General features: G+C 40.8%; 2 protein-coding genes across 4 annotated transcripts; one reads left to right on the top strand and one right to left on the bottom strand.

Moving 5' to 3' along the window:
* The first annotated feature begins 4,678 nt into the window (after positions 1 to 4,678).
* On the top strand, positions 4,679 to 13,776 carry LOC124116859 (out at first protein-like). Its single transcript, XM_048398129.1, has 4 exons — positions 4,679 to 4,956; positions 9,371 to 9,505; positions 9,869 to 10,046; positions 12,393 to 13,776. The coding sequence occupies exons 1-4, from the start codon at positions 4,753 to 4,755 to the stop codon at positions 12,668 to 12,670; spliced, it is 795 nt and encodes a 264-aa protein (XP_048254086.1). The 5' UTR covers positions 4,679 to 4,752; the 3' UTR covers positions 12,671 to 13,776.
* A 7,504-nt stretch (positions 13,777 to 21,280) lies between these two features.
* On the bottom strand, positions 21,281 to 54,872 carry LOC124116873. Of its 3 annotated transcripts, none has more exons than XM_048398127.1 (6): positions 54,778 to 54,872; positions 28,799 to 31,968; positions 28,256 to 28,408; positions 26,920 to 27,099; positions 25,459 to 25,593; positions 21,281 to 23,691 (listed from the first exon to the last, which is right to left on the bottom strand). In XM_048398127.1, the coding sequence occupies exons 2-6, from the start codon at positions 31,892 to 31,894 to the stop codon at positions 23,437 to 23,439; spliced, it is 3,819 nt and encodes a 1,272-aa protein (XP_048254084.1). In that variant the 5' UTR covers positions 31,895 to 31,968; positions 54,778 to 54,872; the 3' UTR covers positions 21,281 to 23,436. The 3 variants fall into 3 exon arrangements, with proteins under 3 accessions (XP_048254084.1, XP_048254083.1, XP_048254085.1); XM_048398126.1 differs by lacking the exon at positions 54,778 to 54,872 and adding an exon at positions 44,663 to 44,835; XM_048398128.1 differs by lacking the exon at positions 54,778 to 54,872 and adding an exon at positions 44,663 to 44,835 and having other exon boundaries at positions 26,920 to 27,096.
* Positions 54,873 to 64,787: the final 9,915 nt, after the last annotated feature.

Raw genomic sequence — 64,787 nt, 5'->3', positions numbered from 1 at the left:
AAGAGCACTTTTGAGGCCAAAAGGGAGGCGACTCCATCCAGAAACACCATCGGGTGTAATTGAGGCCGACTTGTGTTTTGCATCTGGATGGAGTGGTATTTGCCGAAAGCCACTAACACAATCAAGCACACTAAAAATATTGGCAGAGGTGGTAGAGTGAAAAATATAGGTTTGATAACTGCATTTAGGCGTCTATAATCTACGGCACAGCATAAGAGCTATCACGTTTAACCATGACAGTGGGAGAGTGCTATTCAGAAGAACTGGACTGAATGATATTGGCTTCAAACATTTCATGCACCTATCTGGAACCTTCTGTCCTAATGGGTGCGTTTTGCCTATAAAAAAGGGAGTCTAATGGGTCAGATGTCACCTGTTTCTATTTTGTGATGATGTAAGTGAGTGTGTCCTAATTCTGACCAATCTGAGGCAAAAACTGATCTTCGTGATTGGAGAAATGCATTTAACTGTGTATTTGGACTTTCAATATTTTAAAAATGCTTTTGGAGACAAAAGCTCCACGACGTTCAGGGGTGTTGTTATGATGCATGGCCAGTTGTGGCGTCGGCCAAGGTCGTCGCCACACCAAAGATGTCGACAATGAAGTATAGCCTGTCTCCCGTCCAACCAGTGATCCTATTACGGACCATCAGCCTGGTGACTGTCATTCGGCTACAGCCAAAGCTCCTTGCGCTGCTTCTTGATGTATCATACCAGTGCCTTGTTCTTTCAGTACCGTTAATCTCAGCATGTTATTTGTCACTGTCCAATGGTTTGGGTGTGAATGAACAATACATCGTTCCTTTTATATCCATATCTTTGTAGGCTGGCATGCTGTAAGTGCAGCAAAAGTTTTTAAATCAAACTCAAGTTCAACTGATCTGGTTAATGTAGCACGTGCATTACTCAACAAACTGTTGTGGTTGTGTTTGGGCGATTGATTCTCAATCATTTTTTAACACTATTCGGGGCGTGAACACAACCTGTCCCACTTTTAGTTTGGTAACGTTTCTTTTTTTGGTCAGTTGACTTCGAAAGTTATGCTAGTTATGTCAATCATCCACATCATCTTAGTAATTGAAAAGTACATTCCTCCAGCAGATGTGAGTACAGTAAACTACGTTTATAACGAACACGCTTATAACGAACTGACCGATATAAGGAACTTATATTTTAGTCCCGGTCATTTGTTGTATATATGCTGTACATATGCTGATAACGAACTACGGTTATTACGAACTAAAAGTAGTGGTCCCTTTGAGTTCGTTATAACCGTAGTTTACTGTACAAACATGTCAAGATGACTGGGTTTTGCTACACGTGGTGTTGTACAAAATGGTCTTTTATTCATTATTTTATAAAATGCTTTATTGTACTGCTGTTTTCATTGTTCTGTTTCAAAATCGCCTACATCTGTACAGTTATAATGTTAAAATGAACAGTAAAATGAGAAAAAAACAACATTCTTTCCATAGGTTGAATTTGAAATGTGACGTAAACAAAATCTCAGCTCTCTTTTCAGAAGACAAAAATAATCTCAGCCCCTACAAATGAAGACACAAACAACATGACACTACCTAAACACCCGCTATTACAGTATAATAAAGAAGTGGTTATCCATAAACTTTTGTCTACCTTATCACCCGTCAACTTCAAATAAATATAGCGATAAAACCCTTTCCATATCCAATAGAAATCTCTGCTTATTGCAGTGTCTATTACCTCTGCATAAAGAGTCTATTGTACGATTTCCACTACATCACGAGCATGTGTTTATGAATCACTATCAAATAGTGATGATACCAGATGTTCACGAAAAGGTGAGTGTATCCTGCACCACCCGTCACAAACACATGCAAAGGCAAGTCAAGTTTTCACCTAAAATAACACGAGAACATATGGTACAAGTCTCATTAGGGAATTGCATCCGACATGATTTTTGTCACCGATGCGTCAGATTTGGAAATGTCCTCCACCATAAAACTTTTTGAAAGCTTTATAAAACAATTTCTCCCAGCTTCTATGGTGAGGTGAGGTGAAATTGGGTTTAACGTCGCGTCCAAGATTATTGCACTTATATAGCGACGTGCATGCACGTGTATGTGTGTGTGTGGCTGCTTGTACTAGTCCGGACTGATGCCGATTTATAGTGCTAGCTCACTGAGATACCATGCCGCAGTTTAACATGAATACCCCACTCAGACACAGTATACTGACTCCGAGCCGACCAGTCCTTGTTTTAGCCCCTTAATGGCGAGCGCCAGACAGGGTAACAACAAGTACCATCTTTTAACGTCTTTTTGTATGACGCGGCCCGGGATCGAACCCTGGACCTTCCGCTCTCCGGGCGGACGCTCTACCACAAGACCACGGAGGCGGTCTCCAGCTTCTATGGTATACCTCCCTACACGACGTCATTCACTCACTCACCCATGCATCCTCATCGCACGCGTAACAGACACGACGTCTATGCTGAGAATGCGGATGCACGTTGAATTTGTTTCGAGGAGAACGCGTGCGTAAATGAATGAAAGTCTGAATATTCAAATAATTAGACACGCATGTTATCCTTATATTATTAAGTTCTCAATCAGATTTTTTATTGAATATTCGTTGACTGAAAAACAGAAAATGTGGTCAGGGAGTATGGCCAGTGGCGTGGTCAGTAAAGTAGCTACTACGAGCACAAAAAGCAAGACTTCGTGCTTACACTTTAAAATCGTTACAAATATAAAACAAAATAAATAATTTGAAAGAAGTACTTTAGTGTGTTCTTATTTCAGGCTGTTTGTTATAGTTACATGATCTTTTGTTAATTTACAGGCTGACCCGCCTACCAGTGTCGAAATTATCTGGACCGCCTCCGTGGTCTAATGGTAGAGCGTCCGCCCGAAAAGCGGAAGGTCCGGGGTTCGATCCTCGGCCGCGTCTACCAAAAGACGTTAAAAGATGGTACTTGTTGTTACCATGTCTAGCGCTCGGCATTAAGGGGCTAAAACAAGGACTGGTCGGCTCGGAGTCAGTATACTGTATCTGAGTGGGGTATCCATGTTAAACTGCGACATGGTATCTCAGTGAGCTCGCTCTATAAATCGGCATCAGTCCGGACTAGTACAGGCAGCCAAACAAACATACGCGTACATGCACGTCGCTATATAAGTGCAATCATCTTGGACGCGACGTTAAACCCCATTTCACCTCACCTCACCTCAAAATTATCTTTGACTGGTTGGTTTGATGTTGTTTGCGTGTTATATTGCCTTTATACACCTGGTGTCATCACTGAGTTTCAGTGGTCAATTCGTTTAATTTTCACAGCTACTTTACCCTTTACGCCAAATGGAATCTGTTTCAGTGGTTATTCTCTTGCATTGACAATTGATATGTCTGGAGGATATTTGGGTTTCATCACAATAATCAAACTGTTTTATACTTAAAATGTGGTATGTGAGTGAGTTAAAATTTAACGTCGCATTGGCATTATTCCAGCCATGTACAGCACGTGGCAAGGATATTTCGTGATATCTCTGTGTTAGATATGTTGAAAAAATGAGTAATGCAATATGATTGCTTACATTTTATTTTCCACTAGCTAAGCCCCTGGCGTCGCCAAGCAACAACCCCCACGTATGAGCTGTGCAACCACGAGGTTGTTAAATTGAGTTGTTGAACAGTTATGAAATATAATAAATAGAAGCCCAGAGTCTTTCTTCGTTTTAAGAATACTGCGGTATTCAAGACTTGCTAAATATTATAGACTTACAAGGGCTGTTTCAGGGTCTGCATGCCAAACTAATGCAGGACGTGTAGGTCACATTTCTTTTGTTAACTCTTCTCTCTTTGGACATCACCAGTCTTTTCATTTTGCCACAAAATTGTTTATGAAAATAGTATGTCATAGCAATGATGTAATTTGGATTTGTCTTAACTTCTGTTTACTCTACATAACCTAACGGATGGGTTCAGTCAAGCAAATGCCGTTTTCCATATATCTTGAAACACGTGCGATTGCTGGACAAATTACTGGTAAAAATCTTCAAGTTTAATGCTTGCATTTCAAGAAAAAGTGTGCCTATCCTATACTACACATCCACAAAACTGTGTATTCGTCAAAGTTGGATAACTTCATAAATTTAAAAACGCGCCATATAAATGTATATTCCTCCGTAAAATGTCTGATATATATCATTGAGTATTGAGGTAGTGAGGAAATTGCTGGACAAATTACTGGTAAAAATCTTCAAATTCTTAGCCAATACGTCCAAGTGTGTAAGTGTGTTAAAATTTAGTATCGCAACGGCAATATTTCAGCCATATAGCAAATTATGAAACTGTTCAAAGCATATATAAATTTAAAAGGTTCCATGTATACTCGGTCCAATCCCAAAAGGGGGCGTTGAAATCAGTTTTGGCCGTTGTCGTCAAAAGTGACTCAAAAAGTGAAATAAATGGTCTCGCGCTCGCTTTTCGTTTCCGTAATTCCCACTTTTTACAATGTAGATATAGTCTCTGGTACAAAGGGGAATTCTATCTTCTTTGGTTTAGATACAATATATTGGTAATATCGTATATACTTTGAAACATAAAATTATTTATCTCACGAAAACTTTTATTAATATTCGTTGGATCACCATAAATCAAACGATATAGCATAACACTTCTTTCTTTTGATGAGGTTATCAAAAATGGTTGCCATATGAAGGGAACGGAATGAATTAAAGTTTGACATTTCACAAGTTTTGTTTTCGAAGGATGGATAAGTTTCTAGTATTTTCGTCGTCTGTGTTGTTGTTGTGCGCGAGCCTAGTCAGTTGTCAGCTTGTTGTGAACGTCAAGAACAAAGGTGGCGACGTGCTGGTCGAGTCTATACAGGCCAACACGACGGAAGACACAGTGACCCTCGAGTATCAGAATACTGACGGGACCTTGATCACCCAGTTTATCGACTTTAAATCGGTAAATAAGTTTTATTGTCGCTACACATACACTGACTGTCCATTGTAATTAGTGACCCGCATGGGCCAACCCGTTATTCTCTAAACAATAAAAAATGCGGTAACAGTTTGGTTGAAGAGGTCGTTGTCAGCACCGGTTCTACAGAAATGTACCCCAGCCAAAATCAGAACACAGAAACATACCCAGTACCCTAGGGTGCAGGCTTAAACGGCACCTCAGCAAAACGTCACCGATTTCTCGGGCGAAAACGGCACCTCATTTGGCGAAAACAGCTACTAATTGTCTGGGGAAAAATGGCACCTGTATTAACTGCCGGCTGAAAGGAGAGATATATATGAAATATTTATAAAATTACTATTTACTTCCTACTAACTAAAATAAATATTAAATATATAGTATACCTGTAGTCCAGTTTCTTGACATTTCCGCCAGACTCAGTTTCAGCTTGACATTGAGTTAATTTGAGTAAAGGTAATCAAAGCATGTGATGTTTTCACAATAAGTTTAGTTGCGCCCTCCAATAAATTGGAGTAGAGGCTAATTTCGGAGCACCTTTATAATACAGTACCACAACTTCTTGTGAGGACGGTCTCTGCCTCAGGTCACATGTCTCAAAGACAAGCAACCAGTTTTTGTGAGAATCCGTCGGACGCGAACTCGTGACCTTCGGATTGTTAGCCCGACAGCTAACCGAGTGAGCTACGTCAACACTGTGAAACAAAGTGCAAATTTACCCTGTCATGCCTACGACGTAACGGAACTGAACGAAAAGGGTCGAATAGGTGAAGGACCCTTACGAAGGGTTACGGGTAGGCATGTTGTTTCGTGACTTTAGTCTATCGACACTTATGAATGATCCCGATGCCATTTGGCACACTCGTCCCATTCCGTAATCTACCCGATATCGAGTTGCGAGGAATGATCCGATATGGCGCGAACTGAAAACGTGTCCAGGCGTCAGACATCGAACTCGCGAGAACGCATGAATGACATGTTATTTAATAATTCGTCGGGTGGATTTTGTGTCAGAAAAGTGTGGTAGGGAACACTGTAAGGATGATGTGGATAATAGTAAGGAACAAGGAAGGGCATGTGCATGGCTAGTGACGACACAACGGTGAGTTCGCTTTTGAATCAGTTCTGAAAAAATGTAGCCGGTGAAAGTGTCTTTTGTGAATGTTCCAGGACAGTTTCCAGTAGCCAAGGTATTCGACACAAAACCATTTAATTCTTTTTACTCGATGTTTTTGTGTGAAGAGCCGCTATAGAATTTATAATAGAAACTAAATGGGTAGATTTACCGAACCCTAATGATCGTGAAGGGATGATTGATCGTACAGGGGATCCAAGGGCTAAGGATAGAGTTCGGGGTAACCTACCTTAACACTAGCGATATTTGGATGTGTTCAGCGCCAATATATTATACCTAATAAACTACATTCTTGTGCACAATAATGAAAATTAATGTACCGAAAAAATAATATATGTATATAAGTTCCCATTTATAACCCTTTTAACCTGAATTACGAGAAAAACGAAATAAAAAATATATAAAAAATAAAAGTGCTTTCGTAAACTAGCGCTTGCAAAATGCACCGCCGCAGGCTATATTCAGTAAACAAATATTCAAAACCCTCCACAGCACTTGGCGTATTCAATGACATTTCGTGTAGAGATGATAGAACACTGGGAGGAGCTCATGCACACTCGATGACCCCTGACATCACAGGGCATTGTTTCGCCCGTGTGACTGGCAACAAAATACTACAAATTACGTCATAGGGTATTGTCACGTGTTTGAAAAGGTTGTGGTACTGTATTCTTAAGGTAGGCCCTAATTTCTAATGTAAACTTGTTTTAAGGGGATTAACATTTCACAATTATTTGTGTTCGCAGGTGACCATGTGATTTTTTATTTCATTTATTTTACTTCAAAGCATGTAATGTTTTTACAATAAGTTCAGTTGTGCCTCCCAATCAGAGTCGGTGAGTAAATTTGAGTAGAGGCTCGTTTCTAATGTAAACTTGTTTTAACATTTCACAGTTATTTGTGTTTGCAATTGACCATGTTACTTTTATTTTATGTATTTCAGTACCAAGGTACCAAAAAACAAATAAGGTGCCGTTATCGCCAGACAATAGTATCCGTTTTGGCGGGGTGACGTTTTCGCCAGTCGGTGCCATTTCACTCGGGTGACGTTTTGCTGAGGTGCTTTTTTAGCTATAACCTGTACCCTAAACGGCTGACGAGTCCATATTCCTCAACCCGAAAACTGAAACCGGTTATGTTGTAGTTCTGTTTTGCCTGATGACGAATGCATGCTGGATAATCGAGTGCACCATAGAATATTAAGAGTAATGTATGTATGTCACTGTGTCTGTTCATTTTTTTTAAAGCACACTGGAATGCATCTCATACAACAGTTCTGATCCATTTATGGAAAGGAAATACTGAGAGAACCATATTTAATGCGTACTGCCATGTTAAATTTACCACAACCAAGATGTGTCGTATATGTAAGCAAGCAAGGAACCGGTTAAGTGCATTGAGCAGTGCAGTCTGTGGCAGAATTGACTCGTTCTAGGGGGGCTTTCTGTATTCTGATTTTGGCTAAGGTACATTTGTGTATACAGAAACGTACCTCGGGTACAAATCTGTAGTACAAGGTAGTACCCTTGCTGATAACGACCCCTTCAGCTACAGTGAGCAGCTTATTTGGCATGAATGCAGTATTCCAGATGCTTTCCTCCATTTTGGTAAGGGATGTGCACAAGCTCATTCCTTGTAACGGTTTCTTAGTTTTTCAGATGCCATTTTTGTTGCCTCGCTAAAACAACAGGGTTTTTTGGGGTCTTACCCTCCACTGACACTTGATTTAATGCTTTCATAAGTAAATGAAATGTTTTATTACCAAAGTAGATAAAAACAAATCCACGTGTTCGCTAAAATGTGGCTCTGACGGATGTAACTGATGAAGTTGTCGCATGCCATATTGAAACTTCTATTTTCAAGTACTTTTTCGATGTTTATGCATTGCTTTGATATTCAATATCAAGGTTTATCATATGAAACCATACAAATTTTAAGCGGGGTCATTCTGCATATTTTGAGCTTTATCGCCCTATTTTTCAAATCGTAATGCTGTCGCATGCAGCTATATTTGTAGCATCAGACAAACATGGCAGATAGGTGTCCGGTATAATATTGGTTCAACTGTAGCTCTCACATGTCGCTTTGATCCTTGGTTGTGTTACAGTTAGGGCAGGTTACCCTTAGAAATAAGGTTAGAAATAAACTCAAAAGCTTTACCTGTTGGCGATAAAATACCTTTGTCTTGTTAAAACAATGGGGAAGTTGGGAAATTTGTACTAGCCTGCAGGAATTTCTCCTAGCCACAGGCTAGTGGGCTAGTGTTAAGTTTTAACCCTGTTAGGTACCCCTTTCTGATCGAACACCCCTTCACGATCCTTAGGGTTAGGTGCTCCTTTATGATCCTAAGGGTCAGCTATCTCTTTTAACAAATTAATCCAATGTAATTTGAGGAAACTCCTATTTATCAGTTTTCGAGTTTCCCGGAGGACATGGCTACTGCGTATATAGCTAGCCAATCGAGTGCTGATGACTTGGTATAGGAGCATTAATTATTTGTGATAGCACCTGTGGTCCTGTGATAGGCTGTTGCCTAATTAGATTAACTCATTAGCCCTGCTTAGCTTCAAGCTGGCAGCGCAAGTTTGATCATCCATGCAGCGTTAATTGAAATCCGAAAAACTGTGTGCGGACTACAACATTAACATGGAATTTTTCACTCAATTATTTTGTTGTATCCTTCCATGGCAGACTTTAATCATGTCTTCATCATGTTCATCATTTGGTCTTCGTAGCTGTAGCATAATCCATACAGTATTCAACATAATAGCTGTGAGGGAATGACCAGAGTTTCTGAATTGAGGTGGTAAAGAAATCGAGCTGATTTATTTTAGAAAGCTGATATCTGATTGCCTGAAGAACCCACCCATCCTTCATTTTGATTCATACAATGATTACAGCATAATGCATACTGTATTCAACGTAATAAACGCCCAGGGCGCTCTCAAAATTAGAAATAGGGGGCTTTTATTAGAATATTATATTGGTGAAAAAAAAAGAGTTGAAAGATCGTAAGTTTCGTTGTTTATGCTGACAGCCTGAAATGTATATATACGACAGATATATTTTTCCAGAATTTAATTGCCCATTATTAAGGGTGCATATAACACACGAGTTCGTATTTTACACGAATATATAAGTCTTGTGTACATTGATCAATCGGATTGTTCACTAGCCAATATATTAGCAAATATCGCCATGGGAGCTTATTAGAGCGGGGCCCTTGTTACGTCCAATACAGTATGTTATTTCTTATGTTTTCAGGAAGTTCAAATCTTCCGGGCGTATGTTGCTGGAGAAGAAGAACGAGGTCAGAATCAGCTTCAAGTCTTGTGTTTCATCAGCAGGTTCAGCAAGAATGACTTCATCTCATCCGATGCCATGTCAAAACTCAGACAGGTAGTGAAGTCAGATACTCTACTTGGGCTGTGGGGGCAGTAGGGTATTGGGTGGCCTTCACTTGTTACACACAAGACACAGATTCCATACAATACAATAAGTCTGCAACCAATGTCCTTTAAAATTTCCAAATTGGAAATGAAATTTTCTCAATTCATTTTAATATCGTCAAGATATAGGAGGAGGCATTTTGTATTGAATGCAATATTAAAATACCACTGTTTGGAAAATAACATTGCACAAAATAATCATTCTTTCCCAGTTTGCCTGCGAAGGGAACTTAGTGTGGCTTTAGTCCCATGTTGAAATCCTTTATTGCTTAACAGATGCTAAAAAGCGACATCAATGGTCACTCATTTTCAGAAAAATCCAACTGCTATCCGGAGCCCAGAGGAGGAAAAGGGCCCTGACCTAATGGTGTATGACCTGCAGGTCGACCTGAGCAAAAGTCACATGATCAGTCAGCATGTGTTCAACATGTGCCAGGAGGCGAAAGAAACAACATTCTTCAAGGAGGGAGATCTCACCACCATATCTAGATGTAGGTATATGTTCTGCTGGGTTTTGTCTCACCTCACCACAAAGATACTTTTGTTATCTCCTCATGGTAATTCCGGGTTAGAATTGGTCCCTTCAACCCCTGTTGTCTCCCCATGGTGATTCTGGGTATCAGTTGGTCCCTTCAACCCCTGTTGTCTCCCCATGGTAATTCTGGGTATCAGTTGGTCCCTTCAACCCCTTGTCTCCCCATGGTAATTCTGGGTTAGAATTGGTCCCTTCAACCTCTGTTGTCTCCCCATGGTGATTCTGGGTATCAGTTGGTCCCTTCAACCCCTGTTGTCTCCCCATGGTGATTCTGGGTATCAGTTGGTCCCTTCAACCCCTGTTGTCTCCCCATGGTGATTCTGGGTATCAGTTGGTCCCTTCAACCCCTGTTGTCTCCCCATGGTAATTCTGGGTATCAGTTGGTCCCTTCAACCCCTGTTGTCTCCCCATGGTGATTCTGGGTATCAGTTGGTCCCTTCAACCTCTGTTGTCTCCCCATGGTGATTCTGGGTATCAGTTGGTCCCTTCAACCCCTTTTGTCTCCCCATGGTGATTCTGGGTTAGAATTGGTCCCTTCAACCCATTTTGTCTCCCCATGGTAATTCAGAGTATCAGTTGGTCCCTTCAACCCCTGTTGTCTCCCCATGGTAATTCTGAGTATCAATTGGTCCCTTCAACCCCTGTTGTCTCCCCATGGTGATTCTGGGTTAGAATTGGTCCCTTCAACCTCTGTTGTCTCCCCATGGTGATGCTGGGTTAGAATTGGTCCCGTCAACCCCTGTTGTCTCCCCATGGTGATTCTGGGTATCAGTTGGTCCCTTCAACCTCTGTTGTCTCCCCATGGTAATTCTGAGTATCAGTTGGTCCCTTCAACCCCTGTTGTCTCCCCATGGTGATTCTGAGTATCAGTTGGTCCCTTCAACCCCTGTTGTCTCCCCATGGTGATTCTGGGTATCAATTGGTCCCTTGAACCCCTGTGGTCTCCCCATGGTGATTCTGGGTATCAGTTGGTCCCTTCAACCCCTGTTGTCTCCCCATGGTGATTCTGGGTATCAGTTGGTCCCTTCAACCCCTGTTGTCTCCCCATGGTGATTCTGGGTATCAGTTGGTCCCTTCAACCCCTGTTGTCTCCCCATGGTAATTCTGGGTATCAATTGGTCCCTTTCAACCCCTGTTGTCTCCCCATGGTAATTCTGAGTATCAATTGGTCCCTTCAACCTCTGTTATCTCCCAATGGTAATTCTGGGTATCAGTTGTTCCCTTCAACCCCTGTTGTCTCCCCATGGTGATTCTGAGTATCAGATGGTCCCTCTAACCCCTGTTGTCTCCCCATGGTAATTCTGAGTATCAATTGGTCCCTTCAACCTCTGTTGTCTCCCTATGGTAATTCAGAGTATCAATTGGTCCCTTCAACCTCTGTTGTCTTCCTATGGTAATTCAGAGTATCAATTGGTCCCTTCAACCCCTGTTGTCTCCCCATGGTAATTCTGAGTATCACTTGGTCCCTTCAACCTCTGTTGTCTCCCCATGGTAATTCTGGGTATCACTTGGTGCCTTCAACCCCTGTTGTCTCCCCATGGTAATTCTTAGTATCACTTGGTCCCTTCAACCCCTGTTGTCTCCCCATGGTAATTCTGAGTATCAATTGGTCCCTTCAACCCCTGTTGTCTCCCCATGGTGATTCAGAGTATCAGTTGGTCCCTTCAACCCCTGTTGTCTCCCTATGGTAATTCAGAGTATCAATTGGTCCCTTCAACCTCTGTTGTCTCCCTATGGTAATTCAGAGTATCACTTGGTCCCTTCAACCTCTGTTGTCTCCCTATGGTAATTCAGAGTATCAATTGGTGCCTTCAACCCCTGTTGTCTCCCCATGGTAATTCTGAGTATCACTTGGTGCCTTCAACCCCTGTTGTCTCCCCATGGTGATTCCGGTTAAGAATTGGTCACAAGATACTGCTACTTGTTGCATAAGGCGGCCAAATGAATCGGGTGGGCAGGCTCAGTGACTTGCTTGTTGTCCTTCCCTGACTGCATGGGATGTTGTTTATGACTCTGATCACTGTTTTGTCTTGTCTTTGGTTATTTACCAGCCGCAGTCGTATAGTTATAATATTGCTGAGTGCGGTGTAAAACAACAAACAAACAAAATCAAATGGATTTTTGATGTTTCAGCAGGGGCAGGTAACTCTAAACAAACTTTTGTGGTATGGAAACACCTGTTTTTGTTATAAGTCTATTGACCCGTAATATTCATGCTGTGTACAAAAAGGGAGCAAGATGTCAAGTTTGCTGACAGATCTGTTTAACCAAATAACTAATTGTGATTATTACATTTTTTCAGCTTTGAGTAAAGACTATAATACACTAATGTCGGGTATGAAGAAGACATACCCCTCCAAGTACGCCCGATGTCACGACACCAACGACCTGAGCAAGCCGTGTCTGTGTCACTACCAGATGTGTGTGGGGTGGTACCCCTGTGGACTGAAGTACTGTCGGGGCAAGGACTCCGCCGGCAAGGTGGTCAGCTACCGCTGTGGCATCAAGACGTGTCGGAGGTGTCTTGTCTTCGAACATGTTGCCAGGCAACGCCTGTGGTGCCTGTGGGATGACTCGTGAACTTAAATCCTGACTAGCGACATTTCTAAGGATCTTGATCAACAATGTTCAATACAGCTGAGATGTGAAAGGATGTGCTATTATTTGACAATAGGGAAATATTAGGCAGTGAAACTGAAAGTGGCCAATGCTGGCTAAAAACAGGGGTGGCTAATTGTGTAGATGGAAATTAATCTTCAAATGCAGGAATTTCATATATGTTTATTTTAAACTTTTTAAGTTTAATGCTGTAACGGATGTCATGTTGTTGACTTTATGTGCTTGTGAAGGCATGCACTGTATCAAACTTTAATATCAAAATGTTAATATGTAGAAAACAGCCAGAACTGTTGAAAAGTCACAAGTCTGAGATAGGCTTTTTATGTAACACTACCAACAGAACAGACTGACAAGTCCAGAAACAATGGATCTGCTGAGAAGAGGAGCATGTTTATGAAATATGTATTTTTAAACTTATCCTGTATCACAATATGCATCTTTCATTGCATAATGTAGGATAGGATAAGTATTATAAATATACAATTTATTGTAAAATTTGATATTTAAAAAAATAAAATATCCTACCTTACACTATGCAACGAGAGATCATAGTGTGAGATAGGATAAGTATTTTAATATGCAATTTGTAGTAAAATTTACAAATTTACTCTTTAAGAAATCCTGAGATTGGTCAGCAGAGTAGTGCACATGTACCGGATACACACCTGTATCTCAGTGACCAAGCTTTACTACAGCCGTAAACAGTAATCCATGTTCCATGTTCATACTCTAGTTCTACTGACCCCATAAAAAAACAGTCACCCATGACCCCATTTTTTGTGATTAATATGGGTCCCCAGGTCCAATGTCTGAAAGCGGCATGTCAAAATAATAATGGATATCAATCTGAAGCTGTGGATGTTATTCTTGCAACACCATGCTACTACTGGTACAACTACTACTATATAACCAGGATTGTTCTGGTTGAACTCTGAAGTCAAAGGGGGCATGGGTGGCCCAGTCGTCTAAGGCGTCACGACTCGCTGTGCAGAGTTGCATCCCTTGGGCACGCCAGAAACCTATGATTGTGGGTTCGAATCCCGGTTCTCCCCGATTATGTTTCTAGGTTTGTCAGCACCATACCTGTGCTCGTGGATTTCACCGAAGTGGTAAACGTCGTAGACCTGCATCACTTCGGGCTTTCCTCCCACATTAAGCTGACACGCCGTGATATAACTGGAATAATGTTAAAAGCGGCGTTAAACCCAACTCACTCACTCACACTCACTCTGAAGTCAAAATGCCAATCAAAAACTATTTATGGGACAATCAGAAAACTTCCATGTGGTATAGAAGTAATGTGTACCTACCCCACCTTGTGTATGTCCAGCAATGGCTACCGATACCACCGACATCCACCATGTGATACCTGTATTATCTCCTGGTGAGCCATAGTATTCTTGCAGTGTACAACTTGTACCTTGTTGTATTGGGAATACAAGATGTTTTGTATCCATGTCCATATGATGTGCCATCATGTGGATCCGAGATAGAATAGGTCTTCAGCAACCCATGCTTGCCTTAAAAGGTGACTATGCTTGTCGTAAAAGGCGACTAACGGGATCGGGTGGTCAGACTCGCTGACTTGGTTGATGCATGTCATCGATCCCAATTGTGTGGATCGATGTTCATGATGTAAATCACTGGATTGTCTGGTCTAGACTTGATTATTTACAGACCGCCGTCATATAGCTGGAATATTGTTGAGTGCGGCGTAAAACAACCAACCAAACCAAACCAAACCAAAGCCATCATGTGCGTTGTGTTGTTTGGTAGTCATGTTCTGGTGAGACTCGGGGGCATGTAACAGGAGTTACGCTTGGAGTGTTTATTGGATAATGGTCCTTATGTCAAGTTTAATAGTTTTGTTTTCTTGTCTGTGTGTGGTGTCCTCGCTTCAAATAGAATACTAAACAAATAAGAGAATTGGTTCTCAGGCAATGACTTTTGAAAATATAGGGCGGGTGGTGTTTTTTTGTTTGTTTGTTCAAACTGGTACATAACCAAGTAAACAGTTGTGTACCATCAACCTCGGAAAGGGCCTCCCTAGATAAACAAGCATACAAACTCCTATTGCCGCCATGACCACCATGACCACAACACAAGATGCGCAGTAAAGCAATGCGCATGTAACTAAATTAGGATTTTTAATTTTGTTTAAAAATGGAATTAAAAACGAAACATGTGGTAAAAGCATTCACTCGTCACGCAATTCAATTCCCCACATGGGTACTGTGTGTGAAGCCCATTTCTTGTGTCCTCCCCACCGTCATATTGCTGTCAAAGGGGGCACGGGTGGCCAAGTCGTCTCAGGTGCCACGATTCGCTGTGCAGAGTTGCGTCCCTTGGGTACGCCAGAAACCTATGATTGTGCGTTTGAATCCCGGTTTGCCCCGATTATGTTTCTAGGTTTGTCAGCACCATACCCGCATCACTTCAGGCTTTCCTCCCACATTAACCGTGATATAACTGGAATAATGTTAAAAGCGTCGTTAAACCCAACTCACTCACTCACTCACTATTGCTGGAATATTGCCAAAAGGGGCGTAAAACCCAACTCACTACCAGTCCTCATTTATCATCTCGTTGAAGTAGCCCTGATTTTCCTTCAAATCAAAATTTGTTTAATGCATTTTGAATGTTTATGTACTGTGTATTATACTGTATGCATGTTACTATGGTAACAGTATTGTTTATCCACCGAATGAACTTTTGCATGCATGTTGTCATGGTAACAGTGTGATATCCACCAGATGTATGATTTATTCAATGTATTCTATAAGCATGTGTTAAGTGCTTGTCATGCTTTGATATCAAGTGTTTCATATTTATATATGCTATCTTATATGTAAATAAAAGACTTTATTATCAATTGTTGGAGTTACTTGAAACATGTTCACCATCTTGTTACCAATACAAGTACTAGGCACTTATCTGGTTGAAAAGAAAATAGGTACAAACATTTGAAAAACTAAATGATCCTATCCTGATATAGTTAATAATGCCGAGGAAAAAGAAACAAAAGAGTAAGTCTTTAGGGTTCAACGATGCCAAGTACTCTTATATTTCAATTATATCATCAGGTTGGGTCTGATGGGGGGCGGTTGGTAGCCTAGTGGTTAAAGTGTTTGCTCGTCACTCCGAAGAGTCGGGTTCGATTCCCGACATGGGTACAATGTGTGAAGCCAATTTCTGGTGTCCCCGCCGTGATATTGTTGGAATATTGCTAAAAGCGGCGTAAAACCATACTCACTCTCACTGGGTCTGAGGGTGACAAATATAAAATCATGATCGGTTTGACTCTGTGGTCTGGTGGTAGAACATGCCCCTGGAGAGCGGAAGGTCCGGGGTTTGATCCCGGCCACATCATACCAAAAGACTTTAAAAGATGGTACTTGTTGTTACCCTGTCTGGCACTCGGCACTAAGGGGCTAAAACAAGGACTGGTCAGCTTGGAGTCAGTATACTGTGTCTGAGTGGGGTATTCATGTTAGACTGCTGCATGGTATCTCAGTGAGCTAGCACTATAAATCGGCATCAGGACTGGTACAACCAGCCACACACCTGCACATCACTATATAAGTGCTATAATCTTTGACGTGACAGTAAACCCCATTTCACCTCACCTTGACTCTAGGAATGGAACCTATGGATTGAGGGACAGATCTCTGTACAAGGAACCTACTGGATATGTTTGGAAGACAAGTTAGTTACTTCCCTTAATCCTGAAATTAACGTGAGCGTGAATTAAATGCAAAAAAATGCAAGTGGTCTTTGCTCACATTTATATCAACAATAAGACATTTTGGTTAGCAGAAATACCAACTTAGACATTGGCTGATGTATTCCACACCACTGTTTATTGAGCAGCACTTGTATATAAAGTATATAAACAATGTCATTCAAACACTAATTACATCCTGTGAATTGTCACTGCTGGGGTCAAGACAAGAGTTCTACTCACTTATGTCATCACTGATCACACCTGCAAGTCCAGACAGACGCCACCCTTTGTTCTTTGCAACTGCGTCAAAGGCCGACACGAGCCAGCGCGCATGTTTTGTTTTTGTGGAAGTACTCTACTCGGCGCTAATAAGTCGTGCTATTTGGTGTGTGATTGGATTAATGTAAGGTTGGATTAAGGTGAGGATTCTAAACCTGACTGAGGACATCTTTAGATAGAAATCCACTGATGCTTGAGAGGAGGGGGGTGTCGCATTCGTATTGAGTCACATTTTTGGCTAGGGTCCAGTGGTCGCATTCTTTTGGAGACGCATTAATTTCACGATTTACAGTTTATCAAACCATATAAGGCTATTTCAGTTGGCAGTTAAAGCATGCTACGTGACCGTAATGCTCCATAAACACATAGTTTTATTTTCAAAATTATTAAGTTTGTCATAATTATTTAGATTCAACTCCTCTGATTCTTGATTACCCAGTGGACCATCAAGGATTGATATCCATGACCCACCAGGAGAAAAGGGACCTTGAGTACTTGGATACAATGTGTACTGTCCATCATAAAGAAAGACCTTTGACGTCAACTTACTCCTGTGAAACTCGCCATGTGTGCAGACTACAAAAATATCTTATTTTTCTTTAGTTTGTTCGTAATGTAATAAAACATTTCAGCATACATGTCAACTTTCAATTAATCAGACATTTATATGTAAACATTTCAATCATTACATGAACAGTCATTAATCTAGAGGGGCGGTCGGGTAGCCTAGTGGTTAAAGCATTCGCTCGTCATGCCGAAGACCCGGGTTCGATTCCTGACATGGGTACAATGTATGAAGCCCATTTCTGGTGTCCCCGCCATGATATTGCTGGAATATTGCTAAAAGCGGCGTAAAACCATATTCACTCACTCACTCATAAATCTAGAAATGGGACTTTGCAGAAAATGAATCCAATGTTTGATACCATGTATCTGTAATAGATATAAATTGTATTTTTGTAAAATAAGGTCCCTTATCTCATGGTTGGTCACATATATTCATAATATATCTTTTTATCTGTGGTTCGTGGGGGATGTGTATATTTGTAGATCAAGCCAAAACAATATTCCAGCTCTGCATCAAAAATCTCCTTTGAAATTTTTTATATATTTGTCAAAAATTCTCCTGTTTCATCCAGTGGTTTATTCTGCAGAGGTGAAGTAAATATCCTTCCACTGTGGTAGGGCAAGGTGCCTCCTCCATGAAACAGACACCAACACAGCTTATGAGTATGGTATGTTTTAATGCATATGAATCAATACATCTGAGCACATCTAGATAGCTATAATACACTTCCATTTACATCAGTTACAAGGTATATACATGACATTATAAGTTGGACATATTTCATCTGTTGGACTTTACAACCCCGGGGTGAAAGTCTTCCCAACTGTACTCCTCCAGGAATACCAGAGGTGAACCCTACACAACACATGGAGTACAGCAAGTCCTGACATCCCGGGGTGAAAGTCTTCCCAAGTGTCCTCCAGGAATACCGGAGGGGAACCCTACACAACACATGGAGTACAGAAAGTCCTTATACGCCGAGGTGAAAGTCTTCCCAACTGTACTCCAGGAATACCAGAGGGTAACACAACACATGGAGTACAGCAAGTCCTGATACCCCGGGGTGAAAGTCTTCCCAACTGTACTCCAGGAATACCAGAGGGTAACACAACACATGGAGTACAGCAAGTCCTGATACCCCGGGGTGAAAGTCTTCCCAACTGTACTCCAGGAATACCAGAGGGTAACACAACACATGGAGTACAGCAAGTCCTTATACCCCGGGGTGAAAGTCTTCCCAACTGTACTCCAGGAATACCAGAGGGTAACACAACACATGGAGTACAGCAAGTCCTGATACCCCGAGGTGAAAGTCTTCCCAACTGTCCTCCAGGAATACCGGAGGGGAACCCTACACCATACATGGTTTACAGCAAGTCCTGATACCCTGGAGTGAAAGTCTTCCTAACTGTCCTCCAGGAATACCGGCGGTGAACCCTACACAACACATGGAGTACAGCAAGTCCTGATACCCCGGGGTTAAAGTCTTCCCAACTGTACTCCTCCAGGAATACCGGAGGGGAACCCTACACAACACATGGAGTACAGCAAGTCCTGACATCCCGGGATGAAAGTCTTCCCAAGTGTCCTCCAGGAATACCGGAGGTGAACCCTACACAACACATGGAGTACAGCAAGTCCTGACATCCCGGGGTTAAAGTCTTCCCAACTGTCCTCCAGGAATACCGGAGGGGAACCCTACACAACACATGGAGTACAGCAAGTCCTGATACCCCGAGGTGATAGTCTTCCCAACTGTCCTCCAGGAATACCAGAGGGTAACACAACACATGGAGTACAGCAAGTCGTCAACCAATCACAATGTCAGTATGAGAAACAAACAAAGGCTATTACAACACAATGCTATCACTACCTGGTTAGGAAAACAGAATAATTAAATGATACCTAGGAAGTAATGTTTTGTTTCTGCTTCAAGACTAAATAAGAAAAAGAAAACTCCTAACACATAATATTGAATTAATGAGATTTCAATCAAACTCAAATAACATTGAAGTCACTGGTGATTTTAAATCATCAGCTTTCTGTAAGAATCTTACTAAAATATTTTGAATGTAAATTTACTGAATTTTTCCTATTTCCTCTAAGACTTTTCTTCTCTAATAATAAATATGAATGATTAATATTAAAACTGATATGGCACGAGTGATTGTCAGTTCATTTTGATTTTGTTTGACCTATATTAAACATAATATTGATGAGTGAGTTGCTTGGAACAGTATTCCAGTTATATCACGGCATGTCAGCTTCATGTTGGAGGAAAGTCTGAGGTGATGCAGGTCTCACTTTTTGACCACTTTGGTCAAACCCATATGCACGGTAACCGTGCTGACAAACCTACAACCATTGGGATGAACAGGGATTCGAACCAACGAGCATATGTTTCTGGCGTGCCCAAGGGACACAACTCTGCACAACAAATTGCAGCACCTTACAAAACTGGGCCAACCATGAATGAGTCCTAGGCTTCTATTTGTCCCTCATAATGGGGAACAAAGATATGATATGATATGCTCAGGAGGGAATCAAACTCAGTACAGGCGCCGAACAAACACACTAACCACTGAGCCTCTATCTGCTCGTAGTGTCAGGATTCAACTATCAATATATTACAATTATTGTCTGGCCCTGATGACAACACATCTGGGACAAAGCAGAAATCGCGAGCTGACACGGACACCAAGCTACGGTATCATAGTGTATATAAATAAGATTAAAATAAATACTGATAATCAACACCTTCAGCTATACAGAGAATGGACACTATCGATTGATTTTACCCAACTCCTATCAAAGTATACATGGCTGATAAGAGTGACCTCCCTTTACTCCCAGCAACACGCTCAGCAATCTACAGAAAGTAAATGTTACGTTTCAACATCGTGTTGTATAAGGCCATGACGATTCTGTGTGAAGGCAGAGTACTTGTACCAATGAAACTATTCCATCACTATTGCAGAAGTCAATATGCCCCCAATAGTTCCCCTAGCATGCTACAAAATAGAAGACACCCGATAAGCCCGACATGACAATAGGAATCCCATGGCCACACTAACATTTCCCTGTGTACCTGTATGTTGTGACAGGGTGATGGAGGCAACTGTACCAGGAACCAGGACGTTATAGCTGATCAGCAGGAATGTTCTACAAGTGTTTCACAACACAGGAGGCTAATACTACATCACCTGTATACACTGACAATATCGGCCTATAAAACAGGACATCACTATTTGAAACAATCCAAGGATAAATAGAGTAACATATCATGACTAACATTTTAAACCAACCTATGTTTTCAGAATGTAACCATGTGGATAATCTGCTCCAAATTGGCGTTGAGGTTGTTTTTTTCACACACACTCAAATACATGTCAATATATTTTTCATGAACAGAGGCTTCCCAATAACAAATTGCCAGTCCATAAATAAATAATGTTCAAGTTTATGAAATGTTTATTTGGAAAATTAGAACTGTGTCAATGTTTCATGCCACTCCACCTCTTTCGCCCTAATTTTTTCATGACACCCCACTTGATCTCAGCGTCTCCCCACTCCCATCTTCCCGAGGCAAGAGAGTTAACTGACTATAAAAGTCCAGTTTCCACCCTTGCCGAACTAGGCTGGTATTATGGAGTTACATTTTGTCTGGACTAACGAGTCTATGCATAGTCCAATCAAAATCGCGCACAGAAATCGAAATCCGGTTTGTAAACTGTCATGCAGATTTTGGTCGATTGCAGGACTTGCAAAGCATGTGCACCGCCAACTCGGTGTCAGAAAATATTTTATAAATCTTTTCATGTTTTTAATCAAGGTGTTCATGTGATTTGATGCATTTCGCGTTTTATCACAATATAGATCTTGATTATCGATCAGATCGTCCTGACTGGGCGCCGCCATTTTGTTTGAAGCAAATGCAATTGATACGAGAGGTGGAATCTGATTGGCCAATGGGAGAGGCTTAGAAGGGACATAACTGGCAATAGCCACTGGTGGCGCTACGATCGAGCCCAGTAATTCCAGCCTAGTTCGGCAAGGGTGGAAACTAGACTTTTAAAGTCAGCTAACTCTCTTGCCTCGGGAAGATGCCCCACTCCCCTAATAAAGATTTATCATATTGTTTTTAACTTTGAAACTACTCCTACAAAGTTGGGACCTTGGGGATTAATTTTTACAACGTGAATATTTCAATATGTACAGATTAGTTGAACTCCTTCTTCCATGAATGAACCACGTTACCTCTTTTCAACATAAATCTTCATTGTAAAAATATTTACATAAAATTGAAATAGTTCAGAATATATCAACAGTTGGACATTGTTCCACAAAGTATTCCTAGTTACGAACTCCCGGTGTCCGTTGAACCTAGCTATAAGATCACTACAGTAAATCATATGATAAAACCAAATTAACATATCACAAACACAACATGTTTGTACACACAAACAAACTGAAATAGCTTCTCCATACCATCTTTTTACAGTATAAAATAGTAGCACTTTAGAACAGTATGTACACCATCCTCAAAGACTATCTTCCCACGTTTCTAGAGCTACATTGATGGGATGAGTTGACATGGAGTACAAAACATAGAGATATAGATATATACATATCACAGAGGCTGGACGGAGTGTAGGAACATCCCACAACACATCCTCCCTAATCCAGGGTAGTATATCTCCAGTCTAGGATAATAAATAGAGATACTGGTTTTACAAAAATGAGTGTCAGTATTCTTGTATTTCTTGTTCGAGAGCAAGGACAAGACATGCATTCTTACACAAGTTTCGTAAAACCAATGTGACACACATGTGAGAGTAATAATTTCTTTATTACCCATTATTTCTTAATTCTTTTGAGCTTTCCTTAACAAAAAATGCACTGAACACCACTGTTGTCCCAGATCAATTTGTCAAATGACGTCAATAATCTTCAGCTATAATGTCGTTTCTAGTGTGACGTCATTCCGTCCTTAGGTCTGAGATTCTAATGACGTCGACAATGACGTCCGAATAACTGAAACAATTCACTTTGCACTAGTGCACATACGATTTTTATGAACTTGGTTATTTTTAACCCTGTTGGTAATAAATAAAATACAAAAACCACCCTGAACCAATCCGCTACCATAGCTTCGTTTTAAGCCTGATTCAAATGACATGACACTAAAAATAGCCATTCAATCGAATCAAACGGACGAGTGAGGGGGAAAGAGACGTCCGAATCGTGACGTCATCTCCCAAAGGTAGTGAGTGGTCCAGGGTATTTATAACAATGAATGGAGATCTAACACCCTTGATGTCTGGAACTAACGGAGTATGTTGATGGTACTGAGACTGAATTCAAGCATTGCAAAAATATATGCATGGTGTTTTTGATGTTTTGCTGGAAAACATATTGAGTCATGTCTGAGACACAGGAATGGCAGAAAGTCAGGATATCACTATATGATATCACAGCTATATATTTACAAAGTGATATCCAACAGCGCTGAGGTGTAGCTCAGTGAATCAGGACATGACACATGGTCATCAAAGTCGTTACATTTGTCTCAAAATGTGTTGTGTCATCATGTCATCGTAATCGTACATAGTACCATATTTTCTTGAGTACAGTGCGCACCCATGTATAATGCGCACCCCCTCTAGCGGATTCAGTATTTTGGAAAAAAATAAATTCGCTTATCAAGCGCAGAAAAAAATTACACCGTACCCCTTCAGCGAAGTCCGGTAAACGAACGGGTGATGAGAAAGAAAATATGGTATTTTGATCTCACACAAATTGAGAGACTTACAGGGTGGTCTCCATTTAATACTGTTTCATGAAAAATCAATAGTCTTTATTTCAATAGCACAGTTACCAGCAGTGTTAAAGAGGAATCATCACCTCAAATTCATTGTATCAGTTTGATTTTTTCAATCAAAAAATATTCATCTTCAAATCTATAAAACCTTTTTTCAAATGACACAAAAAACTTACAAAGTAGACACATGATATACTATACAAATCCATTCAACAGATAACTACACATAACATAACAGCCCTGACGGTGGATAACTATCAATCCAGAACTGAAAATGAACAACTTCCACAAAGTAAATGCACTGTTTCACTGTTGTGTGTGTGACTGCAAGCACTCTAGGCATTCTGGGCCACCACGCTGTCCATGTTCTGTCGAATCTTGGCCACATTCTGCTTATCCTGCTCATGTCGTTGTTGCAGTTTCTCCAGGTCTATGACATCCACAACAGGTTGTTGTTTATATTGTTGTCTGACCAGCGGTCCGGAGGCGGGGTTGGTGCTGACCATCTGCGATGCTACCTGGTAGGAGTTGTAGGGGTTGGGCTGCACCTTCACACTGGGCTTGGGGACGTTCTTGGCATACTCCAGAGCCTGGAGAGGAGAGAACACAAGTATATACTCCAGTGCAATTAACAGAAAATGTCCCTATCGAGACAAGAAAATGTCCCTGTCGAGAAACAAAGAATGTCCCTGTTGAGAAAACAAAGAATGTCCCTGTCGAGAAACAGAAAATGTCCCTGTCGAGAAACAGAAAATGTCCCTATTGAGATACAGAAAATGTCCTTATTGAGATACAGAAAATGTCCCTGTCGAGAAAACAAAAAATGTCCCTATTTAGAAACAGAAAATGTCCCTATTGAGAAACAGAAAATGTTCCTGTCGAGAAACAGAAAATGTCCCTATTGAGAGAGAAGACAAAAAAAGTTCCTGTCAAGAAACAGAAAATGTCCCTCTTGAGAGAGAAGACAAAAAATGTTCCTGTTGAGAAACAGAAAATGTCCCTATTGAGAAACAGAAAATGTCCTTATTGAGAAACAGAAAATGTCCCTATTGAGAAACAGAAAATGTCCTTATTGAGAAACAGAAAATGTCCCGATTGAGAAACAAAGAATGTCCCGATTGAGAAACAAAAAATGTCCCTATTGAGATACAGAAAATGTCCTTATTGAGAAACAGAAAATGTCCCTGTCGAGAAAACAAAAAATGTCCCTATTGAGAAACAGAAAATGTCCCTATTGAGAAACAGAAAATGTTCCTGTCGAGAAACAGAAAATGTCCCTATTGAGAGAGAAGACAAAAAAAGTTCCTGTCAAGAAACAGAAAATGTCCCTCTTGAGAGAGAAGACAAAAAATGTTCCTGTTGAGAAACAGAAAATGTCCTTATTGAGAAACAGAAAATGTCCCTGTCGAGAAAACAAAAAATGTCCCTATTGAGAAACAGAAAATGTCCCTATTGAGAAACAGAAAATGTTCCTGTCGAGAAACAGAAAATGTCCCTATTGAGAGAGAAGACAAAAAAAGTTCCTGTCAAGAAACAGAAAATGTCCCTCTTGAGAGAGAAGACAAAAAATGTTCCTGTTGAGAAACAGAAAATGTCCCTATTGAGAAACAGAAAATGTCCTTATTGAGAAACAGAAAATGTCCCTATTGAGAAACAGAAAATGTCCTTATTGAGAAACAGAAAATGTCCCGATTGAGAAACAAAGAATGTCCCGATTGAGAAACAAAATATGTCCCTATTGAGATACAGAAAATGTCCTTATTGAGAAACAGAAAATGTCCCTGTCGAGAAAACAAAAAATGTCCCTATTGACATTGACTATGTCCCTATAACAGAAAATGTCCCTTTTGGGAAACACAAAATGTCCCTATTGAGAAACAGAAATGTCCTTATCGAGAAACAGAAAATGTCCCTTTCGTAATATAGAAAATGTCCCTGTCGAGAAACAGAAAAAACAGAAATGTTCCTATCGAGACACAGAAATGTCCCTATCGAGAAAATAAATAAATGGGAGTTATGCAGTGGAAGAGCATGTTACTATATTATCACATACTTTCTGAGATTTTCATAGACTATATAGGACTTACATGTGTCACATGTGTGGATGAAAGATGGTGTAAATAACTAGGCTCTTGACAGCTCAGTCATAAAGTAATCATAATTATCCAAGGAGCAAAAACATTTTCAGATGACATTTCCTCTAATCTTGAAACATACAATCTAATCATACAATGAAACTCTATAAGATTCAAGTTACTCATTAAGAATCACGAAAACGGGAAGAACAATTGGATGTTCGTGCATTTAACTCCAGTTGGAGAGGGCTATACTGTGGGGTAAGCTGCACACACACATACCAGCCTGCGTTTGTTCATGATGTCATCCTGGTCTTTAGGTTTGGGGAAGGATGGCGGCTTCTTGTGGGTGACTTCCTGCTTGTTGCGCTCCTGCACCAGCCGTGCATAGTGCGTCTGTCTCTGCATCTTTTCCATCTGCAGCAGCAACAACAGAGTTTAAGTGTGCATCTTTACCAAGCAATGTTGTACAGCGACCTTTGGCCACTGCCCCTGTGGGGATTCTGGGTAAAAATTGGTCCCTAGCAATCTGCTTGTCGTACGAGGCGACTTAGTGGATTGGGTGGCCAGACTCGCTGACTTGGTTGATTGCATGACATCGTATCCTGACGGCATGGATCACTGCTCACAATATCGATCAATGCACTATCTGGTCCAGACTCAATTGTTTACAGTGAGTGAGTGAGTTGGGTTTATCGCAGCTTTTAACAGTATTCCAGTTATATCGCGGCGTGTCAGCTTAATGTGGGAGGAAAGCCCGAAGTGATGCAGGTCTCAGACGTTTACCACTTCGGTGAAACCCACAAGCACAGGTATGGTACTGACAAACCTAGAAACATAGTCGGGGCGAACCGGGATTCGAACCCACGATCATAGGTTTCTGGCGTGCCCAAGGGACGCAACTCTGCAGAGCGAATCGTGGCGCCTTAGACGACAGGGCCACCTGTGCCCCTTGTTTACAGACTGCCATCACATAGCTGAAATATTGCTGAATGTGGCATTAAACAATAACACCCACCTCGACCACCAGTGTAAAGTCTAGGAAGATGAGTTTCTGTCCTGTAAGCATAGTGTATGACTGCCGACATGTAACACTACAATCCATTGAAAAGATTGACAAGCAAAAGCTAGTCGACTCCAAGGTGTTTGACAGTGTGGCAGTGCGTCAGCATCCCCCCGAAGGTCAAGGGCTGACGGAATCACTGTTTGTTGTTTTTATGCAACAGTCAGCGAGTCTGCTTGTCCGCTAGCCTGAGGCTACTAAATTGTGCTGAGGATAAGCAAATATCCAATGGTAGTCTTCACTGACGTGTAGCATTTATAATTCCGAACAAGTTCTGACTGCTTCTATTATATAAACACAGTAAACAGAGCAAACATTTGTCTCGTTCAAGCAGGATTAGCTACAAACTTGGAGGACTAATGAAAAAAGGTTTACGCTAGCACTCTGGACTTGTCTAAAAAAGACAAAGTTCTGAGGCAGATCTACCAGTGTAATAATAGCTAGTCTTTTTCTGTCAATATTTTCCTGAGATTGTACATCAAAAGACTTTTACATACTTTAATAAATATTAAGAATGACTTTCTAAAATCATGATGAATATTTTGAATAAATTTTTGAGTTTGAATAGCCATTTTCTCATTTGATCAAATTGTTAACAAGAATTCACAATTAACTACAGCACTGGCAGAGAGGAACCAATCAATCAGTGCTACTAATCCATCACTGGAACTTCATCTCACCCTATCTTTGAAGGATTCATTATCGAGGTCGGGTCCGAGAGTCCCCAGACGGACCTCCTTCTGCATCTTCCTGTAGTCGTTGATGTTGTACACCTTGTACCATGGATGTTCATCCTGCTGTTTCTTGTCTCGCAGCTTGCGGAACTGGGCCACGTACCCATCATTCGGTTCACTCTGCTGCTGGGAAAGATTTATTAACAAATTTGTAAGTAGCCAGCAGGGCTTGCTCCTTTTGTAAGTTACTGGACCTTCTCAAACTAACTTGCCTAAAACTAAATGGTGGAGGCCGCAAAATGGCTGAAACTGAGTTCATAAAGCCACCTAGCAGGGCTCTGAAAATTTCAGAACTCCTCACCCCGAAACGTTTTTTCCTACACTCTGAGATAAAGTCTTGGCCTCCAAGTGCCTCATTTCATGGCGATTCATGAGCAAATAAAGAAGTTGTTATACACAACATTATAAGATGGCATCCGGATGTCCTTCTGACAAGATGATCCAATAAAATTAAACCTACACAGAAGGGGTGAAATGTTTATTTGCCAGACAGGTCAACTGCTTTATGTTTCAGCAAGTGTGTTGTAATTTTAACTGGCCATGGGCCAACAGGCCAGCAGTTAAATCGACCCCTGTGCTGTAGATACATACATGGTGTATTGTAATGTTGCACATCCTAGCACATCCTAGCACTCCTGTCACACTGGTCTGGAGTTAAGTCTTGAAAAGCTTGTCTATGGTAAGAAATGTACACAAAATTATTTCCCTGAAGTTAACTCCAAGAATTTGACAGATAAAGTGATCTGAGATCTATTATTATTATTTGAATTACATTTTCAATCAAGACACCACAACAACTTACTGAATAGAATCTCAATACACTGACCAATATAGAACAGCTCAGCTTACAGCCAGGGACTGCATGCGGGTATTCACTTCTCTCACTACTGGAAGGTGTGGGAGGTATCTTGGGGTAAGCATTACCTGATGTGAGTCCTTGCTCTACTGGAAGGTGTGGGAGGTATCTTGGGGTAAGCATTACCTGATGCGAGTCCTTGCTCTTACTACTGGAAGGTATGGGAGGTATCTTGGGGTAAGCATACCTGATGCGAGTCCTTGCTCTTACTACTGGAAGGTGTGGGAGGTATCTTGGGGTAAGCATACCTGATGCGAGTCCTTGCTCTCACTACTGGAAGGTATGGGAGGTATCTTGGGGTAAGCATTACCTGATGCGAGTCCTTGCTCTACTGGAAGGTGTGGGAGGTATCTTGGGGTAAGCATTACCTGATGTGAGTCCTTGCTCTACTGGAAGGTGTGGGAGGTATCTTGGGGTAAGCATTACCTGATGTGAGTCCTTGCTCTCACTACTGGAAGGTATGGGAGGTATCTTGGGGTAAGCGTTGCCGAGCTGGCGAGTATCCTTTGGCATACTGTCATAGCCGGGCTGTCCATTGCTGACACCACTGTAGGCATCACTGTAGTTCTCCCCATAATCCTGTACATCAGAAATATACTTTTCAAATTTGCAGTGTTAGAAATTGGCACTAGTCCTGTAGTCCTTGCCAAACTGCCCAATAGTTAAGGTATCATAAGGACTAGTAGAACATCGTAGAAATGGGCAAAGAAGGAATCATTAGCATCCAAATTGCATGGAAATCTGCTCTAACATAATAATTTTCTATTCGCATCTCACTGCATGCGTTATTGGTACTTCAATTTTCAGTGTTCAGTGGTCATACAAACACAAATAGCCATCAGAATTTTCTACTGCTGCAAGGTGGGTGTTCAGAATGGCCCACAACATTTGCTGGTTGCTGTGACAAAGCTGGAATCTTACTGGAGTACATGGCATTAACACTCACTCACTCACTTCTGGGTGACTCACCTGCTGGTTGTGGTAGTCCATGATCGGGTACTGATGTCCAGCTTGACCGACAGGGTCAGTGACGTCCTGTATGTACGTCTGCGGCCTGTGCAGGTAGCCATCCGAGTGGTGGTGGGCCGGTGGCGGGGACATGAGCTTCAGGTTGACATCCACACTTATCCTCTGACCATCAGAGGTGATCACTTCCTGCGAGATCGGCTTCAATTCCAGGGGGCGCCTCTGGGGGGAGGATGGGAATGAGTGTGGGGGGGAGGCATAGTTACTGTGAGGGCCTGGATTCACAGCTTGAGGCAGGAAGGCTGGTCGTGGTAATGGCACTTTGGGGTCTAAACGGGCAGATAACCCACTGTCACTGGGATATTTGACGAGCTTTGATCCGGGTTTCTTCTTGGAGCCCTGTTTCCCTGCTGACCTCTGCTGCAACTTAGCTGCTCTCTGGGCCCACAGGTCTTCAGCTGAGGCAGGCTTCTCATTCAGTGCTCTGGGCGGATGGTACAACTCGGCTCCTTCTAAAGAGTTCACAGTGCGAGCAGATGACTGCCCAGCTGCATCATGCTTAGGTTTCACTTTGGGTTTGATGAAAAATGTCTCTAACTTTGACTTTTCCTCATTTTTGATATCTCTGAGCTGCTTGTAAGACTTTGGTGGTTGCCGTCCATAGTCAAACCTGTTGTTTGTGACATAGTCATAGTGGGGTTTCCCTGGACTCGACATTTCCATTTTAGGATCCACGTTTTCATTTACGTATCGATCAACTCTATTCTGGTTGGAGTATCCTCCTACCAACTCGGGTCTATTGTCATAGTGACCGTTCTCAGGCCCACCGTTTGCGTCATCATAGTACATGTAACCACCACTGGGATTAGTCTGTTCATATTCGTTGTACGGAGGTCGATAACTCTGTTCGGAATCATATGATTGATGAATTCTATCCTCAGGGACAAAGGAAGAAATGTGAGGATTCCTTTGTGGGTAACCCTGACCATTGTCATAGTAACCAGACGTAGGAAACTGCTGTTGATGAGGGTAGTCTCGCTGCCCTTGAGGAGACGCTTCATAATACTGAGGATGGGCCTGGTACGCCGGACCATTTGGATGTTTTTGATAACCTTGATGTTCCTGTGGATAGTGGGAAGGTTCACTTGGAGGTTCCGGGTAGTCGTCTCTCCGTTGCTGAATGCGGTAATCTGGTTCCGAGGCATATCCATCCACAGCATTCTGTCTGTGGAACTGACCCAGCACATCCTCCTTCTCCTCCTCGTAGGGAGGGGCCGAGAACGGCTGGGGAGGGGGGTTCCTCCATGTGGTGTTCTCCATCTGTCCATATCTCGGGGCAACACTCTGATTAGGCTGCCCCTGGTACAACTCCATCGAATCCCGAGGGGCACTACCTCGGCCTTCTTGGTAAATCTCTCCAGCCATATCTAGAGAATCTCGCATGAAGTCATGATCTGTGTCTGGGGATAAAGGTAATTTAGGGACTTCTGCACTTTCCAATGTCTGTCTGCTATGATCAATTCTTTGTTTCAACACATCCTGATATTTGGACTCACGGTCTAGTTCTTCTATTTCACCTTGGTCAAAGGATGGCTTGTCTGGAAGAACCAAACTCTTAACTGGACTCGACACAGATTCTTGTCGATTTGGATTTCTTAAAGCTGACTTGTAAGTTACGTCGTGACCTTGACTTAACCTATGAACTGACCTAGCATCTTCCTCAAGGTCAAGCTGGTTTTTGTCTTCAAATCTATCACTATCCTGATACCGCACATGTTTTCCACTACTCTTCTTCTTGGATTTGTGTTCCACAGTAGATTCATCAAGCTGCCTGTAGGTGTCACTCATATCCTGGTAGTCATCAACACGACTACTCACAAATCGGAACTCATCCTCTTCTTCGTGAGTGAATGCTGGGGATTCTACATAAACTTTCCGGTTTCTGGCTCCACTCATAGTATTCTGTGACTCATTCCTTATCACAAAAACTCTACTCCTGCTTGAATCAGCTGAGTCTGCAGTCTTCCTTGCCCTTCCAATCTCCTCTATACTGGCACTGGAGGAGAGTGAGTCTCGCTCAAACACGAGACTCTCAGGATTGTGGGCCTCGGACTTGGCTGAGGACTTTCTGGCAGGAACTTGCAGTAAGTTTTTATCTACTTGAACTTTTTCCTTGTGATTTGGAGGTTTATCAAAAGTGTTCTCTTGAACAACAACAGATGGAGTCTGGGCTGGAGTTGGATCTTGATCTCGACTCGTAGCTTCTGGATCTGGAGACAGGGGAGTTAAATGTTTCTCTAGGTCAGTCTCAGTAAACTCCAGGGAATCGGCAATAAACGTTAATTTATGACTTGCCGATACAGACGCAGGAGTTGATTCTTTTGTTGGTGAAACACTATTTGACCTTAGTGATGGAGACACAGTATTTGACCTTGGTGTTGGAGACACACTATTTGAGCTTGGCGTTTGAGACACACTATTTGACCTTGGTGCTGCAGACACACTATTTGACCTGGGTGTGGGTGTGGGTGTGGGTGTGGGTGTAGGTGTGGGTGTGGGTGTGGGTGTGGCTTCTTCCTCCTCTGCTACTGCAATGGAAGCAAGATGAGCATCCTGAGACCTGGACTTGAGAGAAACATATTTGGGAAAGTACTGATTTGGTTGAGTTGGGGTTAGTCCTGAAGCTCTGAGAATATCAGGATTAGCTACTGCATACACACTCGTGGAACTCGACCTGCCTGCCTCCTTTATGTCAGTTGACGGAGCTCGAGCTGATGGGAGAAGTGCACTGGGCTTCGGTTGGGGAAAGTTCCGTCTATCTGATACAACCTGCGGTGTCTGGGATTGTCTACCAACACTCTCTGAATCTTCCTCTAAATGAGACCCTACTTCACTTTGGGAATTGTTATTTGCATCTAAGGGAGTTTTGCTGCTCCTGTGGCTTCTGTCAGATCGTTGCGTGTCTATGAGATCAGCCTTACTGATCAAACTGTCACTGGAGTTTTCTGTAAGCAGTGAGAGTAGGTCGGCGTTCTGCGTGTGTATTTTACCCTGTTTCTTGTCAACAATGTATCCTGAGGTATCCTGGTTGACACTCATGATAGGCAGGAGACAGCAGCGATGGCCATGTTAGCTCCACCACACACAGAGGGATGCCAGGGTTCTTCTGCTGCCTGCAATAGACACACACAGATTACCAGGGAGGCTGACAACCAGGTCATGAGGGTAGGGGTGAGTAGCCAGTTTTGGATATTAAGTTAAGAATTAAGAAAAATGTACTTTATGGATAACAACTTCTGGTTCATTGCATGTAGCGATGTTTTGATGTAGATTTTTACACCGTTATCAAGCTGGAGTGGTTGTTTTCACTCCAGCTTGATAACGATGAAGAAGTTGTTATTTATAAAGTTGTATGTTTTTCGTAATTATTTGCCAACTTTTAAAATGCCAGTCAAACAGTTGAATAGTAAGACTAGACATTTTGTTAAATTTGATTACAAATCCTCTGATTAAAAGATGACATAAAAAAAAAAAATAATAATAATTATGAAAGCAGTGTTTTTTTATAATTCTGACCTTGGATAGTAAAATGTTTTTAAAAAACCTCCTTTACTGTTGCTGTCTATATAAATAAATGATTTAACATACTACAATTAGAACTGGAAAACAAAGCGTCACTATAGAAGTCTATGGGAAAACATTTGGTTGTGTGTAACCTCTACCTTGCCCCAGTAGGTCGAGTTGGGATACGAAACGAGTTGGCGTTTTCAGCATGTTTACTTGGAACCACAAGTTGGACAATCCTGGAACCTATCGATGCGCAATGTCAGCACAAGATGGACAATCCTGGAACCTATCCAGGCACCATGTCAGCACAAGATGGACAATCCTGGAACCTATCCAGGCACCATGTCAGTACAAGCAGACACAGGATGTCAGTTATAACAGGACAAACACTTACAGTTCACAGCCTCTGGTTATCTCAGGGATAGAAACTAACAGTTTTAGTCCACTAATCCTTATAATGATAGCATATAGCAAAAAAAAATAATGGCAAGTTCTACTAGTCCTTATGATACCTATTGGGCTGTTTGGCAAGGACTATAGGACTAGTGCCAATTTCTAACGCTGTATCTACACACCATCTCCCATTGTCAATTACTAAACAGGCTGCAAGTTAATGCTTTTCTACATTGACTGCCATATCCTGCCATCTTTGTCAAGACTTAAATACCTATCTGGACCTGCAGTACCAACATACTGAGAGAATTCAAAAATATTTCACGACAGGCACCTCAATGTTGGAACAGATGATAAAATACCATGACAAAGTAATACAGACATTATCAAACTTTGTTCAACCACATGCTCCAGTTTTGATAAACCAGCACCATTTACACTGATTTCATCAACACCCAGCAATTATATACAGCCTTCTCGTGACAATCACTCTACAAATCTGTTAGTCATAAACAGCCTGCCCGATATCTAAATTACATTATGGGCAGGCTTTGATGCTGTGCTGTCTACCTGAATAGCAACATGCAATGGTTTTATGGGCAGAGTGAGATAGGATCTGGGGCATATCTAGGCTGAGTTTAATAGCTGGCCTGTTGTGTAGCGCCAGTCAGGGGTGTAAGCTCGGCTCTAATATTACCATGTATGTCATTAAAGTTTATGTAAAGCAATTGACAAATTGGACTATTTTCATGTATTAAGGATCTGGAGTAGATTTATTGGCCTGATATTCCTGCTACTCTAAATGTTAGCCTGACCTACTATGTCACATGGTTTGTTCGTTGGTTTGTTCTTAACGCCACACTCGGCAATATTCCAGCTATATGACAGCAGTCTGTAAATAATCGAGTCTGGACCAGACAATCCAGTGATTGACATCATGAGTATCGATCCACGCAATTGGGATCGATGACATGTATCAACCAAGTCAGCAAGCCTGTCCACCCGATCCCGTTAGTCACCTTTTACGACAAGCATAGTCGCCTTTTACGGCAAGCATGGGTTGCTGAAGACCTATTCTACCCCGGAATCTTCACGGGTCATGTCACATGGAGAGTGGAGAGTGAAGAAGACTCAGCAACCACAAGGTCAAGGACAAGTTGACCATGGTTTCAACAGGCACAAAATACAGGCATAACAATAAAGAATGGACACAATTCAGCCTTAGAAATTGGCACTAGTCCTGTAGTCCTTATATTACCAAACTGCCCAATAGTAAAGGTATCCTAAGGACTAGTAGAAACTGGCTCATTTTAAGGGTTTTGCTATATGTTATCAGTATAAGGACTAGTGGACAAAACTGTTAGTTTCTAACCCTGCAAATACTATCAATTTTATATACTGCGTAGGGCTGTAACAATTCACCGATACCTACATTATCATTGATACTTTTAGGTACACACGATACTTGAATCGTCAGTTTGTGAGATCGCGTTACTCTATAAATAGAACAGAAACCAATAGAGTTACCTCCCATTACGATAGAAGTAGCAAAGTGGCACCAGTAAGTATGGCAGATTACTAGAATGTGGTGACTGAAGACGTGCCGACTAACTGTTACAATTAATAACCATCCCTTCATTTAAAACTGTTTTGTTCTTATCACTCTGCTTATGGTTCTTTGTTCAAGTTTTTGAGATTACAATCAATAAAGGGGCGGTCGGGTAGCCTAGTGGCTAAAGCGTTCGCTCATCACGCCGAAGACCCGGGTTTGATTCCCGACATGGGTACAATGTGTGAAGCCCATTTCTAGGGTCCCCCGCCGTGATATTGCTGGAATATTGCTAAAAGCGGCGTAAAACCATACACTCACTCACTACAATCAATAAATGCTTGAAGAAAGAGGTTTTAGAGCTTTATTTCAGTGCAGAACTAAATAGATAAGCTTTGGGTTATTTGGTTATTCTAGTTTTAGAGGGTATTCAAATTTGTTTTACCCACCTGTTTCTTGACATTTGGGTACCGGTATTTTACTTAAAACCTGTTATATTACAATCCCTGTATATGTGATTAGTAGTATAACTGTCTGCAATAATTGTATTTCAATAACGTATTTATAGTTTTCATGGTGAATTTGATATGCTAGGATTTGATTTGTCTGCATATTTAAGTTTATTTAATGCCTATTTCATGCAAATACGCAGCTTATCTCGAGCTTTATCAGTGATTTCATCATTTCTTATTATTTGATGTGGTTTTCTAGATACCAATAGTATCGTCAGTCCGTATTATGATACAAATCGTTTCACAAGATACCAGGCGATGCTCAGCTCTAATACTGCAGGTCCCAATGGATGCAAAAGAGCAGATGTTGGAGTGACACAACTTGAAACATTTAACTTTGATTTATCTCCTATTTCTGTTCTGAAATACAATCCATGCATTGCCCTTCAGGCACTGGGAACATATGTAAATCAAGCCATTGCAATTTTAACCTTGCAATGTCACTAAAATACAAGAAATATTGAACCCTAAAATGTGTGCCTGGCTATAAGTATAGAGATTGATAATCACTAACTAAATATCGATCAATTTAGAGATAAATATCGGAGAAGTATCTTTTAGCAAATACGCAAGAAAGTCTAAAAGAAATCAACATATTTAACTCCACTGGTGAGCATGGTGAGCAGTGAAAATGTATTACTTTGTGGACATTTGAGATATAACAAAAACAGTTGCTGTCCATCTTTGACCATTGACATGATTGACAATAACAAGTCTGTTTCGGTAAATCTAACCTTTATTTCATCACATTAACTTATTTGAGTTATTATCGATGACAACAATTTCATATCGATAATCGTTAATATTTCTTCCCATCGACGATATTTCTGATTATCGATCGTTTTAGCCAGCCCTACTGATATGGAATCACGCACAGCGTTAGTATTGGTTGTTGGGACAGTGTTCACTCTGGGACCAACGAATTCATGACAAAGTCCCAAGGACTTGCAAATATACAGACCTCAGTCTGTGCCAAAAACGTTTGGGACAACCAGCCCGAACTTGGCTGTTAGCATCATTTTCAGAGGAACAGTCATTATGTGGACTATTATTAGTTGCGCTTACTAGACCGAACAGAATTTTACTAGACTCAGGCTTCTGTCTAATGGCTAAAGTCACGGACTGAGACCGAGGTAAATCTCTGAGTTGACATCTTGTTTGGCAAAATCTGCATTTCCTTAAAAAGGACAAGATATTTTGTAAGAAGTACAGCACAGGAAAAGTATATTAGTGTATGTGATATATCACAGCCTCAAGAGCAGGAATTACAGAAGAGGAAGACAAAGTGATAATATACTACCGCCACATCAGCGGTAGAAATTGGCACTAATCCTATAGTCCCTGCCAAACTGCCCAATAGTTAAGGTATCATAAAGACTGGTAGAAATTTAGGATTTTTATGCAAGGATCGGCAAAAATTGTTTCTGAAACTATTTTTTTATCAGGTATAATATATTCCAACATCTTGTTAATTTAGTTGCAGCTTTTACTAAATATATTTAAAATAATAATATCCCTAAGCGTAGCAGCTGATCGCTTTTGCCGGTTATGATTTTTCAACTTGAACCAGTTTGACCAGTCACTGTCGAGGCTCCCGCGCACGTGATCGAGGAACTACATGCTGACATAGAGTCGTCAAACTATAACAAATATGACTTTTAACGAGTCAAAGTATGGCATTTATGATATATGTATCCATTCTCTGTCAACTAAAGTTTGTTTCAAGGTGTCAATAGCAGTAATCTGACCGTGGTTGCTGTTAATCTTTCGATCACTTCACACACGATTTCGCCGAAATAAATTAAAACAATATTAAGGAATTTGGAATAAAATTAATGAAATAAGTTACAAACATAAGTCCAGATATACAAAGAACACTTTTTACAGCCAGACAGTGTAATTACATGATTAATTTGCGTACTTCAGTATGGATTTGTGTTACGGTGTTACATGCTCACGGTAATGTCTTTCCCTTGGCGGAAAAAAACATCAAAACTCATTATGGCGTGTATAATGTGCACCCCTTTCTACACAGCTGTGCTGTTTTGAAAAAAAAGTGTGCACTATACTCAAGAAAATATGGTACCATTTTTAAAGGGTTTGCTATATGTTATCATTATAAGGACTACTGGACTAAAACTGTTAGTTTCTACTGCTGCAGATCGATTGTAGTTTATGGATTTTCTAGGTCAATATGCAGAAGACAAAGGTGACGTGAAATGGGGTTTAACATTGCGTCCAAGATTATTGCACTTATATAGTGACGTGCGTGCGTGCGTGCACGTGTGTGTGTGTGTGTGTGTGTGTGTGTGTGTCTGCTCGTACTAGACCGGACTGATGCCGATTTATAGATTTATAGTGCTAGACCACTGAGATACCATGCCGCAGTTGAACATGAATACCCCACTCAGACACAGTATACTGACTCCGAGCCGACCTGTCCATGTTTTAGCCCCTTAATGCCAAGTGCCAGACAGGGTAACAACAAGTACCATCTTTTAACGTATGGTATGACGCAGTCGGGGATCGAACCCCGGACCTTCCGCTCTCTGGGCGGACGCACTACCACTAGACCACGGAGGCGGTCTGCAGAAGACCAAACAAAAAAGGTGAAAAGTTAAAATTGGTTCAAATCTGACATTAATTATCAACCACAGGATTAATGACTGTATCAACCACAGCATGAACTACTGGAGCAAACACAGCATGAACGCCTCGATCAACCACATCAACACATGTATCATGAGGATGTTTCACAGTCAAGTTATCAACAGACAATCAAATCAATACTGTTTCCTTCAGAGAGTTTCTGAAATTGTAAGCCATATTGATTCTGCCTACAGGATATCGATGTTGTTCAGTGAGTAGTTCTACTCTGCACATCAATTCATGTAGAGCAAACACTACCAAGAAAGTTACATGATCATGATGGTTAATTATTCAGGACATGGTGACAAAATATTTTTCTCATGATAAATAGCACAGCAGTTCTCAGCCACCTGTGACGATCCGGGGTAGAATAGGTCTTAAGCAACTTTGCTTGTCGTAAGAGGCGACTAACGGGATCAGCTGGTCAGGCTCGCTGACTTGGTTGATGCATGTCACTGCATCCCAATTGCATGGATCGATGCTCATGATGTCAGTCACTGGATTGTCTGGTCCAGACTCAATTATTTAAAGACTGCCACCATATAGCTGGAATATTGTTGAGTGCGGCATTAAACAACAAAGAAACAAACAAGCTCCACACTCAGCAATATTCCAGCTATAAGCAGCGGTCTGTAAATAATCAGGTCTGGATCAGACAATCCAGTGTTTGACATCATGAGCATAGATCCACGCATTTGAGATACGATGACATTCATCAACCCAGTCAGCGAGCCTGACCACCCAATCCCATTAGTCGGCTCTTACGACAAGCATAAGTCACCTTTTACAGTAAGCATGGGTTGCTGAAGACCTATTCTAACCTGGATCTTTACGGGTACCAGTATTAGCATACCTACATTACCCGGGCTGTATTACCCGGGCTATATTATATTACCCGGGCTGTATTACCGTCGCTGTATTACCTCAACATCTCTCAGTGTGACGCATGCAGTAATAGTTTACAGTTCAGCACATCACCTGGAGAGTCTTATATCATCAAACAGCTGATTTCACATCTGCCGTTTCTATGATGTCAGTCAATAATTAAGTTAACAGGCCACAGTTTTCAGTTTAATACAGTCATGAACTCAGTGACAAATGAGATGGGATTACCAGCCCCTAGATGGGAGTGTGGATCTATCACGGCTTAGAGTACGTGTATAGTTAGAGGTTAGAGAGTTGCAGGCTATACCACGGAGGATCATTGTCAGGGAAAAATCCTGTGATTTAGCAAATCCTAGCAGCTGAGGATTGCAACTGTGCACAGGGAGTCACGAGTCTTGTATACAACTCAGTATGATAACATGTATGTGCAAACCCGAACAGAACTCCATCAACTTAATATCAAATTCATGAAAAACATGTTATCATATTTCATTTGGATTGGGAAACCTTAAAATATTCAAAACAAATTTTTGCCTGACAAGTTAACTGAAAGCGTAGTCAAAGTCAACACATTAGGACACAGTGTTAGAAATTGGCAGTAGTCCTGTAGTCCTTGCCAAACTGCCCAATAGTTAAGGTATAAAGGACTTGTAGAAATTTGCCCTTAATAAGGATTTTGCTACTTGTTTTCATTATAAGGACAAGTAGACTAAAAATGTTAGTTTCTACCCCTGGGACATGATCTTAGGCTGTCTTTTTATTTCTTATCTACAGATCTCTTCTGGGCCTCGTTCCTCAAAGCGATCTTAGCGCTACAGTGATCGTAAGCCTATGTTAAAGTATGGGACGATTGCTTCGAGGAACGGGGCCCTGAACCAGAGCTGAAGGAACAAATTGAATTTGGTTTCATAACTGGATTTAGTTCGCAGACTGTACAGAAAATTATGGTATCATTCCACAATTACAAATTTTGGATCAGCAAAACCAAACATAAATATAGAATTCTTTAAAAACAAGATCAGTAATAGAGGCTGCATGTTATTGCCCTAGCCTGTCTCTCAGTCCCTGAACCATACGATATTCCCATCACTTACTGTACTGCTAGAGCTCTAAATGAAGCAAGTCTACATACTCCCATTTCACAGGGACTACTTTTTAAGTTTACAGCTGTTTGTTTGTATCAAAATTATATCTTTTCAGAGACTAAGTGTCAGTCTAGTTATTGCCCCGAATGGACACTGGTGAAGCCTGGTTGAGGTGGTTGCTGTGCCGCAGTGTCAACACAACACTCAAACTATGTCGAGTCAGGCACTCATTGACGTACGTACACACATGCATTCTTCATTATATTAGAGCAGGCTTTTAGTTCTTGGGGTAGATTCTTTCTCAAGAAAAATATAAAGCAGAAAAAAAAGGAAAATGTTACTTTTAACAGTATTTTTTTTATAAATATCAGTTTATGTTTATGTTTCATGTTTAAATGGTTTATGATGGTTTTCATATAAATGGTTGGTTGGTTTGTTGTTTAATGCCGCACTGAGCAATATTCCAGCTATATGACGGCGGTCTGTAAATAATCAAGTCTGGAACAGACAATCCAGTGATTGATATCATGAGCATCGATCCACGCAATTGGGATCGATGACATGCATCAACCAAGTCAACGAGCCTGACCACCGGATCCCGTTAGTCGCCTTTTACGACAAGCATAGTCGCCTTTTACGGCAAGCATGGGTTGCTGAAGACCTATTCTACCCCGGAATCTTCACGGGTCTACCATATAAATGGTGTGTAAATGGTCTGACTGGAAGGTCACTGATATTTCAAGTACCCCAACATCTGAATCTGGTCATACTGTTTCAGTCTGTGTCAACAGCAGCATCCGAGTCTTTATGCTCTTTTTATTCCTTAAATATAGGCTGTCATAAGCTAGGATTACTAGACCAAAAGCTAGCTTCAGGCTAGTGGTTAGGTCACAGACTGTGATATTTCCTTGTTGGAAAGACAACAATTACAAATTATATTTTTGGACAATTTAAAAAAATTCAGATAGTCAAATAATTATGAGAACTATTTTAAAATAGTTCAGCGGATATTTTTCAATCTGGTTTATCAGAAGACTTTGGAATGGAGACATCATTTAACAATTTCCTCTCATTTCTTTTGTAATGTTTCAATATTTATCAAACATATTCATTCCCTCCTTCCTGTTGTGACCTGTGCTGGAACTGCCAACGTAAGCCGATGATCCTCCCCAGATCTCACTCATTACCTACTAGGCTACCATAGGCAACCGCAATGGCAACAGAAACTCTCTGGGATCTGGTTGTCTGGCTATACATGTTGTTTATATGTATAGAGCCAGGATATAGATATATCATGTGTCAGTAAGAAAATGAACAATATGTTGTATTCCTGACAGTATGTACCCTGGGTCTGTGGCCTTACAGTATTCCTGACAGTTTGTAGCCTGGGTCTGTGACCTTAGTATTCCTGACATTATGTACCCTGGGTCTGTGGCCTTACAGTATTCCTGACAGTATGAAGGCTGGGTCTGTGACCTTACAGTATTCCTGACATTATGTACCCTGGGTCTGTGGCCTTACAGTATCCCTGACATTATGTACCCTGGGTCTGTGGCCTTACAGTATTCCTGACAGTATGTAGCCTGGGTCTGTGGCCTTACAGTATTCCTGACAGTATGTACCCTGGGTCTGTGGCCTTACAGTATTCCTGACATTATGTAGCCTGGGTCTGTGGCCTTACAGTATTCCTGACAGTATGTAGCCTGGGTCTGTGGCCTTACAGTATTCCTGACAGTATGTACCCTGGGTCTGTGGCCTTACAGTATTCCTGACATTATGTACACTGGGTCTGTGGCCTTACAGTATTCCTGACAGTATGTACCCTGGGTCTGTGACCTTACAGTATTCCTGACATTATGTACCCTGGGTCTGTGGCCTTACAGTATTCCTGACAGTATGTAGCCTGGGTCTGTGGCCTTTGTATTCCTGACAGTATGTACCCTGGGTCTGTGACCTTAGTATTCCTGACATTATGTAGCCTGGGTCTGTGACCTTTGTATTCCTGACATTATGTACCCTGGGTCTGTGGCCTTACAGTATTCCTGACATTATGTACCCTGGGTCTGTGGCCTTAGTATTCCTGACAGTATGTACCCTGGGTCTGTGGCCTTAGTATTCCTGACAGTATGTACCCTGGGTCTGTGGCCTTAGTATTCCTGACAGTATGTACCCTGGGTCTGTGGCCTTAGTATTCCTGACAGTATGTAGCCTGGGTCTGTGACCTTAGTATTCCTGACATTATGTAGCCTGGGTCTGTGGCCTTACAGTATTCCTGACAGCATGTAGCCTGGGTCTGTGGCCTTAGTATTCCAGATAGCATGTATCCTGGGTCTGTGACCTTACAGTATTCCTGACATTATGTACCCTGGGTCTGTGACCTTAGTATTCCTGACATTATGTACCCTGGGTCTGTGACCTTTGTATTCCTGACAGTATGTACCCTGGGTCTGTGGCCTTACAGTATTCCTGACATTATGTACCCTGGGTCTGTGGCCTTAGTATTCCTGACATTATGTAGCCTGGGTCTGTGGCCTTACAGTATTCCTGACAGTATGTAGCCTGGGTCTGTGGCCTTAGTATTCCAGATAGCATGTAGCCTGGGTCTGTGACCTTACAGTATTCCTGACATTATGTACCCTGGGTCTGTGACCTTAGTATTCCTGACATTATGTACCCTGGGTCTGAGTGGCCTTACAGTATTCCTGACATTATGTACCCTGGGTCTGTGACCTTACAGTATTCCTGACAGTATGTAGCCTGGGTCTGTGGCCTTACAGTATTCCTGACATTATGTACCCTGGGTCTGTGGCCTTAGTATTCCTGACATTATGTAGCCTGGGTCTGTGGCCTTACAGTATTCCTGACATTATGTACCCTGGGTCTGTGGCCTTAGTATTCCTGACATTATGTACCCTGGGTCTGTGACCTTAGTATTCCTGACATTATGTACCCTGGGTCTGTGACCTTTGTATTCCTGACAGTATGTACCCTGGGTCTGTGGCCTTACAGTATTCCTGACATTATGTACCCTGGGTCTGTGGCCTTAGTATTCCTGACATTATGTAGCCTGGGTCTGTGGCCTTACAGTATTCCTGACAGTATGTAGCCTGGGTCTGTGGCCTTAGTATTCCAGATAGCATGTAGCCTGGGTCTGTGACCTTACAGTATTCCTGACATTATGTACCCTGGGTCTGTGACCTTAGTATTCCTGACAGTATGTACCCTGGGTCTGAGTGGCCTTACAGTATTCCTGACATTATGTACCCTGGGTCTGTGACCTTACAGTATTCCTGACAGTATGTAGCCTGGGTCTGTGGCCTTACAGTATTCCTGACATTATGTACCCTGGGTCTGTGGCCTTAGTATTCCTGACATTATGTAGCCTGGGTCTGTGGCCTTACAGTATTCCTGACATTATGTACCCTGGGTCTGTGGCCTTAGTATTCCTGACATTATGTAGCCTGGGTCTGTGGCCTTACAGTATTCCTGACAGTATGTACCCTGGGTCTGTGGCCTTACAGTATTCCTGACATTATGTACCCTGGGTCTGTGGCCTTAGTATTCCTGGAATTATGTACCCTGGGTCTGTGGCCTTACAGTATTCCTGGACTTATGTGGCCTTACAGTTGTACTGAAACAAACATATGTAAATACTGTCATGATACTAAACTGGCAATGATTAAACCATTAATAAATGGAATTAATATTGTTATTACTGTACTCCTGTTAAACATAAGTAAAAGAGGAATTAATCTTTCCTGAGCTTTAAAGCAGCATTAGTGATATCTTCAACAAACGTGGTGAAGGAGTATGGTAACACATCATTTATAATCACACTGACACATTTAATAATATGATCGTTACACTGCTTAACATATGTCAAGATAACATTAAAAACTTAAAGAGTTACCAGTATCATTATTGTTAAAACATTAAAAGGCAGCGTCTTAGTACTTGAGGTCAGAGCCAAATAACAAGCATGAAATACTCCAGTCCAAGCTTCAGCAGCATGATGGAAGGTGTACATAATGGCATAAATATGATTTCTTTGGGGTTTGGTTTGTTGATTAAGGCCGCACTCGGCAATATTCCAGCTATATGATGGCGGTCTGTAAATAATCGAGTCTGGACCAGACAATCCAGCGATTAATATCATGAGCATCGATCCACGCAATTGGGATCGATGACATGTCAACCAAGTCAGCGAGCCTGACCACCTGATCCCGTTAGTCGCCTTTTACAACAAGTATAGTCGCCTTTACGGCAAGCATGGGTTGCTGAAGACTTATTCTACCCTGGAATCTTCATGGGTTGGCATAAATATGAAATGCAACCAACAAGACCATAGCAGGGCTTCATTGCAATATCTGTTTTATATGATCAACAACATGGATGTTATAAAGTCAAAGGTCTGTTGCTGACAAACATCTTCCAATTATTTTAATTTATCCGAAATGAAAGAGTAACTATTGTTCTGTTAGATCTGTTTTTATGTAGTAGAGATTGTTCTTCTGTTAGGCCTGTTTTTATGTGGTAGAGATTGTTCTACTGTTAGACCTGTTTTCATGTGGTGAACATGGTGAAGACTGTTCTGTTAGGTCTGTTTTTATGTCGTAGAGATTGTTCTATACATTTCAAGACCTGTCTAAAGTTTGTGAAGAATCTCAAATAGTTTTTCTATTGACTACCTGCGATGACATGACTTTAAAAAAGCAAGGGCAATAACTCTGTCAATTTGGATCCAAAAAAAATTAATTTACCATCATAAAAATATTGTGTTCTTCATGAAAGTGCTTTGCAAAATTCTAGAACAGAAAATAATAAATATTTGATATTTTCATCTCGGACTGGCAGCTGTGCCAAAATCTTTTTGAGTTTGTCATTACAAGCTTGTCTCTTGGCATCCTTTCTGTAGATTGTTTCACTGACATTTGGTCTATGTTTGGTGAGCCGACTAGACCAAAAGAAGTTAGAGTAGACACAGATTTCAGACTAGTGGATTATGTTTCAGACTTGATTTAACAAATTTTCATAGCCACTTCGATAGTTCAGATGATATCTGCCACAAATAAAATATTCCACATGTTAAAATGAAAACACGTCTGCCTTCATGATGTAGGCAATGCTAATAAATCACACCTAGAAAGTACAAATCATTAAAGCAATAAAATGTTGAAATTCCATGTAGTTGAGAGGTGATAACCTGAATACCTGTGCCACGACCTACCTGGGTGTCATGTTGTCTCCAGGCTAGCAGTGTTCCATGACAATAAACAGGTATCACAGTAGTGTTTCCATACACGGACAGGTCCTTACTGAGTTGGGGCTATCTAAATCATCTCCACCTGACTTAGCCAGGGTGCCGGCCAGCCATTGAAACAAGGAGGTGCCTGCTGCAGCATAGCGACTGTGTGTGTGTGTGTGAGGCTCACGCAAGGGCTGACTGTGTCCTATGTCCGCCTGACGACGCTAGTGTAGCTAGTTGTTGTCATAGACGACCCACGGACTGTCACTCAGTACTTTGTCATTAACCAGCAAAAACTAATTGGTATTTGTAGTGTGCATTGATCTCTTTCTTCACCACACGGAAACCAACACTGATGTGTTGGCAGATCATGCACATGTAAATATTGGATGGACTAGGATAATATTAGTCAATAGATTAAATGAGGAAGGTTTCTTTCCCATTCAGTAATTGCTACCAAAAGAAATAACTGATTTAATCCTATTTTAATAAAAATCCCTCACATGACACTAATACAAACAGGGTTAGAAACTAACATGTTTAGTCCACTAGTCCTTATAATGATAACATATAGCAAAACCCTTAAAATGGGCCAATTTCTACTAGTCCTTATGATACCTTAACTATTGGGCAGTTTGGTAAAGACTACAGGACTAGTGCCAATTTCTAACGCTGACAAATATCCTGAATGAAAAATACAACGTTGTGAAATAAACAGATTCGACAATGTTACTTGATAACCCGAAAGAGAATCTCTTACACATGAAGGTGCTAGCAGATACAGATTGTATACATTAATTAAACCATACAAGGATCAATAAAATGGTACATTATTTAACAATAATTTCCGGGTTTCAGATTGGCATATTTTCTAGGACCTTAATTGTATTCCAAAATGTCCTTTAACATTGGAAACCGCAGCAAACACTAATCATTTCTGGATATCAAATTCTAAATAACATTATCACCCCCAAATCTGACAAGCGTTACTCAAACTAGAATCAGTCTCTCAACTGGTGTATCTGAGGTTGAAGGATTGTACAACAGTTCATGGAGCATATCAGTGGCTAAAGAAAACACTGTGTTCAGAACATGGAATACCTGACTCATACATAGTTAGTCCTGCTCTCACACATGCAAGTGCATGTATTAGTGAGTGAGTGAGTGAGTGAGTGAGTGAGTGAGTGAGTGGGGTTTAACGCCACTTTTAACAGTATTCCAATTATATCACAGCGTGCCAGCTTAATGTGGGAGGAAAACCCGAAGTGATGCAGGTCTCAGACGTTTACCACTTCGGTGAAACCCACGAGCACGGGTACGGTGCTGACAAACCTAGAAACATAATCGGGGAGAACCGGGATTTGAACCCACAATCATAGGCTTCTGGCGTGCCCAAGGGATGCAACTCTGCACATCTAGTCGCGGCGCCTTAGACGTGTCCCCCTGTATTACAAAGAATGCCAGGACATACTGTAAGCTCATTATGAAGACAGTGCAGTGTAAGAAACGGACACTAGTCCTGCAGTCCTTGCCAAACTGCCCAATAGTTAAGGTATCATAAGGATTAGTAAAAATTTGCCATTTTAAGGGTTTTGCTGTATTTATCATTATAAGGACTAGCATAAATGCAGATAGTAAGCTGATATTGTCTGTTAATGTATACAATCTACAGGAGCATATATGAAATCCTGAACAGTGTTCCCTAACAACAATCTACAAGAAATTGAATGATATCCTACTACTTCATCAAAACTGTTGATTCCTTAGCGACGTCTCGTAACAATACTCTCAACCAAAGGTTGTATCATTACTCAGGGATGTGAGCAGGTTTTCCCGAAAAAAGAGGAAAAGTCTAGGGGGGTCTGGGGGCATGCTCCCCCCCCCCGAATTTTTTTAAACATTTGATTGCATTTTAAGCAATTTCATGCAGTTTGGACAACATTCACACCAAGAAATGTAAAAAGTCAATGGCAAAAGTCAATAAGTCAAATAAATAAGATGGCAGATGCAGTAAAATTTCGAAGTTAAATCAGTACTTTTAAAAAATCGGGCATAGCTGCCACACACCTGGCTACCCGCCAGGTCTGGGAGCAATACTGCCATAAACTTCAACCCCCATCCCCCAGACACAAGGACAACTGTCACAAGCGTGCAATGTCTGACCCTTTCCCCATGTTGGAGCATATTGAAAAAAACTTACCTTGTACTTACCTTTTGTTGAAAAAAACAAAACTCCATTGCAAACATAAGACATTAATACAACATATATCCCCATGTTATGGGTTTTTGGACGCTGAAGAAACATTCATAGTTTTCTCGCTAATCACATGAACAACTGTAAAACATCTCATTCACTTACAGGCTAAAAGACAACTTTATCTTAAAAACAAGCCATCATCTGACTCTGAGTATTTACAATTTCTGTGTGACGCCACACCCCACGTTGTAGTGCAAGTATTCGTGATAGAAAACGTATGATGTCCGAAAACCTATACTGCTGAAAGCTCTGATCGAAAACAGGACAATCCGCGACGATTGTCCGGTTTTCGATCATATTTTTCGGAGTGTTTTTTTTAAAATCTTTGATAATATTTTTACGCGGAAGATGATTTTTCCCGAGGACTACTGTTTTAAAAAACGCGATTTTCCGCGTTTCCGCGGAGATTTCACATCCCTGATTACTTGAAGGTAGATTGATAATAATGTGGCTTGTCCATGCTACAAATCCTTCACACATTGGTTTGGGTGGGAATAGATAGGGGTAGTGGTAGAGGTAGGGGCAAGGATAGGTGTAGGGGAAGAGGTGGGGGGTAGGGGTTGGGCTGTGGGGTAGGGATAGGGGTGGGGGGTAGGGGTAGGGTGGGAATAGATAGGGGTAGAGGTAGGGGTAGGGTGGGAATAGATAGAGGTAGGGGTAGGGTGGGAATAGATAGGGGTAGGGGTAGGGGTAGGGGTAGGATGGGAATAGATAGAGGTAGGGGTAGCGAGGGCCGGGGATGGTGGTGATTCTCTCCTCCTTGAACATGGTAAAGTTTTCTGCTGTCTTTGGTAGGATTGGAAACTTAAGCAGGGCTTGACAAACCCCAATATACTACACCACTTTTCCGAATGATATCTTAGATCTTTCCATGATGCACAAAACTGATTCTCATCATATGTCAAGCGTATATTCAAATAGAAGGACACGTCAATCAACAGGAGTATACATATAAAGGACAAGTGGCACTTGAAAACTCACTTGTCTTCACACATATTTTATTTGTCAACTACAATAAAAACAGTTTGGGATAACCATTATTAAAGGAAATACATGATTTGGTCTCCCTCAATCCACTTGCCACTGGAGAAGAACATGACTGACAGGTTTGACATAGCGTGGGTGTCGGGTAGTACTTATTGTCAACCCTAGACTGCACCTGTTAACATGAGGGTAACAGCAAGAACCCCTCTACTCCCTGGGCTTATTCCAACACTGTACATGCACACACACAATCTAAGTCCATTAAAACAGCACAAGGAATTCACTGGCCATTCTGATATGCAAATGCGCAAAAACAATACAAGTCTCTTATTTCACAATCAATTACACCACCTTTTTTCTTCAGGTGACCATTTCAACATTATTTGTTTATGCGATGATGAAACCCACTTACTATGAAGGGAACTATCAGTAGAACCATCAGTACCACCAACCTGCCCCCAGTCCAGCAGGGCTGTGTAATTCTATATCAAATCATGCGCTAAATACTCCTTCACAGCAGGCATCAGTGGTCTCTGCCAGATAATACTGCTGGGCTAAGACTAAGCAGATGTACAAACACCTGTATGTTGTGTGACCTGCCTACCCCTGGACAGGGTGCTTAGGAGCAAACACAGTTGTACACAAGTAAACACTGCTAGCCCGTTGGCCCATGGCCAGTTAAAATTACAAAGGGCTTGCTGAAACCCCTCCTCTGTGCATGTTTAATTTTTTTTAAGTGGATCATCACGGTTAAATGACAACCAGACGCCTTTTTGTAATGTTGTGTACAACAACTTCTTTATTTGCTTATTAATCATCACAAAATGAGGCAAATGGAAGCCAAGATTTAATCTCAGAGTGCAGGAAAAAACAGAATTTTCAGAGCCCTGCTATATGGCTATGCAACCTCATAAGGAGCAGGTCCTGCAGTCTTTTAAAACATGTTAAGGGTATTATCAATCAAGTTGTATTGGTATTCCTAAAACCGTATTCGACGTAATAAGCGCCCAGGGCGCTCTCAAAATTAGAAAGAGGGGGCTCTTATTAGAATATAATTTTGGTGAAAGAGTTGAAAGATCGTAAATTTGTGGTTTAGGCTGACAGCCTGAAATGATACAAAAGAAAAGTCTGTACGTATAAGACACGCCAGATATATTTTTCCAGAATTTAATTTCCCGTATTTAAGGGTGCATATAACACACGAAGGGTGCTAATTGGGATTGTTCACGAGCCAATATATTAGCAAATATCGCCGTGGGTGCTCATTAGAGCGGGGCGCTTATTACGTCGAATACGGTATTTGTATTTGAGCAGTTGGTAAATACTCATAGATTTCAATTTCACTGATCATGATGAGATTCTTTCATTAATCCCTTACCATATAGTTCATTCATATGACAAATGACTAGCTATTTGATCTGTCAAGTTTGTTTTAAGTTGTGATATTTACCATGAGGTTTTATCCTACATCTTTTGATTGAATAACAATCTGGGATCTAATCCTCTATTCCTCAGCCCGAGTTAAGTAACATTCTGTTAGGTCTAGTTTACTCAACAAATACTTGTCCATATAACACACTTAAATCTATTAAAACTGATTCTTACAGACAATTACGTGCTGGCAGACTTTGGCACAGGCTGGAATAATCGTTAACATTGCTATCAATCTCATCTAAATCAGATTTTTAATTCTGACACAATATACCTCTTTGTAGAAGGATCTGATGACACATCCATAGGAGATCATGTATGGCAGAACATTCTTATCTGCCAGATAGCGCATGGGGCATCTACATTATCGGTATCTCAAAAACAAACTAAAGACAACAAGTTCCAAATGCAAATAATTAAAGCTACACAAAATAGTGGATGTTCATGCACCCTGTCATTTTTTTAAGTGCCCTGACATTGACTCCTATATGGGAGTTTATGGAATACTTGTCCTCTGTGTAGGTTTTCCTTTGTTAAATTTAAAACTCCTGAACCAAGCTTTTGAAATGAAACCAAATTGTTATGGAAAGCTGACATCGGATTGGCTCAGGTATCTTATGCCCATAAAGGATTTTAACGAGATTGCATACCTATATTGCTAAGTTAAATGTTCCCTCACTCATTCCGTTATGATCTTTTTATTACTTGTTAATGATTGGTCACTGAAATCACATTTTCGTTAACACAACTACAGTAGACCCGTGAAGGGGGTTAAATAGGTCTTCAGCAACCCATGCTTGCTGTAAAAGGCAACTATGCTTGTCGTAAGAGGTGACTAACGGGAACAGGTGGTCAGGCTCTTAGACTTGATTGATGCATGTCATCGCATCCCAATTGCGTGGATTGATGCTTAATATGTCAATCACTGGATTGTCTGTTCCAGACTCGATTATTTACAGACTGCCGTCATATAGCTGGAACATTGCTGAGTGTGGCGTTAAACATCAAACAAACAAACTTCTATAGCTCAAGTAGTATACACAACTGTATTATCTAGTGGTCTGCACTCGGTATGACAACTGTCAAGTTTACAAAGACAGGTACATTATAGTACATCAACAACAAACAAAACAACTACAGTAACACTACTAATTACTGTAATACAAGTAACATCGTGAGTGAGTGAGTGAGTGAGTGAGTGAGTGAGTGAGTGAGTGAGTGAGTGAGCTCTAAGCTGCTTTTAACAATAGTCCAAACATATCACCAGACATGGGCCTAAGGTGGGGAACTGAACCAGGGCCTTTCGTATGACAGGAAAACGCTTTAACCACACGGCTACCTACTGCCCATGTAGTACTACACTGTACTTAAACAATAAGGACACCAAGTCATCACTCAGTCTACCTATGATGGTCATTAAAACTAATCACATATCAGAGACTTATCTAGACCTGCCCAGAGGCAGATATTCGACCACAAGTTTGCTGCAAAAAAATCCCAGATGGTAGATAAACATTTCCAAAATTGTGTTAACATGGTACATTATAGTTAAAATAAATGAGATGGCTTAGCCAGGTGACTCGTATTCTACTGAAAACAGGACCAGTAAATAAGAATTTTTAATGTTTCATTTTACATTATAGTCAGGGCTCCAGATAACATTTTGCTCGAAGGTTTCTATTCTAATTGGGTTTTTACAATTGAGTTTTAAATGTAATGCAAAGAAATTGGGTTTTGAATAGCTTTGGGGGGTATTTTACGCAAATACGCAGCTTATCTGTAGTTCTGGCAGTGAAAGCAATGATTCAATACAACTTTAAAATAATTCTGAAATTAAGAAAATAAGAACTATAGAAAATTGATTTTTCACCAATTTGCCTGTCAGGGTACTTAGATAAATCCCTGCTTAAAAATATAATTTTCACAATGTTTAAAATACATCAATGACAATATATACTGAACCACAAAACAAACATCACCCCAAGTAACATTGCATGAAAAGTTGTCATTTAAATATCTGGGTAACTTTGTCAAAGTTTTTAAAATTTAATGAAAATGAAATTTGATGATAAAAAACCCCAAAGCAGATGACAATAAAACCGATCACAAAACGCATCACGGCAACGGCAATGGGAACCCAATGCAAGTGAATTCCGTGCAAATTGAAATGCACATGCATTCCCCCATTTCTTGCCCTATAAAAATTCACCCAGATCGGATAACATTCATTCATTATTGAATTGCTACCATATGCCAAGATTGACAAGAAATCAGCGACACCAAGCCCTTGAACGATTGCAAGCTGGACAAACCGCCCGGCAAGCAGCCAATGCATTGCAAGTCCATGTAAGGACCATATACATGCTCAAGCAACGGTACCCTCAGCCCCGATTTAAATCTCATTGAGCACCTGAATGACGTCCGACCAAGGGCAACAACTGCAGCTGAACTGTGTCAGGCATTTCTCAGTGTGGGCTCAAGTGCCTATGGCCTTCATCAACCGCCTCATCCATTCCATGTATCGACGTTGCACGGCGGTCATCAATGCACATGGTGGACACACGAGATACTGACTTGTGATGCCATTTTCTCCGAGACTAGTGTTGTGTTTCACTTTAAGAACATTTGACACTTTAAATTCAAACTTGATGATCAGTTTTGCCAAGTTTCATCTTTTTAATATGTCTCAAAGTATGTTTACAGTGTTTGGACAAACAAGGTTTATCATATATCTATCCATGGTGATGTTTCTTTTGCGGTTCAGTATAGATTCACAATTTTTTGTCACTGCCTAAAACAATTAAGAAAATAAGAACTATAAAAAAAATGTCTTTTCACCAATTTCCCTGCCAGGGTACTTAGATAAATCCCTGCTTAAAAATATAATTTTCACAATGTTTAAAACACATTAATGACAATATAGATTCACAATTTTTTGGCACTGCCTAAAACAGTAGTTGGTGTACTACAAGGTAACAAACATTCAAATGCTACACACAGTTAGCAGACAATTACCTCACAGTGACACTTCAACTTAATTTACTGCAGCTATGCATGGATCAACATCTCCAACAACAAACTGGAAAGACAATGCTACACTCCACAGTGCTATGTAAGTGTGTTCTGACGGGGAGCAAACACAAAGCAGTTCCTGACAAACATGACAAGCCGAATGTGTCCACCTAACCTGACACTGTGAGCTCTACTGTAGGCCTCTACAACATGGTCAGCATGGTCCACTAGCTGCATTGTCCGGGGGAATCTGGCCTGCTTTGAGTCTGTTACGACTTAAGGTTTACTGGTGAGTTGTAGCTGAGTAGTCACAACATGGAGCTCCAGTGTAGCAATAATGAACTGGGGTGTGAGTGAGTGAGAGAGATTGGGAAAACATAACTACGAAATTTCAGACAAGTTCTGCAAGGATGGAAACTGGACTTTGGAGCACCTTTAGAATACAGCAACCAGTTTTTGTGAGACTCTGTCGGACACGAACTCGCGACCTTCAGATTGTTAGCCTGACAGCTAACCGACTGAGCTACGTCCACACTGTGAAACTAAGTGCAAATTTACCTAGTCATGCCTACGACATTATGGGACTGAACAAAAGGGGTCGAATAGGTGACGTGATGGACACTTATGAAGGTTACGGGTAGGCATGGAATCTCGTGACTTTAGTCTATGGACACTTATGAATGATCCCGATGCCAATTGGCACACTTGTCCCATTCCGTAATCTGGTGAGGAATGAGCCGATATGGCGTGAACTGAGTGAGTGAGTATGGTTTTACGCCGCTTTTAGCAATATTCCAGCAATATCACGGCGGGGGACACCAGAAATGGGCTTCACACATTGTACCCATGTCGGGAATCGATCCCGAGTCTTCGGCGTGACGAGCGAACGCTTTAACCACTAGGCTACCAGACCGCCCCGGCGTGAACTGAAAACAGATCCAGGCGTCAGGCGTCAGACATCGAACTCTCCAGTATGCATGAATGACATGGTATTAAATAATCTGTCAGGTGGATTTGTGACAGAAAAGTGTTGTAGGGAACACTGTTAGGATGATGTGGATAGTAGTTAGGAATGAGGGAGGCATGAGCATGGCTAGTGACGACACAACAGTGAGTTTGCTTTTGAATCAGTCCTGGAAAAATGTAGCCGGTGCAAGGGGCTTTTGTGAATGTTCCAGGACAGTTTTCAGTAGCCAAAATATTTGAAACAAAACAATTTTATCCTTTTTACTCGACGTTTCTGTGTGAAGAATATTAGGTTGATTTGGTTGGTTTGTTGTTTTACGAGGCACTCAACAATAGTCCAGCTATATGATGGCGGTCTGTAAATAATCGAGTCTGGACCAGACAATCCAGTGATTAATATCATGAGCATCGATCCACGCAATTGGGATCGATGACATGCATCAACCAAGTCAGTGAGCCTGACCACCCAATCCCGTTAGTCGCATTTTACGACAAGCATAGTCACCTTTTATGGCAAGCATGGGTTGCTGAAGACCTATTCTACTCCGGAATCTTCACGGGTGGGTTGAAGAAGAAGAATATTAGGAGCTGCTATAGAATCTATAATAGCCACTAAATGGGTACCTAACCCTAATGATCGTAAGGGGTGATTGACTGTAAAGGAGATCCAAGGGCCCAGGATGGAGTTCCGGGTAACCTACCCTAACACTGGTGATATTTGGATGTGTGCATTCTTTTACATAATAATGAAAATTAATGAACTGAAAAAATAATATATGTATAGTAGTTCCCATTTATAACCATTTTAGCCAACTTTTCAAAACGTGACAAGTAAGAATTGACTTTCACTTTGTGTGAGTTCACTGGAGTATGAACCTTCATACATAGAGTGAGGGCCAAACTGTATGAACGTCGGAGCTTGCCGATTTTACATTTTGTCATGAAAACATTACTCACAGTTTTGTGGTAAAATATGTTTGAAGATATGACTGATAAAAAACACAGAGGCTAGTCCTCTTTAACCTAGTTGACGTAGTTGCCCAAAGTAAAAAGACCCCAATTACATTCCATGGCAAGACCATATCTCCCCTCCAAAATGTATTCTGTATAATAAAAAGGATTGAGCGGCTTGTGCATAGGAGATATAACTTCTGGAGGTGGATACAGGCGGAAGTTTCTTCCAATTTGCAAATAACTCGCACATTCAACATTGTACACAGTAGTCATAACACAGTCAATCAAGTGTAACTGTTAAATTTCACATGTGCTCGATTTGCCAATATTTACATCCACGACAGACATTAAAATATTCTACCGGCAAAGTGAAGACACGTCGTCTCCTTCACTATTATGTCTTGTACAAGCAATTACATGCATGTGTAAGTAAGAGGTAAGGTAATTCAGATCATTGCTCATCGCCGATATAGCAGAATATTGTCGTACTTACGTAATAAAATACTGATCTCCGATGTAATGGTAAACAATCTTTCTTTCAAGGCTTGGTGACAGCCAACATGGCGTATACAACATATCCCACAATGCAGCGTGTTTTAAACGTTCCCATGGCTACGACCCCTGAACTTCCGTGGCTCCTGTCGTAAATCGAAATGAGACGCAAAGTGTTACTTCCCTTGGCAGCTGCGAAATCCTCGCAGTCGCTTGTTGGACAGGGTACCAGTCTATCCTCGCGTTGTACCAAGTATATGTTTCATAATGATTCTCTTCTTTTACTAGCCGACATTTATTGGGCATTTCTAGTCGAAAAGTTTAAAAGAACAGCTTTACTTAGTTTAATGTTTAGAACATATCAAAAAGTGAAGTGCGTGCCAACAAAGGTATTTATCGATAGATGTACTGTGTGAGCTTTATTGTTTGGGATTTGCCATTATGCACAGACAGTTATCGATTAGGTGAGATGAAATGGGGGTTACGTCGCGTCCAAGATTATTGCACTTATATAGCGACGTGCATGTACGTGTGTGTGTTTATGTGGCTGCTTGTACTAGTCCGGACCGATTTATAGTGCTAGCTCACTGAGATACAATGCCGCATTTTAACACGAATACCCCACTCAGACACAGTATACTGACTCCGAGCCGACCAGTCCTTGGTTTAGCTTCTTAATGCCGAGCGCCAGACAGGGTAACAACAATTTTTTTAAGTACCATCTTTTTACGTCTTTTGGTATGACGCGTTCGGGGATCGAACCCCGGACCTTCCGCTCTCCGGGCGGACGCTCTTCCACAAGACCACGGAGGCGGTCCAGTTATCGATTAGGTATTCGTGATCCTATATATTTCAAGCCAAATAACACTATATATAGTCATTGGAATAAAGCTACCGTCAGTAATGGTGTTTACGATTTTTCTGACGAGAGATGAATTGTCCCTGTTTCACTCCAGTCGTTCTTGTTCTACTGTGTGTTTTTTCAATTGTTTAATTAAGCCCGGTCAAATATGCCGGTAGCGCTACATTGACGATACTACTCTCTATACTACCATGATAAAATTCAAGTCTCTGGTATAAACGTATATACAGTAAACTACGCGGTTATAACGAACTCAAAGGGACCACTTATTTTAGTTCGTTATAACCGTACTTTGTTATAAGTATATATATTCAGCATATACATGTATACAGCAAATGGCCGGGACCCAAAAGACCAGTTCGTTGTATCCGTCAGTTCGTTATAAGCGTGTTCGTTATAAACGTAGTTTACTGTATATATACATATATATAGTGAGTGGAACTATGCAGGCCAACTCCAACGTTTCTCGTGTTGTCCAAATATATGCTATGCTATGCTATGCTATGCTATGCTATGCTATGCTATGCTATTAATGAAACACCGTCAATAACTTTAAACAAAGTATGGAGCTGTATAAGTTAAAACATAGTTCTTTTTTAAACCTCTGGATGCATACTTATTGTTATTTGACAGGTGTCATTTTCTTTGCCTGTGAACTCGGAGAACCCTAACGACCGCAGGAAGGACTAACTACATATAAGGTCAACACGGTTTAACCCTCTGCATGGATGCCGAGGTTTTTTTCTGACGCACATTTTCCTAAAATCGGAAAAGTGAAGAATTGCGCTCACGCGGCACTGGATCTACCTCTGGCTATAAAATTACGCAGTGGTGGAGAATATTAAATTTCCTATTTGATGGTGTAAAGTTAACTGCAAATATTAAAACGGTTTAAAAAAATACACTTCAAAGTGTTGTCCGAGAATTTATTCTGTGTTAAAAAACAATAAATTTCTCCGCTTTTCATCGCACACCGATAAAAGTAGTATTGTACAAAGATGTTTTTTTATTTAGAAGCTTTACGGAATCTGTGAGCGAAATAAATACTGCCTAATATCTGAACGACATAACTATATATCAAATGGAGTTATATGCGTATGTATAACGACATGCATTCAATGCCAAAAATAGCTTGCCGTAAATGACGAAAACTTGATTTTTCTCTATGACGTCAAAAGACGACAGAGAGGTTACACACGTACAGCGAAAAGGGGGCATAACTCCGCTATGCTTAGCACTAGTTTAATGTAACTCAGGTCACTATTGGTGAGAATTAGCTGTGGGTAAGGATAATATATTTTCGTGGTGTTTTGTTCACGAGGAACAAATCTATTCCAAAACAAATATCGATAAAGAAACTGTGTACGTTTAGTTATAAAAAAACCAACAACCATAAGAAATGATGAAGTATATGGTACTTCATAAAAAAGAGGTAATAGAGAAATGGATGGCCCTATCTAACCTATATGAATGTGTAAGTGTAATTTGACTAATGTTGCACCATTATTAATGGAGCACTAGCTTTATCATCAAATGTAATGAAATACCAAAAAAAAAGTAACACCATTCTATTTGACGTCATGGCTGGCTTTATGTCTTTGATAACCCTGGAGAAAGACGACACTGGTATTTTGATAAATATATATCTCCCCTAAATTTCGTTCATGGTGTGGATAATCTCGATGTGTAAAACGGAATTTGACGCTTTTTCGACACAACATAAAATGACTGCATTCACCAAGTAAATAATGTCATGAATATGTAAACAATTAGATAGTTTATGGTGTATCTTAATCGGACATGACACGCACCTGTTTGGCATCAATTTACGTAATGAAATACACAAAAGAATATTTCAAAACAACCAAAATTATATTCAATATTGGACACATATTAGTTCATTACTACGTTATTATTTCTCTTCATCTCATCTCAGATTTACACAATTAAAGATGTGAAGAAAGCTCTCTTCGTATAGAATTATCAGGATAATCGTATAAGGTTGAACCAACGGGGTACCTGGCATGGGTTTTAGTTTATACTTTTTACAATTCCTGGAGAAATAAAGTAAACAGTTTAATATTATATCCTGGGATCACAATATTGAAAAAAGAATGAACCCATCGTTCATACATTTTGTCTAAATTTACGTATGATATCATTTTTTATCATTTAACTTAAGCATTTATCCATGACATAAGCTTATGACATAAAAACATGTATGTCATACCCCAATGACATAAGTATGCAAATTAGATATGCAAATTAGATAACCGGAAGAGCGAGCGGTTTGATTTGAAACTATATATTATAAGTGAAGTTACACCAGAGATATAATCAGATTACACAGAATCGTTGTTGTTACCGTTACTAAAGTTTCAATTATTCTGCAAAAGTCTGTTCAAGTATTTTGTTTAAAATAATCCGAGGAACTTTTTTTCTCAGCGAATTGTTTATTTTTGTTTACATGGCTATGGAAAACATGTATCACTACGCACGATCTCTACGTAAGATTTCGACAAGTTGCTGATGTTAATGTTTAATGCAGTTATTCCTTAATTTGGAAGCAAAAATGTGAAAATGATACATAGAATTCATCACTCGTGTTTTTTAATATGGGAAATATCAACCTCGACCCGTTAATCGGTATTTGCCTCGCCAAAGGCTCGGCAAATACCGATTAACTAAGACTCGGTTGATATTTCCCATATTAAAAAACACTCGTGATGAATCCTCTATATATTATTCCTGATAAAACAATAATTTCAGATACAATTTCTTCGACCATTGCATCAAAATTCTTTGACGTTGTATCACTGGTTGAGCACATTAATTATTTTCTGGTGTTTTAACTTTGAATTGTTTTTAAGGAAAGTTAGAGAAAGTTTCACTTTGAACCTGAACAACTTCAGTAGTCTTGTTATTATAAAATAATTTTGACTGTTCCCGCCAATATCCACGAACTCCAGATCGCCATCTTGTTTTACAACGTCGTGGAATCTCTTGACGTGTTCCTGTTCCCAGACCCTCCTATCGAGTATATTCCCCGACACCCAAACATCCATCTTCTTGGGGTAAACGAAAATAGGCAGGTCGCCCGCAGCAGAATGAAGCACCGTCCTTACGAAGTTCTGGTCGCCTTCACACGTACCATCGTCAAAATTAAGGGGGGTGGGGGGTGGGGGGTGGGGGGGGATGGGGGGGGGGGGGGGGGGGTGGGGGGGGGGGGGGTGGGGTGGGGGAGAAGACATAATAAACCATTTTTATCAAAGATTTTGCTGGTTAAATTTTCGAAGTTCAATACCAAGAATATATTTTTCCAAATAATTCCATTACTTTCATTGACCTACGATCATCATCTATTTCAAACTTTTCCTTTAGTAGAATGGGATGGAATGGGAAACTAGTGGAAATAAACTATCACGTATGTCCTTAAATGTACATGTACATACCTGGCTAGGTGTAAATACACTTCTAAAGTCGTATTTATATATCAAATGAATAAATGAAAGAAAAAGTGGTGTTTCATGGACTGGCCATACAAGTATATTTTGAGCAAAGGTCTAAGTTAGGCAGCCAAGTGCGAAATACGAGCTGATACGAGGATGTATGTTTTCTGGTGGCCAAAGTGAAACAATGACATATGGCGCCCGAGTTGCGAGTGATCGAAAATAGGTTTGTTGAATAGATTTGCTGCCCATGAAAACGTTTCAACAATTTTGATTGAATCTACATGTACTTACTCTTGGGTGGTGTAACGTTAGTATAATCTTGTTAATTATTAAAAAATAATAATGATGCCCGATATTGAGCGATGTCAATTTGAGTATTGTTAGGGCTGTTTAGCGATCTTTCACATTTTGTCCTTTGAAAATGTACGATGTCAGTTACCCCAAGTTGTTTTTATAACTAATATAAGAGCACGGTCACTGAAACATACATGGACGTAACCGGGATTTCTTCAAGATATACATTCCAAACTGTCATTCGTTTTGTGACATAATCTTTGAAACAGTCTGCTATGAATTAATCACGACCACTTCCGTCAATGTTGTTTTGACGTCAAAAACACGCACAATTTCATCGGGATTTTTTATCGGTAAATATAACTCACGGAAAATTCTCAGTGAATGTGTACTTCAACATAAATATCATATGTCTATCACTGTTAGGACATGTACTTGCCAATGATATGAATTATTGGTCATTTAGATTTCAAACAAGGGCGCTTTCTTGACTTTGCTTGCCATATTCGGGTGCGTCCATATTACGATTAATGTGGAAAATTAGGAAACTTATAATACCAGCACTTTTATCGATGGCTGGGCAGTGCATAGATCTTTTGGATTTGGTGACTTTAGATACTGTTGGAAAGACAATCAACTCGAGTTGCATGTTATACAATTTGGTTACACTGTGTGAAGAAATAAAGACGTTGCAACACTTTAGATACAATGTATACGTTTTTGTAACCGCGACGTCAGCACAGTGCGGCACTGAGCGGTTTGCAGGCTGACTGACGTCCAGGCACCATGAGGGTTATGCAGTTATTCCTTAATTTGGAAGCAAAAATGTGAAAATGATAAATAGAATTCATCACTCGTGTTTTTTAATATGGGAAATATCAACCTCGTCCCGTTAATCGGTATTTGCCTCGCCAAAGGCTCGGCAAATACCGATTAACTAAGACTCGGTTGATATTTCCCATATTAAAAAACACTCGTGATGAATCCTCTATGTACATTGACAAATATCGAAAGTGAAATTAATTGTGTGAAAAAATGTATAAAAGATATGCAAAATCTACATCAAACTGAAACTGTAAACAGCATGATACAATGATCATGTGCACTCTCATTCAACATGTTCAAGGACCTTCACCTCAAAGAAATTACCAAATATGTACAACAATGTTGACGTATGACATCACTGCCGGTGACCGACTTTTACAAAATGGCGTGTTCAATGTCATCAGTACGCGGGATTTTACGAGGGGACTTTCGTTGATTCAGGGATCGTATAAACATAAATGTGACATGTAAGTAATCAGAAACATTCTGACAATCTTAGTACTGTTATTTGTTGCTATAATTTGTATTGAAACAAACGGAAATAGAATCTAGTCAGAAATTCCGATAAATACCGCTGTCGTTGTGCGTGATTATGCGCCAGTCATGGCGTCACACAGGACGGTAACTTTGACAATTTCTGTTGAAAATATCAAATCATTGCAATGTATCTATTTTAAATTCCCTAATTCTTCCTACGATTCTCTTCCCATGCAAATTCTGAAAATGTTGAGCCAATATCTTGAACGAATAGACGAATGGATAGCTCAAAATAGGAGTAAAATCTGTATGTGTCAAACAAGTGCAGTTTTTCGTGCACAGCGTTCGTTTTCACACGTAATTTATTTTGCTTGATTTCATCCAGCCACTTTGTATTGGTGACAAAGACCATTGGTCATTTGACTCTAAAATGTATGAGGAATTCAAGGATGTGTGTATGGCAGCTAAGTTTTAAATATACGTGATTTTACAGGCGCCTCATTACCGGTGTACCTGAAACGTGATTTTGTAAACACTATCCAATATGGCGGAAAGTTCGCTTCGGCGTTCGCGTATTTTCCAAAACATTCTAAACGATTCTAGGGTTATAGGAGACGTTTTGGAATGATCATTGGTGATTTCATAAAAGACAGATACCCGTGATCACTAATATGCTATTTTTGAATTTCATTTCCCCGAGTAAATTTCCGAAATTTAGATTTCAAGACATGGTGTAGATTTCTAAATAACGGCATGAGTGGTGATTTAGTAAAGTGTAAGATGGCGACATTTACGATGTACCTAATTTTCAGAGGTCATTTTCAGTACTTTTGCTTGGCCTAAAATGCCAGTGGATGATATCACAGAACAGGGAATTTCCCACCTTATTCAAAACTGTGAAGTGTATCTGTGTGGGTGATGTATTTTGAATTGTATTCGACATCAAAGTGAGGATTGAAGAGGAGGGACATATATGTCCCTGTGGCATCCAGGGGGTTAATGACTTATGCACCGCGTCATCACGGTTGTGTTTGCCGTCTGCAGCCAAGCGCTTAGAAAAAAACATGAAGCATTCATGACGTCATAACATGACGGTGACTGACCGCGGGATCAAGCACGAGCGTAGGGAAAGACCTTACTATTACAAGTACACACGAGCACTACGACAGGTTTTGAAAGGGTGAAGTACAGCAAATTCTAAGATGTTCGGGTTTTCTCTGCCAAACTATACATTGCCACACGGTTGTCATAACAAGTGCAGACCACTAGATAATACATTTATGTATACTACTTGAGCTTTAGAAGTTTGTTTGTTTGTTTAATTGTTGTTTAACGCCGAACTCAGCAATATTCCAGCTATCTGAAGGGGTCTGGACCAGACAATCCAGTGATTGACAAAATGAGCATCGATCCACGCAATTGTGATACGATGACGTGCATCAACCAAGTCAGCGAGCCTGACCACCCGATTCCGTTATTCGCCTCTTACGACAAGCATAGTCGCCTTTTACGGCAAGCGTGGGTTGCTGAAGACCTATTCTACCTCGGATCTTTTTTTTCTTATCGAACTAAACTAAGCGGCAAAAGAAAGTGTAGGTTGGCAATTTGTAATTTTCCTCAAAACAGCGATAACTGGTGGAAAGTGGGTATTGGGAATATGACTGCCCAGGAACAGGTGCCAAAAAACACCTCACCCAAACGCGCCACCTTTGACGGCGCTCGTGCGGTGACAAAAAAAATTGGTGAAACAGGTTTCCCGCCTATGGCATAAACTGCATGTGCATGTTAGCTGTATAAATGCGTTCGTCTGCAGGGTATAACCACACGTGAAGAAAGCACACAAAAGAAATGCCACGACTGTCACAGGAGCAAAGAGAGAGAGAGAGCCATCGGTATGGCCGAAATGGGGGCAACATAGGTTCAAATTGCCAGAAGGTTTGGTTGTACACCATTGACAGTAGCCAGGCTGTTTCAACGGTACAGGCGGACAGGGAGGACACAGGACAGGCCTAGAACCGGCCGACCCCGAGAGACAACACCACTGGAAGACGGTCAGATACGGCTCATTCACCTGCGAAACAGATTCGTAATGGCGACGGCGACGGCAGCAACAGCGTTGGGACATCCCATTAGCCAACGAACAGTACAACGACGACTTCGTGCTGCTGGAGTCCGAGCGTATCGTCCTTTCCGGGGAATGGTACTGACTGCTCAACATCGACGCCTGAGACTGCGATTGGCGAGGCAGGTTCGACGCTGGCAAGTGAGAAATTGGCGTCGAGTGCTGTTTACTGATGAAAGTCGGTTTAATTTGTTTTAAATGACGGCAGAGAACGAGTTTATCTACAAAGAGGGGAACGTTTGGCTCCGGCGTGTACTCGAGAGGTCCATCCATTCGGCGGGGGAGGTGTCATGGTGTGGGGCGGTATTTGTGGAGACCAGAAGACTGATTTGGTGATTATACAGGGAAACCTGAACGCTGTGCAGTAGAGAGACCAAGTGTTGCAGCCAGTTTTGTTTCCGTTCTTACAAAACCACCAGCAGGGGATATTGTTTCAACACGACAATGCCAGGCCCCATACTGCAAGAGTGACTTGGAACTTTCTAAACCAGCAGAACGTTGACGTTTTGCCCAGGCCTGCCCACTCACCAAATATGAATCCAATTGAACATCTGTTGGACCATCTTGACAGACAAATTAGAGCACGCCATCAGCCTCCCGCCAACAGACAAGAATTGCAGCAGACGCTGAGAGACGAGTGGCAACGGATTCCAGTCCACGTCATCAGAAGACTGACGTCATCGATGAGGCGGCGTATCACAGCATGCATTGAGGCAGCTGGACGTCATACACGCTATTGATAGCAATTGTGTCGACAATGAACTTGTAGTGTGTCTGACAATTTTTTGGTGACATTTCAAACAACTTTTGAAAATGAAATTTCTTACCCCACCATTGTTTACCTTGAGCTTACATTACCTGTGAAGGCACAATTTCATTTAACCCTCTGGATGCCGAGTTTTTTTTCTGACGCACATTTTCCTAAGATCGGAAAAGTGAAGGTTGTGCGAGAATTGCGCTCACACGGCACTGGATCTACCTCTGGCTATAAACTTACGCAGAGGTGGAGAATATTAAATTTCCTATTTGATGTTGTTAAGTTAACTGCAAATATTAAACCGGTTTTAAAGAAATACGCTTCTAAGTGTTGTCCGAGAATTTATTCTGCGTTGAAAAACAGTAAATTTCTCCGCTTTTTATCGCACATCGATAAAAGTACTGTGCAACGATTTTTTTTATTTCGAAGCTTTACGGAAACTGTCAGCGAACAAAATACTGCCTCATATCTGAACGACATAACTATATATCAAATGGAGTTATATGCGTATGTATAACGACATACATTCAATGCCAAAAATAGCATGCTGTAAATGACGAAAACGGATTTTTCTCTATGACGTCAACAGGCGACCGAGAGGTTACACGCGTACAAAGAAAAGGGGGCATAACTCCGCTATGCTTAGCACTAGGTTATTGTAACTCAGGTCAATTGGTGAGAATTAGCTGTGGGTAAGGACAATGTATTTTCGTTGTGTGTCGTTCACGAGGAACCAAACTATTCCAACACAAATATCGATATTGAAACTGTATACGTTTTCTTATAAATAAACCCCACAAGAAATGATGAAATCGTACTTCATAAAAAAGAGGTAATAGAGAAATGGATGGCCCTATCTAACCTATAACTTAGTCCTTATATTCCAACATTCTCCTGATTGTGTAAGTGTAATTTGACTTATGTTGCACCATTATTAATGGAGCACTAGCTTTATCATCAAATGTAATGAAATACCCCAAAAATAACACCATTCCTTTTGACGTCATGGCTGGTTATATGTCTTTGATAACGTCGGAGAAAGACGACATTGGTATTTTGATTAATATACATCTCCCATAATTTTCGTTCATGATTTGGAAAATCTCGATGTGTAAAACGGAATTTGACGCTTTTTCGACACAACATAAAATTACTGCTTTCACCAAGTAAATAATGTCTTGAATCTGTAAACAATTAGATAGTTTATCGTGTATCTTAATTG

Source organism: Haliotis rufescens, unplaced genomic scaffold (genome assembly GCF_023055435.1).
Source record: "Haliotis rufescens isolate VD_foot unplaced genomic scaffold, xgHalRufe1.0.p SCAF_18, whole genome shotgun sequence".
NCBI lineage: Eukaryota > Metazoa > Mollusca > Gastropoda > Lepetellida > Haliotidae > Haliotis > Haliotis rufescens.
The sequence above is the reverse complement of the archived record's forward strand: the minus strand, read 5'-3'. Positions and strand labels throughout refer to the sequence as shown.

Coding starts and splice junctions, on each gene's coding strand:
- LOC124116873 (XM_048398127.1), bottom strand. CDS start 31,894: ATGAGTGTCAACCAGGATACCTCAGGATACATTGTTGACAAGAAACAG. Junction 25,594..26,919: donor ATGAATCCTTCAAAGATAGG/GTGAGATGAAGT, acceptor TTGCTGCTGCAG/ATGGAAAAGATGCAGAGACA. Junction 23,692..25,458: donor TCATGAACAAACGCAGGCTG/GTATGTGTGTGT, acceptor TCTCCTCTCCAG/GCTCTGGAGTATGCCAAGAA.
- LOC124116859 (XM_048398129.1), top strand. CDS start 4,753: ATGGATAAGTTTCTAGTATTTTCGTCGTCTGTGTTGTTGTTGTGCGCG. Junction 9,506..9,868: donor CCATGTCAAAACTCAGACAG/GTAGTGAAGTCA, acceptor ACTCATTTTCAG/AAAAATCCAACTGCTATCCG. Junction 10,047..12,392: donor TCTCACCACCATATCTAGAT/GTAGGTATATGT, acceptor ACATTTTTTCAG/CTTTGAGTAAAGACTATAAT.